Below are 72,089 nucleotides of genomic sequence, written 5' to 3'. Positions count from 1 at the left end.
TCCATTTCAGGAATAACAAGTAGCTCAGTGTGGCTACAGTGTATCGGATTAATAAGGAAGTATGATGGCAGATGATATCCAAAGAACAGGTTGGGGCTCAATTGTGGAATGCATTGACCACCATGCTAAGAAGTTTATGGTCAACCTTGGAGGCAGTTGGGCGCTATTAATGACTTTCAACAGGAAGGGATATTATCAGATGTGCATTTTATAAACGTAAGTTAGTGAATGGAAAACTGGAGGAAAGACTGGAGAAAATACAGATCATAGGCTAGGATGTCAGTTAGGAACCTATTACAGTGGTGTAATCTGAGATACTAAAGTTAATAGAGTAGAAGGGAGGGGATATCTTTGAGAAGCACTTAATGGGCAAGATTTAACCACAAAGTGAAGAAGAGAAACTGAACATGAGGCTGTGTTGTCTAGCTTAGGTACTAGATAGAGTATAATGAGAGTAAAGGTAAAGTTAGTGAAGAATCAGTTTGGAATACAAAACGTAACAGGTATATAGTCTTTTGGGGAAGAGATCACCGTGGGCTGAGCTAGCAATCAGAAGTCACCCAGAATTAGCCTAAATGGCATGACCCCATGAATGAGGGCAAGAAATCAGGGACTTTTTTTCTAGTTCTCCTACAGCTGAACTTGCATTTTATACTAAGTTTGATCAACTCTGGTCAGGTGCTTGCTCCCTATCTGTTACTGAACTCTAACAACAAAAGTAGAATGCTGAGATTTCTTCCCCCCGAAATGCTGAAGAGTGTCAATTGTAATCCTGTAGTAATAGTTATGTCTGTAGCAAAAACAGTACTAATGACTTAAACTTGTAAAGTGCTTTACACATTTAAAATATTCTAACATTCGTCACTCATTCATTCAACAGCCAACCACGGGAAGTGACTGTGAGGATTAAGAGTATGTGCTCTGGAGTTAGGCTGTCTGTGTTAGGCTCTGCCACACACTCACTGTGTGACCCTAGGCAGGTTACTTAACTCCTCTGTGCCATTTTCTCATCTCATCTATAAATGTGTATAATAGTAATGCTGTGATGATGACTGAGTGAGTTAACTCGTGTAAAGCATTTAGAAGAATGCCTGGCACTAGTAAGTGTTCAATATACTGTTATTACTTTCCATAGGGCATGCTGATGAATGCTTTGAACAGTCAAGGAGTTTTTAAAGGCAGAGACTCTATCATGAAGGAGTGTAGAAGTTGTGGGGAGAGAATCAGAATATAGGTAATCTGTATTATTTTTAAAGTAAATCCTCAAGAACTCAGTTATTTATCTTTGTACCTGATTCTACTACACTCTGCACTCATAACCGCTGAAGTACTTAGCGCTTAAGTATTCTAAGTACTTAGAATACTACCTGGAACAAAGTGGACACATCTAATAAATACTTGCTAATGAATTTATTATATGTTCAAAGAGAGATGTTAATAAAATGGCAGTAGAATTCAAAAAGAATGATTACTCTTTTGATGACCACAACGGAAGCAGCTTCGTGCTGTGCTCAGATGAGTGAGACCTGATGTTATGTCATGTGTCCCCAAAATAGTCAGGAGATTAAGATAGAGTACATTCTATAATCTGCAGCTTACTGATGACACTTTGCTATGACAAAGCATGAAGGTGAAGTGATTTGTCCAAGGTCATACAACCACAAAGCAACATCACTGAGTTAGAAACAGAGTGTACCCAGCTTCCTGGCCGGTTCCATCTGTTTGGACCTGCATAGACACCGCAGCTTCAGGGACAAGCTGATTAGCATGTTTTGGCCCTCATTCTACATTATTGGCTATAATCAGACCAACTGAAGTTCCTCTCCCACAGCCTCTGAGTAAATGGCCATTGCGTACCCCTTGTTCAGGCATCCGCTTTGAAGCCACCACTGATGATGAAATTAAAGCCCAGCACAGAGCAGATGGGCCATTTCCCCATTCTGGCTGGCACACATTAGGCTCGCTCTGCATCCCAGAGATGCTAACAACAGCAAGGAAGGGAACCATGACCAACAGCTCAGAGAGCACCACTGCTGCTCACGCAGGCAATGTCAGCAACTCCTTCATCAGGGAGGCAGTGACAGGAGACATGTTTGGGCACAGGCAAAGCAGGGGCACCCAGTAAATGCTCCATGAAAGAACCTGACATTTACAAAAGAAAAAGGATTCAAAACAGTCATTATGATAAATACCATATTGTGAACTTCTTCACATTTATTTTACAGTTTAGCTTTACTTCTTTTCTATTACATATTGGGGCTGGGAAGCACCATCATCTTTTTAGGTTTGGACCCTCTAAAAATTATAAGGTTTGAATTTTTGTTTAAAGCTTAATGTGGAATGGGAAAATGCATATTAGTATCTCAGGAATATTCTGTCTTTTGTTTGAGGTCATTTTAATACCAAAACATCAAAAATCTTTACCTCCAGTTAGATTACGACGACCTTTTTATATCAAGCAAGTAAAACAAAATGTCAATGTTGTTGCTGTGCTATTTTTGGTTTTACCCAAAGTATTTCAAAGATTAATTAATTTACAACTACAACACAATCTTCTTCCAAGTTTCATCCAACACTGTGGTTAAAGCTAGAGGAAGTCCTCAAAATTTGCCTCATACCTAAAGTATCATATTTCAGAACTTTAAGTGCAGTTCATTCTGGGTGGTAATTTGTCTTTATTTCTCTGTTTTTCTCTGCACCTACCAATATTTGCTAAGGTTTCTTCTCTAAGAAGAAAATAAATTTAAGGAAAAGAGGGAAACAAAGACACTGGAAGAAAGAGTACAGAAACTAAGCAAGAATGGTGTAGGAAGATTAGGCTTTGAAACTGGCTATAGTGCTATGCTGCTTTAAATAACAAATATAACATCTAAATAAAAATATTTAAAATCCAAACACTTCCTTAGGGATATGTAACAGGTAGGAAAAATATGCAAATATTGGCCATCAAACAAAAGGATGTTCATAAAAAAGACATTCAGGGATTACTTATTTACTGCTTATACCATTTTCTGATCAAGATATCATCTAATAACTTGACTTACTAATTAGGATGTGTACCAGCTGAAATTCTGGGCTTCAGAGCCTTGGCATTAAGACATTGGGTGACTTCTTTAATCCCTGAAATTCAATGAAAATGGGAAGGTGTGAGACCTTCAAAGTAGTATACCTTTAATTACTCAGATACTTAAGCTGAGACATGGGCAGTTTCTCTGGGTCTGTATTAACTCTTAGTCTGAATGAGCTTTGAATTACTTTTAAAGGAAACCTTCCAGTTTTGACAGAGAAGCTAGAAACAAATCATGGTGAGTAATGCTCTTTGATCCCCATTCCTTGCCTCTATGATATCAGTGTTTTAAGACCATTTCCTATGGTGCTAGAGTGCTATCACGTATTCTGCTCAGGCCATCATCTAGAATATGCAACAGAAGTCCAAATATCACGTATTTAAAAGCACAGAAGAAATAAAATTATATTCACCCTATGCAATGCCATTTCCCCATAAATCTTTCTTAATGGATATTATTTACCTGAGTCAACATTTCATTATAGTCTCTGCACATCCTAATAGTTCTAGTTTTGATTCTGCAAAACAAGATATCTCTTCATGGGGGAAAGAGAGCTGTTTCAGGGCAAATATAGTCAATATGGCTTATCATTTTACCGTTTAGTACCCAATACAGACCACTTGTGTTACTGATCTGCAAAAGTAATCCAGCTCATCTGTGAAGAGTAGGATGTGTTACACCAGCACAACACAATAGACAAACAGTTTCACATCCCTCATGTTTATGCATTCATCCAACAAGTATTCTTACTGAGAGCCTACTAGGTATGGGAAATGAACCAAGCACTGAAGAAAAGCTGTAAAAAATATAAAGAAGATTCATAATGTCATATTTTGACCCTTTGGTTGAGAGAGATGTGAGATGCACAATAAACAAATAAAAAAATCTAAAGTCATTTCTGTTGTGAGAAGGACTATAAAGAAAAAAATTTTAATGGTAGAAAGTAATTGGGGAAAAGAGGAAAAGCAAGTGGGCCTCTTAGAAGGAATGGTGATTCAAAGCCTCCCTGGAGACGTGATATTGATATGAACACAAAAAGATGAGAAGGATCGAACCAAGCCAAGAGCTGGGAATGGACCAATCCAGGAAGAGAGGAAAGTATGTGCAAAGGCCCTGAGGAGACTTGGCATGTCCAGTGGGGCTGGATGGAGAAGAAGTGTCGCACATAATAATGGTAGAGAGACACAGGGCCTATAGAGAGTTCAAATTTCAAGAGGAGTGGAAATCTATTAGCAGATTTAAAGCAAGAATGTCCTAGTCTAATTTCCCCTTTTAAAATTATCTCTCTAACTGCTGTAAGGTGTAGATGGTGAGGGGAAAATCAGGGAAGCACAGACACCAGCAATGAGGTTATTACTGCAGTCCAGATGAGAGAAATGTTGGTAGCTTAAACCAGGGTTGTAGTAGTAGAAACAGAAGAGAACTGTTAGACAGATATACTGAAAATAGAAACAATAGAATGTGGAGATTATCTGGATGTGGGAAACCATGGTGAAGTAGAGAAAGGAATCAAAAGTTATTCTGAAATTTTTGGCTTGAGAAACTGGAGTCTGGAGCTCAGGAGATAAGTCTAGAGATATAGACTGGGAGTCACTTTGCTACAAATGGTATTTAAAGCCATAGAACTGGATAAGGTCATCTAAGAAGCATAGACAAAGAGAAGCCACTTCAACATCTGGAGAACAGGTAGAGGCTGAAGAGGCACCTAAGAAAACTGAGAAGAAACAATTAGATGGAAGGAAAACCAAGAGCATGTGGTGTTACAGAATCCAAAAGAGGAGAGTTGCTCAGGAAATAAGTAGTCAACTACATTGAGTGCTGGTAATAGTTCAGGTGAATTTAGAATAAAGGCCTGTACATTGGATCTGGCACCTTAGAAATTATTATTGACCTTGACAAGAGGTTTCAGTGAGAGATGGGGATTAACATCCAATTGGAGTGCATGAAGACTGAATGGGAAATGAGGAAGAGAAGACCGTAGGTCTACCCAATTCATTTGAGAAGTTTTGCTGTGAAGATGAGCAGAAGAATAAGGAGTTAACTAACAGGAGATGCAGGACCAAGAATTTTTGTTTTGTTTTAATATGGAAGATTCTAGAATCCTGCTAATTGGAGTGATCAAGTAAGAGGAAGGGAGATGAAGGATAACTGAAGGAGAGAAATCTTTTCAAAGGTAGGAGAGAAGAGGCTCTTGAGTGAGAATAAAGGGGCAAATCTTGGATAGGAACAGGGCAAACATTCCATGAGGAGAAACAGAAAAGGTGAGAACAGATGCCAGCAGATGTGTAGCTCTGTGGTGGAAAAGGCAAGGTCATCAGTTAGGGAACTGGAAACTGTAGGAAGTTTGACAAGAGAGGTGAAAATCTGAATTGTTTCTAAGAGAGAGAAACTGAACTCACTAGGGAACTGTAAGTGGTGGCTGAATGCTGTTTGAAATTTAGTCATTAATTAATGTGAAACCAGTACATCGGGTTTTGTGATTTTCTTCAGTAAAGTTTGGTTGTCACTGTACAGGAACCGAAAAAATGGATAGCTGTTTTCACCCAACACTGAGGTTTAGTCTGACAAATAAAATGAAGGGAAAGTGAGGCAAAGGAGTTAAGGGTTTCTACAGTGGGGGATATAGTGAAAGACCATGAAATCAATTGAGGTAACAACAGAGGTAAGGAGAAGAGGTGAGAGGTTGATGGATAATGAAAAAAGGCAGTGTCATTGGGTAGGGGATTCAATAAGATCAAAAATTTGTTGCAAAGAGAACCTTGGAATAAATAAGCTTCAAAACAGCACTTATTGACCAGGGAGTAGGATGCTGAGTATCCAGATTTCCGATACGCAATTACTGGTGGTGATAAAATTAAGGGTGTGACCATGAGAGTCAGTGGCTGAGGTAGAGAGGAAGACTATATCATACGTTTTGATTCTTAGCAATTTCTTGTAAGGAAATCAAGCCAAAAACCCCACTGTGGGGTGGTATTTGGAAGTAGGAAACGTGGGTCATGTTACATTTCTGCCATATTCTAGCAGCATGACTTGGAAATCCCCTTAGCACCTCAGTTTTATCATCTGCAAAATGGAACTAATAGTAACTAAGTCAACACTCACAAGGTTATTGTCACTTTTAAATAGAGTAACATATATCAAATTCATTTTAAACTAGGAGACCACTGTAAAATGCAAGTCATGATTGGGATTATTTTATAGGTAAGGAAACCAAGGTTCAAGAAAACTAAATGGTCAAGGTTTGACAGTAAATGAAGAATTAAATTCCCATTACTTGATTCACAGTCCAGTGCTCTTTCCATCAAACCATTTACCATTTTGCCAATCAAACACAAAATCTAACTCCCATTTGTTAAAAACAAATAATTTTGCATATCTGGATCTTTGTGCAAATAAACCCACTGAATTACAAATTGATTTTTCATGAATTGTCACCCAAAGCACAGACATCCTTAATACCCTACCATTACAACATATTACCTCCCAGGGTCAAGGAATGAGGATCAGAGCAACTATCTATCTTGGGTATTAATGTGCAATGCAGATCCTCATAAGACTGATGTGAATGCAAGAGCAAACTCCCACATTATCAATGCTGGGAGGTTTTCTGGGTTTGCATTATCCAGAATGACATGCATATATTGAAACTAAACTTTAACAAAAAAACAAACAAACTAAGAATAAAATCTCTCTCCTGGCCCAGAGCATTGCATTAGCCACAGGATAAAATGGACATAGCAGTAAAGGGTGTTTAAATAGTTATTTAACTCACTCAGATAACTGAACCACTGTGAGTTAACTGTAATATTTTGTGTGACCCCATGAAAATCAATCAACAAGAACAATAAACTAAATTTAGAACAGCAAGAAAAAGAAATAAGGTATTTATTGCTCTTCTCTCACGTGTGGAATGAATAATGTAGTACGGGAATCCTGACTAAATTACAGTGTGCGTACATCCAACGAAAATTGTACTCTACTGCTTACAAATTACACTTTGCTAATCAGGTAATGGTGGTTGTGTCCTCTTGTAAAGTAGGCACCAAAAAAACATCATCCCAGAGTGTGAGGCTAGGGCTTGACCACTGGAATCCACTCTTTCTTTCCTAAAGGGCACTGTTGTGGCTACTATAGCCCCTCACAAGTGTTATCAACCATACGCTGGAAAGAGATGCCTGCCATCTGCCAATGACTCTAGCCCCCTCCTTAAGAGAGTGGCTAAGAGGAGACTCATCACAGTCTTGCTCATTTTCTGTTTTATAAAATAAAACTGCCTCCCATTTCTTGTTGACTTTTCACATTCTACCTTCTTTCATTTTTCTAAAGGGGAGCATGAGACATGATAAGAAAAGGTCATTTACTTTAGTAAACAGGATTCAGCTTGCCTCCTACACAACTTGTCGCCAGTTCTTCTCCCACAACCCCACCTCCTCCCTCTTCAGCCAATGCTGGTCAGGCTTCTAGAACAGCTCTGCCAGAATCCGTTTGGTTGTGTGTTTGTGTGTGTGTGTGCCTGGGTTTGGAGGCACAAGGCACAAGCTTCCTGTCCTTCACCAACTCCATAGATTGAGATCACCACACACATCACAGACCAGTTTACTTGCCACCATTTTTTCCATCTTGCAAATTTCAGCACCCTTAAGAATTTTAAAGCCGCAAAATCTTGAGAGCAGTTTGAAGACTATACACTGTGCTCTAAACAGTGACCTCAAATTGAAGAAAGAATACATAAATGGTTTGAAAAAATATATATTCGGTATTTGTTTTGTTTTCTGTAATATACATTATCGAAAGTAGAACTTGACAGAATTTTCTTGGCTGTCAAGGTCTCTTGGGTTCCTGGACCCACTTTCCAAATGGGGGTGTGGGGGGGTTCCCACTCAATGCCAAGCAGTTTGGACACCAGCAGGGTGTCCCACAATTTAGCTCAATTCTGACACTATCTATCCGTAGATAGCATCAGATTCCACAGGTTAAGAGTTCAGTCCTACAAGACTGCTCCCCACCTTCAGATGCCACTCACAAACCTCTGCTTCTGACAGACCAGCTACAGAATGGAGGTTCCAACGACCCCCTCCTTGGCAACTCAATACAGACTCCAGTTGCAGACTCAGGTGGTTACCTGTACTTCTGACTGACTGGCTATAAATCAGATGTTCCCAAGACCCCCTCTGTGGGTTCATCAGAGAAACATTTTACTTACTAGATCACTAGCTTATTGCCAAAGGATATAACTCAGGAACAGCCAGATGGAAGAGACACATAGGGCAAGGTATGGGGAAAGGGTGTGGAGCTTCCATACCCTCTCCAGGCTTGCCACTCTCCCCAGTCTCCATGTGTTCACCAATCCAGAATTTCTCCAAAACCTGTTGTTTTGGGGTTTTATGGAGGCTTCATTACATAGGCATGATTGATTAAATCATTGGGCATTGGCAACTGATCCAACCTCTAATCCCCTCTCTTCTCCCTGGAGGTCAGGGGGGTAGGACTGAAATTTCCAACCCTCTAATCACAGAGTTGGCAACCAGTCCCTATCCTTAGGTGCTTTCCAAAAGTCATCTCATTAACATAATGAGAAAACATAACACAACCCTTAGGAAATTCCAAACGTTTTAGGAGCTCTGTGCCAGAACAGGAGGGAGATCAAATATGTGCTTTATATTATAAATCACAATACCACACAAGACTAGTCAGAAACAGAATGAAAAGCACTGCAGGAGGAATGGATTTTAAAAGGGCAAGAAGCATTGCTCTCAGGATACCTGCTTTGTCATTTTACTTCTCTAAAGGAGCTCTGCCTTTACTAAGGAGAAGCAATGAGCACGTACTTCTCAGGCAGCAGTTCTGCGTTTTCTCCTCACTTATCCGACTGACCTGTGTCATAATTTCCCTCACATAAACAAGGAGAATAATAAAAGAGCCCCATCTCTAGCTCACAGAGCAAATAAAAAACTAAGCCAGACTCATCAATTCAGTGTTTCTAATTTTCACCCATGTATTTTCGCACGAGTGAAGCCTGAAAGGGAAGGACGCCCAATGATGTACTAACATTGAACAGTAAAGTGACAACAACATCCAAAATTTCCCAGAGGGACTCGCTAATGTTCAAAGTAAAACAAACCCAACAACACCACCGATCCCTCCCCTTAGGAAGAAACTGTTATATTTACACGATCTGTGAACATTAAACAGACCCGCAGAATAATGCTGAAAGGTAGCATGCCGCTTGCAGTGCAAAGACTCCTTCGGTTTTCCAAATGGGCCTTCCTTAATTGACCTTATCAATTTAGCTTTTCACCCCTGGCATGTATGGTCTCTAATTTACCTTGAATTCATTGGAATCATTTGATTTTTTGACCATTATTTTCCCATTACAGAATGTATCATGTAAATGTATTTTCAGGTTCACTAAGAGTAGAGAAGACTTGCACTGCTTAATGAAAGTACATATTACCATGTCCTGCATTTATCCCTGAATGCCCATTTCTTATATCAGTTCATGGAGAAATGGAGAAGACCAGGGCCTCCCTGCTGGGGTGGGATAGAAACAGGGTCTGACCCAGCTGAAGACCCTGAAAGATGGTGCAGTTTATGCAAGGCATGAGATCCAGTATGTAGTGAAAATAATAACTATGGAGAGAGGCAACAAATACAACCAGTGGGATATCCCAAAATGTGAATAGAGCATGAGAATTACAAATCCATGGTTAGCAATGATACCTAGAAGTCCAGGCAGGAAGGCAGGAAATATAGAAGCATTTGATTTGGTAAAAATGTTGTTTCTCCCCAAATTAATCCAAAAATTCAAAAAAATTCCTATCAAAATCCTAAGATTTTTTTTTAATCCTAAGATTCTTAAAACATAAATTTGGCAAGCTGTTTCTAAAGTTTATCTGGAAAAATAAATACTAAAGAATAGCCAAGAAATTTTTGGTGGGAAAAAAATTGATGTACTAGTTCTTACACATATTAAACTATACTGTAAAGCTAATTATCAAAACTTTATTGATGCCAGAATAAGAAAATTATATAAATGGACCAGACTACAATTCAGAAGCAGATCCATGTATTATATAAAATTTAGTCTCTGATCAATTAGCATTTAACAGAAAAACATCTGTCTCTAACTCAGTCGGTAGGTTATACAATTTATTGTCCAAATCAGGACAGTTTGAGAGTGAAAGGAAGTACCAGTGAGATGCTGGGATGACCACCAAAAATTGGACTGCCCTATGCAAATCCAGACACATGGTTATGGAGTTAAAGACAGCGTTATCCCTGCATAATTATTAATAGCTCCCTATTCATTCTCAAAGGTGTTCCAATTTGGACAGTAAGTAATAAAAAAAAAATTTTTTTAATAAATAAATAAATAATAAATTTTAAAAAGCCCATGGCTGCTCTAGTTCTAGGGTCCTGGTCACCAGGCAGGTATTCAAGAACCAAGCTCCAGGCTCTGAGAGAAGCTGTGACAAGAAGAAGGCAGATCCCCAATTCTCATACAGGAACAAAAGGTAATATTTAGATTACATCTATAAGAATTGGGGGATAGCAATCAAGGCAGAATTCTAGTTTTGATGACTTAGAAATACAGGAGACAGAGCACCAAGGATACTTGATATTGAATGCCAAAGTTCTGATCAGGAGAGGATGCCTCAAGTCAGGAGAGGCCAGAAGGTAAAGACCAAGGTTGGCGTTGTGCAGGGCCTAGCACAGTTTTTACTTAATTACTTTTATTAACTTTATAAATATCACACATTTTTAGTGAAATTTTTGAGACAGATTGGTCATTATTTTTATCAATTAAAAAAAAAATCTCCATAAAATGGTTCTCAGGTAAAAGCTACAGAGGTTAAAATAAGATAAAATATGTGAAGGGGTTGCAGAGGGCTGACAAGCCTTCCAAGAGTGGCCATACATGTGTTATTATCACTGAAATTTAAAGGCAACATTTACTGCTAGACACTTTACATACATTATGTTATTTAGCCATAACCAGCACTCCAAGTTGATTTTGTTAGCTTCGTCTAACAGAGTAAGCTAAGGCTTCCCGAAAAGATACCCACCATTGCTAAGTGGCAGAGTCAGAACCCAGTCTGTTTGGCTTTTATTGGTACCAAGGTTACTCTTTGGGTAGATAAACAGAGATGCCTAAAAACACAGGGTAAGTTCAACTGACACTTACTCTTGGAAAAAACAATTACACAAAATCTAGTCAGAGATTTTAAGAGCATAGATAGTCATTAAATTACAATTATCTGTTTGCTTGATAATTTATGTGTTTACCTGTAAGAGCAAAATTGCATATTAATCTTAGAATCATCCTTGCCTCCTCTAGTTTTACACACTCTACAATCCACTCTCAGCAAATTCTGTCAGCTCTACCTTCAAAACATTTACAGCCCCTCCACTGCTACCATACTGGTCCACGAGTCTATCCTCTCTTGTCTCGACTGTTTCTACAACCTCAAAACAGGACTCCCCGCTTCAGTCCTTGCCTTCTGCAGTCTGTTCTCAACACAGCAGGCAGAGTGGTTCCAGTAAAGTCTACGTTAATCATGTCTCGCCAGTGCTCGAAGTCCTGTAATGACTCCCCATTTCACTCAGAGCAAAACCTAAGTTCTGACCACTGCCTACGAGCCCTGTTGTGATCTGCTGCCTCCTAACTTTCTAACTCACCTCCAACCATATCCCCCTAACTCGCTTTGTCTCCTCCCTGTTCCTCAAAAACAATAGTACACGATCACCTCAGCCTGTTTACACTTGCCATTCTCCTGCCTTGGATGTGAAATCTCTTACCTCTTACCACTGGCTAAATCCTTTACCACCTCAAGTTTTCACCAACATATCAGTTTATCAGTGAGGTCTCCCTGGCTGCTGTAAATAAGTTATCAACCTCCTCATCCCACAGCATCACCCGCCTTACCCTGCAGAACATTCTCCCCTGCTCTTATCACTGACATGATATAGGTACAGTCTTATTTATCTTACCTCTTTATCCCCACTTGAATGTATTAGGTTGTGTAATATGAAATTACCATTTGCATAGGTCAAAAATGATCAACTATCTACAATTTCATCTGGTTTAATTTAGTATCTTTATGAGAATCTGTTTTATCTCTTCTAAATTTCCTTATGCGGATAATAATGCCTTGCATATGAATAACAAGTGTTTTGATTCATTGTTTAAATCAAGTGTTTTGACTTATTGTTTAACAACAATAAATACTTGTCAAAAAATGATTTGAGGCAAAATTTAAAGAACTAGAGCATACAGGAGTACTCAAGTGTCTTATCTAACTGGTAGTAATCACTTTCCATCTCAGCTCAGTTTGGTCCTCGGATACCATCTCATGGGCCCACCCAATCAGGGAGTTGGTCTGCCCTGAACTCTCCTCGTGGTTTCTTTGGAGCTCAAAGCCAGAGGCAGCCATACCACTTGCCTCTGTCACTTCAAAGACTTCAAAGCTCTGAGCTCTGTTGACAGTTTCAGAAAGAGAAGGTATCTATTACTTTTTGCTGCTGATTCCCCTTGGGTATTTTATACTTGCAAAAGGGAAACCTGGCATAGGCAAGGGCATCTTCAGGCTCCAGGCAGGCTTCCAGATCAACCAGTCATGGCTGCTCTTCTGAGTTAGGAATAGGAACAAGATAAAAGGCCTAGAGTCTTCCATTTCTGCTCCCTTTGCTCAAGGCTTACAGATTCCTGATTTCCAGTCTTAATACTTATGAAACACATTTGACTTCCTCTCTTATTTCCTTTTATTTATTCTCAGCAATTTACTCCTCTCTTTGCTTTCCTACTAATCAATATGACCTTTACATATTTGCATAGGTGATTATTTCTTTATAGTAGTAAAAGCTCAATAATCTCAGGCCACTTTTCCCCCTTTTTGAATTTGAGTTCAGAATAATTAAATAGGCTTCACCCCTTTGTTCAGGCAAATGTTTGTTTTTTGTTTTTTGTTTTTTTGCGGAACGCGGGCCTCTCGCTGCCGTGGCCTCTCCCGCTGCGGAGCACAGGCTCCAGACACGCAGGCTCAGCGGCCATGGCTCACGGGCCCAGCCGCTCCGCAGCATGTGGGATCCTCCCGGACCGGGGCACGAACCCGTGTCTCCTGCATCGGCAGGCGGACTCTCAACCACTGCGCCACCAGGGAAGCCCGAGGCAAATGTATTTTTAACAGAACTGAACGCTCCTACATTCAGAACGTGATCATAACTGTATGCAGTGAGGAGAATGTGCATGTCTTGGAAAGGACTACAATGAATGTTCACTGCCTTTTCCTCCTCACTCTTCTCACTAATCCATTCTCCAGACCAATTTCCCCTTTTGGGACTCTAGAAATTCACTGGGCACATTCGTCTGAAAGTTTTTGATACCTCATTTTCTTTTACTGAAATAATTGCTGAGCTGCATGAGGTGAGGAGTTCCTCATTCGCTGGTTCTCGTTTACAGAGAGAAAGCCATGTTCATTTCAGCTACAGAGCAAATGTTCAATGTGCCCCTATTCAAAAATATTAACTCAACTTTTTTAGGATAGGAGTTTCTGCTTCAGTTATAGTCCTAGCCTTCACTGCTACACCTTTCCTTCAGACTGAGCCTTGGGAAGATAGAGTGCAAAAGACGTAAGGATGAACAGGATAAGAAGCAGATCTCCAGAGTACTTACTATGTCTATCTTAGTCCATTCAGGCTGCTATAACAGAATACCACAAATTGAGTGGCTCATAAAGAACAGAAATTTATTTCTTATGTTCTGGAGGCTGGGAAGTCCAAGATCAAGGCGCCACCATATTTGGTGTCTAGTGAGGATCCGCTTCCTGATAAATAGATGGTCCATCTACTCATTGTGTCCCCACATGGCAGAAGAGTTAAGGGCGTTCTCTAAGGTCTCTTTTGCAAGGGCACTAATCCCATTCATGAGGCCTCCACCCTATGACTTAACCACCTCTCAAAGGTCCCATCTCCTAATATCATCACCTTTAGAGTTAGGATTTCAAGTTATGAATGATAGGGGGACACAAACAGTCAAACCACAACAATGTCTCAGGTCCCTGTTCCATAGATCCCCTTGTTTCCATCTCACACTCTTGAGAAATTGGTTATATATGGAGAGTCTGAGGAAGAAAAGACCTGGGGAATAAGATGGTTCAAGACAGTGGCTTTGTGAGAAGCTATACAGAGAGGAACTCTAATCTGTTGTGGAACTGTAAGTCCTCTGCTCTCATTTATATTCCAGGAGTAGTGTGGGCAAGAATTACTTCTAGAAGTGCTAGAGCTTCCTTTTTCTCCACTCAAACTTGGAACAACTTTACCATCCTTCTCTCCCCCATTGTCATTAAGGGCATATCCAAAATCAGCAGACAGTAGGGATAATAGCTCAAAACTATACCAACAGTTTATTCATCATTTTAAAACTTAGGGCAGTTTTAAAGGTCAAATGTGTGTTCTTTCTAACTACCATCTCAGTATTTTCCTTGTCTCTTTGACCTTAATTTTAACTAGAAGCTCTTCACTATGGTAACAAGATCTCAACTTCCAGAGGCTAACAGGTCTTTCAGAACCATCCTCATACAAATGCAGGTAATAGCACTGCTTTCTGAACCAGGCTCACTTTTCTCTCTGCCATGTAATATTTGCAGCCTGATTCCAGAAATGTATCCGAAGTTCAGAGACACATCGTAGCATATTTGACTTTCTGGAGCAAGAGCTAATATGCAATTCACACAAGAACAAGCAGGCTGTTAAAGATGGTCAGAAGTTCACCAATTAATATTTGTTGCCAATCTACCAAGTTCATTGTTATGCTTAAGCACTTGATTTTTTTTAAGACTTCCCATACTCCTATACTGGTCAAAAACAGGGAATTAAGCTCTCACATTTAGTGTGGTATCTGATACCTAGTATATTCCTAACAAATATTTATAAATGAAGGTATCAATAAATGAAAAACTGTTTAAAAGATAAAGAAAAGGAGAATACCTTTTTAGAGAGGATGTTGAGGAGGAATGACCCAAGACTTATATACTAGATAAAATAGAACTTTAACTCCTACTTTACTGAAACCTAAATTTCCTGTATTTTATACTAAAATATTAGATTCTTAAAATAGAAATTCTTTTTCTTGAGAGATAATCACTTACCATCATCAGACATATCATTTACACCAAATAGTCACCCTGCTAGAGTATTTGGGGAACATTTCGAAATGATGAATAAGGCTCTTGTCAAACATGTTATTCCTTAAGTAAATACAAATTCATTTATAACTGACAAGGTGATAAAGAAAATTAGAATGATTTTGCTAGAGTTTTGACACAGGCAGACATCAAGGGCAGCTCAGGGACTTTATCCTCCAGGGCTCCCAAGAACAAAAGCCAAACCTCAGCGTGTTGTCTACACCTGCCCTTCCTTCTGAGTCCTTGCACACATCCACTGCCTGCAGCCCTTTCCCCTGGGTGTTTTGCTTAGAGGTTTCTTTATCCTTCTCAATCCTTCCCTTTCCCCCTAAATCCATTTGCCCCACTCCTGTCCCAGAGCACCACTCCTTTCACTGTATTCCCCACTGCAGTTAATGATGCCACCATCCACACAGTCCCCAGTGAGAAACCTGGACACTGTTTTCAAATCCTCTTACCATCACCTTTTCCCCCTTTAATCCAATCAGTGTCAAATCCTGACCTCACATCTTCCAAATACTGCCTGGATCTCTTAATTCTCTGTTGTCCCCACTTCCTTCAGCTCTGGCTTGGATTATTGCCATCACCATCTAATTTCCTGCTTATTGTTTTGTCCTGCTTAATTTAATCTCAACACTACCTTCAGAATAATATTTCAAATATATAAATATGATCATGTTGCTTGCTCTCTTGCTTAAAAAATGTACAATGAATTACAAAACTAAAAGATTTTTTAAACGCATAATAGGACTCCATCATCTTCAAGATAAAGCCCAGGACCTCTTCACGGCCTTTGCAAAAGCAGGTGTGGAATTCCAGGATCTGACTTGACTTTCAATTTCCTATATGTACCACATTCAACCAAACCAGCCAGGAATGTTAATGTGATCTTGAGATCCATAAATGGAAGGAAGTTATAGTTTTGCCATCCTCAGCACTAATCAGATGACACTAGAAGTACTATATTCAGAAAAACAGAACTTTACATTGTTTAAGAGTGCAGCCTCTGAATGTAGGCTGCCAGAAGTCATATCCTGTCTCCTCTACTTTCCAGCTCTGTGACTTTGGGAAAATTATTTAATGTCCTTATGCTCTAGTTTCCTCATCAGTAAGATAGGAATGATAAGAGTACCTGTCTTATAGAGATTTTGTGGCAACTAAATTAATTAAAACATATAGAGCACTATTAAATAATAAATTTTACTAGTATTATGTCCACGATACTTTAGGAGAGACATTAACCAACGGAGCATGGCCTGAGGAAATGACTAGAATAAGAAAAGAAATTGAGATCATGTTATGTGAAGAACAGTTGGATAACATGTAGTTCATAGTGAAGAAGTGTTGGCAGAATAATACAGCTGTGCTAAAACATCTGGAAAACAATCCAGAATGTAGAATCAGGAGCAATAGTGAAAATCTATGAAGATACATTCCAGTTCAAATTATGGAAACACTTTCCATTAGACAGAAACGTCCAAAAGGAGGAGGAGGGGTGTTATAATTTAATCATTAGTTTTCAGCCAGCGTGACAAGACACACTATGCTGTGATTGATTATGAATGGCACAGTGTTAAAGTTGGTGCATAACTGGGAGTCTATGCTGCAGCCTGACCTTCAGAACTTGGTAATGCCCATGGAGTGGCGTGCAAGAATGTATGTCATGAAGCGGAAAGGACCAAGAATCACTGCTTTGAAAGAGAGGCTCATCTTATGTTGATACTTGAGAAGCAAAAGAAAAGTGCAGTGATGAATCCCACTGCACCAATTATCAACTCCTCCCAGATTTGTTTTTCACAGCTCTTCACACTACAGCTATATAACATGGACCCTCTACTTCAAGAACTTCCAATCTCTCACCCAACCACCACATACTAGGCTCACCTCAGTGAGCCTATTCAATTGCCCTTTTCAGAAAGTCTTCCTAACATTCTTCCTCTTCTTTGGTTGTCAATTTCCCCTCCTCCAATTGTTGGAGGCAGATATTACAACCTTCATTTTTACAGCTAAGGAAGTTGAGATTCAGAAGGGTTAATTAACGCATTCCATGTCACAGAGCAAGGAAGGAATGAAAGTGAGAGGTAAAAGCTATTCTATCTGCTTCCTTGATCCATGCTGCCTCTTTCCAATTTAGGGATAGACAGGAGGGTTGAAGAATAAATAGGATTCCAAATTCTGTCAGTCACTCATCTTCTTAGGTGGTTTATCTTAGTCCCGTGCATTCTTAGTACCTAATGTAGAACCCAAGATCTTATATGCTACAAAACGTAAGAGATGTGAGTTCTTTAATCAAACTCTTCCAAGGTATTTATATATTTATGGGGTTTTCTCAGTAACGAAATCATCATCATATCAGGCATTTTACAGACAATTGTGAAAACTTAGGTTTAAAAGAGGACTAAATATCTAGTTTAATATTTCTAAGAGTCTTTCACCATAGAATCTAAGCAGTTTGAATAGGTTTTTCTTCAACCTGTATCCATCAAAAAAGAATCACTATTCCTATTGCTGAAGTTTTTATTTTTTTCTTTTATCTTTAAGTACAGGCCCTTCCACTAGGCCAAAGCAGGATTTCGAATTTAAAATATCTTTTCCTTTGCTTGCTTTGTGCCTTTTGCATTGTAAAAACTTACTTTTACAATTAGAGCCATTTGCCTTTTACCTGCAAATCAAAACTACAATGAAATATCATCTCACACCAGTCAGAAAGGCCATCATCAAAAAATCTAGAAACAATAAATGCTGGAGAGGGTGTGGAGAAAAGGGAACACTCTTGCCCTGCTGGTGGGAATGTGAATTGGTACAGCCACTATGGAGAACAGTATGGAGGTTCCTTAAAAAACTACAAATAGAACTACCATATGACCCAGCAATCCCACTACTGGGCATATACCCTGAGAAAACTATAATTCAAAAGAGTCATGTACCAAAATGTTCATTGCAGCTCTATTTACAATAGCCCGGAGATGGAAACAACCTAAGTGTCCATCGACAGATGAATGGATAAAGAAGATGTGGCACATATATACAATGGAATATTACTCAGCCATAAAAAGAAACAAAATTGAGCTATTTGTAATGAGGTGGATGGAACTAGAGTCTGTCATACAGAGTGAAGTAAGTCAGAAAGAGAAAGACAAATACCGTATGCTAACACATATATATGGAATTTAAGAAAAAAAAGTGTCATGAAGAACCTAGGGGTAAGACAGGAATAAAGACACAGACCTACTAGAGAATGGACTTGAGGATATGGGGAGGGGGAAGGGTAAGCTGTGACAAAGTGAGAGAGTGGCATGGACATATATACACTACCAAACGTAAAATAGCTAGCTAGTGGGAAGCAGCCGCATAGCACAGGGAGATCAGCTCGGTGCTTTGTGACCACCTAGAGGGGTGGGATAGGGAGGGTGGGAGGGAGGGAGACGCAAGAGGGAAGAGATATGGGAACATATGTATATGTATAACTGATTCACTTTGTTATAAAGCAGAAACTAACACACCATTGTAAAGCAATTATACTCCAATAAAGATGTAAAAAAAAAAAAAAAAACCTACCCAAGAAAACCAAAGTACACAATCTCAATATTGGTGTATGGCCTAGAATATCTCTGATAGCTCTTCCAGCTTTAAAATGCCAGTATTCAATGACTTCTCTGAATTCTGTCTCAAATCCCTTCAGTGAAAATAATGGTCTTAATTTGGCATATTAGATATTTTAGAATACATAGGTAAATAAATATTTCTTTATAAACGTATAAATAAATAGCTTCCAATAACATCAAATTCATTATTTTAGTTAACCCTCACAAAAAATTTTGAAGGTTGTGTTAATATTCCCACTTTATAGATAAGGAGATTGAGACTCAGAGAAGTTAATTAGCTTGTGTCCAATGTAATACTGATAGAAAAATAGCAGAAATGGAGCTTGAACTCAGTTTCTTCTGCTTCCAGAGTTCATGATTTCTTTTCTTTTTAAAGTTTGCTTTATATTCTTTTATTTTTTTAATATTTACTGGAGTATAATTGATTTACAATCTTGTGTTTCGTTTTGGGCATACAGCAAAGTGAATCAGTTATACATATACATATATCCACTCTTTTTTTTCTTCTGAATTTTTAATTTATTTTTAATGGATAAAACAGTTATGATCCAGGACTTCCCTGGCGGTCCAGTAGTTAAGACTTTGCCTTCCAATGCAGGGGGTGCAGGTTCGATCCCTGGTTGGGGAGCTAGGATCCCACATGCCTCGTGACCAAAAAATCAAAACATAAAACAGAAGCAATATTGTAACAGTTCAATAAAGACTTTAAAAATGGTCCACATCAAAAAAAAAACTTCAAAAATAAAAGAAAAATTTTAAAACAGTTATGATCCAAAATTTTTTTAAGTACAAAGCAGTACGCAGTGAAAAGTCCCCCACCGCAACACCCATCTCAGCCGCTCAATTCTCCTCAGAATCAATGATCAATTCCTAGTATATTCTTCCACACATATTTTTATGCAACTACAAACAAATGTTTTACATTTTCCTTCTTTTAATTCAAATACTATCGTATTGTTCAAACTCTTATGCACCTAAAATAGAGCTTGGAAGCAAATCTTAAAATTAAGTGCACATAAAAAAACAATAAAATAACTCTATCTCAGATTGCTATCATATCAGTACAGAGAAAGAAGGAATTTCACTAACTTATGAACCCAGTATATTCTGACCCTATACCCTTAGGGAGATATGTTTTAAGGATAAAAAGAACTGTAAAGAAATCTGAATTTTACTTATTTACTTGTTGTTTGATAGTGGTACAGTGTAGTTATTCAGAAACTATTTTGAGTATATTGTGGAATAGAGAAAAACAGACAAATTGATGTAATTGGGAATCATGGGTTCTCATGTGAGGGAGGGAGATACAGATATGAGAAAAGTGAGAAATAAAACACTGTGCTGCCGGATTAAAATGATATTATGGACTGAACGCTTGTGTCTCACCCCCATTTATATGTTAAACCTCTAACATTCAATGTGATGGTATTTGGAGGTATCCACTCTTTTTTTTTAGATTCTTTTCCCATATAGGCCATTCTAGAGGATTGAGTCGAGTTCCCTGTGCTATACAGTAGGTCCTTATTAATTATCTGTTTTACATATGTGTAATGTTTTACATATGTGTACATGTCAATCCCAGTATCCCAGTTTATCCCTCCCCCCTTACCCCCTGGTAACCATAAGTTTGTTTTCTACATCTGTGACTCTACTTCTGTTTTGTAAATAAGTTCATCTGTACCCTTTGTTTAGATTCCACATATAAGCGATATCATATGATATTTGTCTTTCAGAGTTCATGACTTCTTACCACTATTCCACTTGGCAATAAAAGATATAAATATATCAAAGGAATCGTTGTCCCCCTGGCAAAAACAAAGGGCTGGGCTACTCAATTTGAGGCTGAGAACACTGAGTTCAGGATGCTGGTTTCCTCCAGGAGTAGAATCTTACACATGTCATCAGTAGCCAGTTCAGAGCACCTACTGGGAAAGACAGTGGACAAATTTGATTATAGTTCACCCAATGACCTTCACAGACGGAGGAGGACCTATGAACCATATTTTCTTGCCCCTCAAATATCTCCCTCACCAATCTGCCATAGCACCTAAAATTTCCACTATCACAGCTCCCCTCTGAGATAGAGTGGTGGATTTAACAACCAGGTTAGAGAAGGAAGGGGTTGGGGGAGGGGGGCAAGCGCAGCACAGAGAGTGGGAGAAATCATGTAGAAAAGCCTGTTGGAATCCTGACACCAAAACAAGCTTTCTGCCCAAGACATCTGGCTCTATAGTGGTGCCTAGATCTACAGAAATCCTTTTCAAGGATCGTTAGGAGGCTCTCATTTTGCCTTTCCACTGGGTGCTTACTGTCTCTCTACTTTACTAGATTTGCCATGAGCGTTACGGAATACTGCATTTAAGAAATGAGCAGAGGGCTTCCCTGGTGGCGCAGTGGTTGGGAGTCCACCTGCCGATACAGGGGACACCGGTTTGTGCCCCGGTCCAGGAAGATCCCACATGCTGCGGAGCGGCTGGGCCCGTGAGCCATGGCCGCGGAGCCTGTGTGTCCGGAGCCTGTGCTCCGCAGCAGGAGAGGCCGCAACAGTGAGAGGCCCGCGTTACCGCAAAAAAAAAGAAAAAAAGAAATGAGCAGAATGTAAAATAGAAAAAAATTACATCTAATCAGATACAAATTATAAGTCAAGTAAGTCATGGGAACAGACCTTGATTACAATTTTCCAAAGCAGAAATAAAATTTTTCAGATGAAGAGAATCTGAGAGCCATCTCTGTCAATTTCCTCATGTTACATATGAGGAACTGGAGGCCAGGAGGCAAAGGGCCCCAGTTACAGATGAGTCAGTGATTCCATGGCTTACTCTTTTCTCCACTCTTCTCGCCACAGAAAATTAAAGATCACATTTATGAGTGTCTATCGAATATATTTAACTGTGTGGACTTTTATACAGATTCTATTATTTTCTATATTTAATATATATTTAACTTATTCCCAAGAGGTAATAATAATAGCATATGCTTAATTCCTCCCATATTGTACTTTTCATATATTAACTCACACATATTAATGTCATATATATTCATATACTAACAGATACATATATTAACTTGCATATGTTCATATTATATATACAGTGTACTGATATAATATATATGACATTATTACATTATAGTATCACAAAGCATATATCACTGCATATATTAACTCAATCTTCACAAAAACTCTATGAAAAATATACTATAATTACAATTCTCACTTTACAGAATAGAAAACAGAGGTGAAACAGTATTAGAAATTTGCCCAAGGCCACATAAATAATAAGGAGCAAAACCTGATTTGGGGTCCACCTGTCCATGTTCTTACTATTATGTTTTGCTTTCTTGCCCTTTTCTCACACCTGACATATTTTTCTACAAACTCTCATTTTCCCTCGCTAACTTTGATGTGGGGAAGAATGTGGCACTCAAAGAAGAAATAAGTGAATGTTGCCACCATCATTTAGCACTCATTATGTATTTGATATGGATTTTTGCACTTGGTTTGCCTAGCAAAAAATATACAGGTTGAGACAGCATGGGAGGCTTTTTCTTTGTGTTTTTTAAATTTTTTTATTTTTTAAATTAATTTTTATTGGAGTATAGTTGATTTACAGTGTTGTGTTAGTTTCTGCTGTACAGCAAAGTGAATCAATTATACATATACCTATATCCACTCTTTTTTAGATTCTATTCCTATATAGGCCATTACAGAGTATTGAGTAGAGTTACCTGTGCTATACAGTAGGTTCCTATTAGTTATCTATTTTATATATAGGAGTGTGTATATGTCAATCCCACTCTTCCAATTTATCCCTCTCCCCCACTTTCCCCTTTGGTAACCATAAGTTTGCTTTCTACTTCTGTGACTCTATTTCTGTTTTGTAAATAGGTTCATTTGTACAATTTTTTTTTTTAGATGAGAGCATGGGTTTTAGAGTTGCACAGGCTTGGGTTGAAATTCTGACTTCACCATTTAAGAGCTATGTGACCTCAGACAATTTACTTCCTTTTCTGAATATCAGTTTCCTCTCCTGGTAAATAGAGCTCTCATAAGGGTTACTGTCAAAATTAAATAAAGCAATGCATATAAATGCATTATTTATCTAGGTCTAAAGAAATACTTCATACCTTTATGTTTATTATTAGCATTTCTAGTTCTTCTCTAGTAAAAGCTCTTATTATAGTTTATCTCCCTTGATTTTCGACTGAAATGGAAGCAAGAATTGAACCACATTCACCAAGAAGAGATAGATGGTTTCATCATAAATCTGTCATTTGTGCCAATCTAGAAGGCACATGTGAGTTATGAGGTTTTCTCACACCAGCTGCATATGTGTGATGCCCAATAGAGTGAATGTTTAACAATTAAACTGGTTTTAAATATGTAGCATGAAGGGAATCAAACTGAACACCAGATGTGATTATCCACTTGAAAAGCTCATTAAGAAGCGAATTATGGAATAGTGGACTAATTAAGACCACGTAGAAATGTGTTTTCCATTTCTGCATAGAACTTTTAAAACAATGAATCAAACAGAAGGGCCATTGGTATGGCCAATTTGGAAAAAAAAAATTTTTTTCTCCTACTTCCTCCAAATGGAAAACACTAACATTTGCTGAGTGTCTACTCAACGTCATACATTATTTTAAATCATCAGTATAGCAGTTCTTTATGATATCTGTTACAACTTCGATTTTCTTTTTTTTTAAAAATAAATTTAATTATTTATTTTTGGCTGCATTGGGTCTTCGTTGCTGCGCGCAGGCTTTCTCTAGTTGCTGCGAGTGGGGGCTCCTCTTCGTTGCGGTGCACGGACTTCTCATGGCAGTGGCTTCTCTTGTTGCAGAGCACGGGCTCTAGATGCATGGCCTTCAGTAGTTGTGGCATACGGGCTCAGTAGTTGTGGCTCACGGGCTCTAGAGCGCAGGCTCAGTAGTTGTGGCACATGGGCTTAGTTGCTCCGCGGCATGCGGGATCTTCCTGGACCAGAGCTCGAGCCCATGTCCCCTACATTGGCAGGTGGATTCTCAACCACTGCGCCACCAGGGAAATCCCACTACTTAGATTTTCTTGATGAGAAACATGAGGCTGAGGGAAGTTTAACAGTGTATTTTGGTTATGTAATTAGTATATTGTGGAGCTGGAGTAATTATGAAGGGATTTCAACCTCAAACTAATTTGAATTTCTTTCAGTTAAGCCCTGAGATCATCATTTCTGATAGCTGTTATGACTGTAGCTGTGATGCAAAACTTACTTCATCTCATTCACATGCATAACAACCTTATATTAAAGCCCCCCATCCACACTTGTCTGACCAGTCTGTCTCCTGGTCCAGATAGATCATAAGCTCCGTAAGAGAAGAGTCATGCGGTTGTCTTCATCAATATATCCCCAACACCCAGGCTCAGTGCCTGCCACATAGTTACATCTTCAATAAGTACTTGTTGAATGAAGAAATGAATGCTGTGCTAATTTAACTAAAAGAATAGAGTTCAGCTCCACAGTCATCCTTTCACAGGTGGCAACACTGCAGGAGGTGGGTGTGTGTGTGGGGAAGGAGTGTTTTGTCTGCAGTTATGCAATTACTCAATGACAGAATGGAATATTAGAAGCCCAGAGCCTCCAAACAGCTGAGTTCAATGAGCCAAGTTACTAGCAGGCTAAAGGACAGGTACATTACTTAACTTGAGTTGTGTCCTCCTGAAGCAGAAATCAAGCACATAACAATTACATGAAGAACAGTTGGCCCACACGTGTCACAGAAGTCATAAGTGCCTCCCACACCCGTCACCAGCCACAGGAGTCCATACGTGGTCAACCCAGCTATTAAAAAGCAGTCTGAGGACAGGAATAAAGACACAGACATAGAGAATGGACTTGAGGACACAGGGAGGGGGAAGGGTAAGCTGGGACGAAGTGAGAGAGTGGCATGGACATATATACACTACCAAATGTAAAATAGCTAGTGGGAAGCAGCTGCATAGCATAGCACAGGGAGATCAGTTCGGTGCTTTGTGACCACCTAGAGGGGTGGGATAGGGAGGATGGGAGGGAGACACAAGAGGGAGGGGATATGGGGATATATGTATACATATAGCTGATTCACTTTGTTATACAGCAGAAACTAACACACCATTGTAAAGCAATTATACTCCAATAATGATGTAAAAAAAAAAGTAAAATTAAAAAAAATAGAAAGCATCCTGCACTAAAAATTCAGAGAATCGTTCTTATTTGATTCTTCTCAAAGAGGCTATAGTGCTCAGGGATACACTTCTTTACCTCTAAATGTGAAAAGCAAAGAGAACTATTCATTCTGTCTTCCAGGCATCAAATGGGGGAGAAAGGTATTATATTCCTGTTACAGCATTGTCAAGAGACTATTCAGTAGCACGTGCTATTCCTCCAAACGATATCATTTAAGCGGTGGACAGAGAAACAGGAACCCAGCAAAGAAATGGAATGAACAGCTCAGGAGTGAGAAAGAGAACCAAGAGAGCATTGTTCTGTAAGTCAAGGTGGTAAAGCATTTTTAGAAGAAGGAAACAACCAAAAATATCAAATTCTGCAAGCTGAGAGGCTAAAAAAGGTGTGGAAAGACAAGAAGCTATTGGACATACCCACTGGGAAGTTGTAGCACCCTGAGAAAGAGCAGTTCTGGTATAGTGCAAATGTCGTTCGTTATTCTGACTCATCCATGAACTATCTTAGAAGCAGAAATGGGTGGCTTGGTGCCTACACATAGAACACACTTATAAATGCTGTCAAACGGACACCCGAATGACTTAATTAAAACAAAGTATAGTGGTTCATTGAGGAAGAAAACATCCCAAAGATATTTACAACTGCTCTTAAGAAGTACCAATGTTTTCTAAATTAAATCCCTAGGTCTAAAATTATCACCTTACATTTGGCTTCTCCCTCCAAAGGCCCTGGAGCCGAAACAACTCAATTCCTAGGGAGAACATATAATTTGCCGTCTGCAAATGATAAAGTCTCACACATTAGAAGCATTCCTAAATTTCTGTGCTTTGAGTGGTCTTTTAAGTTGCTGCTGTGATGTCATTAGTGTTACAATTTTACACAAGATTAGACATGTAATTAGGTGTTAAATAGTTCCACCAGCTCCTGCTTGCTGTTTAATAAAGCAGAGTGCATTAAGAGTATCCCATATGCGCAGCTCAAGGCCACTGACACTAGAAAACCGCGTCTACTTTGCTCTTTCCCTGCCTCGTATGCCACTTGTCCTTGCAGCTGTCACCTCGAGGCCTCAGCAGTGATAGGAAATGAGAAGCCACTGCACAGAGTAGCACTCATAGACCTGTTACTCTCCAGCTGAAGCTTCTGGAAGCAGGGGGAGTCTCCATAAAGAACTCAAATGAAACCAGAGCCTGATAGTTTGTAGCAGTGTTTCCCACTTTGGCTGCATATCAGAGTCACCTGGGAAGCTTTTTTTTTAATTCCAATGCCAGGGACCCACCCCCAGAGATTCTCATGGGTCTGGCTTGAGATCTAGGCCCCAGGATTTTTTTTAATTCCGCCTGATGATTATACTGTTCAGCCAATGTTCAGAGCCACCATGTTTATGGTCCTCTTGCTGGGATGGGTATCAAGGTAAATGAGGAAGTATTTCAGATGTCATTATCTCAATATCTCAGAAAACTGTTTTCCCTCTGCCACTGACCCATAAGCAAAAAAATCAATAGTCTCAATGTACAAGTACAAAGCACCTTAGCTGGATTTTTTTTTTTTTACAAAAATATAAAATCCAATTCATTTGCTCTTAAAATTATTAACAAGGGGAAAAGAAGTAAACTAATGTTTAGCATGTGCCTTGATTTACCTTAGGTACTTTTACAACTATTAACCCATTAATCTTCCAAGCAACCCAGAAAGGCAAGTATTATTATTCCCATTTTCACAGCTGAGGAAACTAAGACACAAAGATGTTAAACTGACTTGTCCAAAGTCACACAGTTGGTAGGTGGTGATGCCAGGAGGCAAACAAAGAGTCCCTGTCTGACTCTCCTGCTCATATTCTCATTAGATCATGCTGCCCTTTCTAAAGAAAACCTTACTGAGTGATAATTCAGCAAGCAACAGAAACTTTCTGTCCAAGTCAATAAAAGAGACAGAGGGAGCAGGACAATCAGGAGAAGGAAAGAGAAGAGGTGGGGAGTGGGAAGAAGGAACGGCATCCCGAACTAAGGAAAGGATCTGGAAGGAGAGGGTGGCTGCAGCCAGCAGTAGTGAGCCACAACACAGGAGGCCGACGTCAGTACCCATGGTCTTGTTACCAAGCAAGGGCTTGCTGCCCAAAGCCCATAAAAGCCAATACAATGGCAGCAGATTTGAGAAAAGAAAGAGCTTCACTGTGAGGTTGACCAGCAAGAAGACAGGAAGCAAGGCTCTCAAATCTGTCTCCCAGATCCAGGGATCAAGGTGAAATTTAAAGGGTTAGAGGAATTTCAAACTTGGAAACTGACTGACAAGTCTCGAATCAGTCCATATAAACTACTGGTGCTGCTGGAAGATGGATTTTTCTTATTGAAGGACTTCTCGCTTCATAAAGGTCTCTGGTGGCAAATGTCTATTCTTTGAGTTCCACAGACTGAAGATTCTTGGTCCAGGGTCATCCTGGAGACATGAGTTCCTGTCTTGCACACGCAGTGCTGTCTCTGTAAAATAACTCCAGGTCTGATTAATCAACAACATGTTTTAGGGAAACAAAACCAGTTTAAGCTGGTCAATGTTTTATGTATGCACTGTTTAAGTCATGCTTTCCAATAATAGACACTTATATGGTCAAGGCAGGCAGCAAACACAACCAGTGTGTCACTGTGTATCCTGCATTGCGCTAAAAGATGCATAAGACACAGCCCTGCCCTGGAATGCATTGCTCTAACAGAGGTAAGAACCAAGAATTGGAAGCAGAGCTGAGGAAGCTGTTTGTGCGGGTCAGAAAAGACTTCACAGAAGAGATGACATCTGAGATGGCCTTGGAAACAGAGGTACGCACTCACCTGGCAGGAAAGGCAGGCAGAGAGAAAGTGTGAACTGAGTCAGGGAGGTAGAAGCCCACCGAGGTGTGTGCCTGAGAAATGGAAAGGGGCCCTTTATAAACTCCTGAGGCAAAGAAATTGTTACATTCTCCCTGACTCCTGCTTTCACTCAAGGCCAAGATTATGTCTTCTAGGACATCTAGTTTTCAAACTATACTCATCTGCAATCATACAGTCATGGCTCAGCCAGGTTCACCCCAGTTCCTAGGCCATTTAATGATGGAATTAGGTCCAGGTCTCCTCCCCTTGCCCTCAGGCCTGTGCATCCACTAACACGGATCTCCTTTTCATGCTAAGATTCCAAATTACAAAATTTTATAAAGTGCTTTCTTTGTCTCTATATCACTTATCTAACCACAATTCAAATGAGATGCTCCTTGTCTTATACAGTGAGCAGAGTTGAGGTGATTACTTGAGGAGCTCAGGAGGGCTGCATTTGAGCTGAGGGAACCACCAAACCAGCTCCCGTTAACATATTCTCGGTGTTTCTCTGAAGCCTGGAACTTTTTTCAACCTCTACAGAACCTTTATTGTGTTATCCTTAAAGCAGCTACTCCCTTCAATTTTAATTAACAACAGGCTTAGCAGGTTTTAAATAACGGTTTGTCTTTGTGAAAGAAAACTGGGGTGGAAAAACGCCAAATCCACTTCTTAGGATAAGCTGAGGAGTCATTAAGTCCTTTCCAACAAATTTTAGACAGTTAATTAGAATAAGTATACCCTTCATATCTTCCTTTCTGTATCATCTTCAAACAACAGAGCAAGGGTGCAATGCTGAAATAATGACACACAGTCTGAAGAGTATCCTAAGTATATTACAATCACTGCAACCCCTTTCACTTTGAATGATTTCAAAGCATTTATAATATGGACTGTGTGTCTATTAAATTCTGGCTAATAACCAGTAACAGGATGGGAGCTCAGTAATTTATTGCTTTCCCTGAACTGAACGTGTGACACTTTTCTTTGTCTGCTCCAACCCAATCCTTGAGGAGTGACTAAAGTGATCAGAAGATGCCACCAGAGTCAATGTTGAAATAGCTTCCTGAAAGTTTAAGCCAATCCTCATCCTTATGAAGTAGTTCGTTCAGCTTACATTAAAATCATTCTTATTTCCTGAAAACTGACTAGTTTTAGTAACAAATTTAATTCCTATTCTATGTGTTTTAAAGATATTCAAAAGGAAACCTAAATAATTTTAAATATCCCACATCCAAGTCATTTAAAGAGCTAGCAGATTCAACTTCTAAATCTTTCTGAAAATGTCTAGGGCATCCATTCAGGTATATCTTTTCATTCTGGTCATTCATCCTGGGAGACCAAGGTGGAAATATAACTTCTTACACCTACACTGGTTGTCAAACCCCAGCCATCTCCCATGGTCTCTGTTCCTTCTATCTCTGATGCTGACCCAAGGGTTACAGAAGGAGATCTATTTCCAGAAAGTCAGTAGACAATGATTTAAAATACACTTCCATTGATTTTTCAATTTACTGAGTCACAAAATTTTGGAGCTGAGAGGGATTTCAGATGTTATCAATTTCAAACTTTCCATGTTACAGATTAAAAACAACTAAGTCCTAGAAAAGATAAGTGACTTTCTCAAGGCCACACAGCTAGTTAGTTTAAAAAACAAAAAATGGGGCCAATAACCAATTACTGACTCTGAGTACATGCTCTGAGCCTTAGCTGCTTAGTGTTTCCTGCAGACCAGCAACATCAGCATCACTGAGAGCTTGTTAGAAATAAAGAATCTTGGGTCCCCTTCCCGGACTCACTGAATCAGAATCTGCATGATCACAAGATCCCCAGGTAATTTGTATGCACATTGAGAATCACTGGGCTAGACAGTAACGTGTCTTTCCCCAGAAAGCATGAGTATTGGAGACAAGTAGACATGGGTCCACCTTTTCTAAATCTCCTAGAAGCCTCATTTTTAATCTAAAAATAATAGCATTATCTACCTTGCAGGGTTTTCATGATATGAGCATAACATAGATATAGGCATATACATTTCATGATATATACATAGACAATATATGCAAACTGTCTGGCATGTAGTATCTAATACAGTATATAGTAGTTAATATTATTTCCAATCTCATGCTTACCATTAATACTGTGCTCAACCAAAAGGAAAGCCACGAGTGACTATGCATCCATGAAGGAATCACCTTTCTTTCTTCCTTTGTTCTATTTGTTAAATATCATTTTAACTTTTATATGTGATTAAGATTTCTATGATATTTCATATTTATAGCTTCAAGATGACAGAACTAATCCCCAAGCCAAGTCATGACCGAAAGAATACAACGGTCCTCTAGTATCTTGACTCTGGATCCTATAAACCTGGCTGTTAGGAGCCAGAGAATATCTGCTGCCTCTGCTGTCATGATTTTCTCCGAGACTCAACTGCCAAGGGATGAACCCACAGATTTGGCAACAGTTGAACACATTTAAAAGATGATCTCTCGTCAGTAAGATGTCACATCTGTCAGCATCAGGGAAAACAGTTTGAAGAGAAACAGAGAAATAGAAAAAAAATAGAACCAAACCTGAACCAAAATTTTGGAAAAATATAGAATAATAAACTGTACCAAATTATATTTTTGGAGGAGACATCTTAGAGGGAATATGGTAATAACATCAATTAGAAAACTGTGTTTCCCTAACGCAGTGGCTCTTAATCCTAGCAGTGCATTAGAAACAACTAGGAGGCTTTAAAAAAAATTGAATGCACATTTCTGAGGGAGGCACCCAGGCTTCAGTGCTTTTTAAAAGATTCCCAGTTGATTTTAATGTGCAGCCAGGGTTGAGAACAACTGCCCTACAGCAACAGAAACCTGGTCTTATTTAACATGGTCAATCCACTGAGAGTTACCGGTTGCTATTTGATACACAGTTCCCAAACTTTAAGTACTGGATTTAACTTCAGTGTGTACCTCTTCTAGGTCTTTTCACCATTCTTCCAGGACTTACACCATAAGGAAAGGAGCCCCTGGACCAACATCCTCTAAGATGTTTATATGGACCAGTGGCCGGACCTCTTCATCTTACAGACACGATGAGAAAAGGTAAATCACTGGGACTCTGGAGGCTTTTCAGAATCATTTAACCTGAATACCCAGAGAGTATGCCAAAGAGAAAGCATTAGGCAACTGAGCTTTATATTTTGAAAGTGTTAATGTGGGATGGGCTCTACATTGAGGGAATGGGGTTTTAGACACTTTGGCCGTCCTCCTCCTTGCATTCTCCATGCTCACTCCTACCACGTAGCTTTACAAAGGCTGTTCCCTGTCAGAAATGCCCTTTACACATGCACATATACACACACTGGTCACTTAGCTAACTCTACCTCTGACTTCAGATATCCATCCAATCAGAACCTCCCACTATCCTCTTGATCAGCACAGAATTTGTGTTTTACTCTCCCCTGAATTTTCACCTCCTGGCACATAGTAAGTGCTCAATAAATACTGAACTGAAATAATGAAAATTGCATTTCAAGGCAGTGGACATATGGCAGGGAAGGAAAGCAAAAACTAAGAGAGAATGAAAAAAGGATAGACAAGTCCATGGAGCTCTCAAACTCCTTGGAAGAATAGCCTGGGGTCGGGGAGGAATGGGGGAATAAGAAAAAAAATTAAAGGGCAAAAGCAGTGATAATGAAAGACAAAATGACAATTATGCAGCTCAACCCAGCCCTCCAACTTGGGAGTAAATACATTCATAAAATTTTCTGGCCATTTTTAATATTTGGTTTCTCTTTCTTTTTTTCTTCTGCATCTCTCTCTTTCTTATTGACCTGGTACTATTATTTGGTTTTGATGAAGCTAAATTTTAAACACAACTGCCTATACCAACATATTGCAGCTTAGGCAAGGCTCACCTGCCTGCAGAATCTGACAGAAATCAGGATTGATAAATGCGGGCACAAGAAGAAGGATCTGAGGGAGGTTTACCTGAGTGTAAATTTTATAGCTGGTACTTCTATTTTTCCTTTTAAAAATCTGTATTTCCCTACAGATAAAATCCTTTAAAAATTCTGAAGGCAAAATTGTTCTTCACAATAATTACATGTTACAGCAAAAATCTGGAAGCAACTTATTCACAATAGAAAATCTGTTAAATCATGGAATGTAATGTATCACCTAGCAGTTAAAAATGTTTTGGCATAATATTAACTGACAAATCAAGTTGGAAAAGTGCATACATACTATAATTGCAGCCACAAAAAAATATATACATAGGAAAAGGAGTGGAAGGAAAAGTATGCATTTTCCAAATGCTTTGTAATATATTATCTTAACTATGGAAAAAATAATGATATGATGTTTAAGTAAAATAGGTTTTCACATGCTTTTTCTCAATGCTTAATCAAGTTATTTTTCATTTGCTTTCAAGCAACTAAGTTGAATCATCTTTCAGCAAGAGCTTTACTATAAGACTGAAATTTTGTGTCATTTTTAAATTCCATATTTTGTATGAAATTTCCTCATTTCTTTAAAAAAAAAAAAAAAAGGTCACTACCATTGATGGTGCAGAAAGGCAGAGATTTTGTTGCCCTACAGGAATAGTGTGACTATCAATGGCCAGTCCTCCTTAGATTTTGAAGGTTTCATCAGAGCAGGTGAAGCATGATGTATTTGTTTCAACTTCTATTTATTCTCAATGAGTAATTTAATTAAATACATTTTTCTATATATATAAATTTTTTACAAACAAAAGGATTAACATTTAAGAAGCAGTTACTCTGCACTGCATGTTTTCATAAACCGTTCTCTTCTAACTTGTAAGATAAGGATTATCATGCCCATTTTACAGTTGGGAAAGCTGAAGCTTAGAGAGTTTAAGTAACTTCCAAGCGTGCAACAACTAGCCAGTGATTGAATCAAGATTTAAACCCAAGGTTGTACTCTCTCCCCCACACCCCATGGCTTACATAGGCTCTTGTCAAACATGAGATATTCGGAGGAGCAGTGAACAACCAAGCCCACAGGGGGAAACTATGATAAAACAGAGTTGAAAATTGTATATCACAGGAGATAATAAATATGTGAATATGATATATTGGCAATATTTGTGGCATTAAAAGGAGCAAATAATTAGCTTCATATCCTATACCGGTAAGATTCTATAAAACTCTTAATTACTACTTTCATGTTTTCAGTAACTATGATTTCAGTAACTATGGGGTTTAAAATAATTAAAATATTGACTCTAAGTAAATCATTTTCAGCAAGTTTTATTTATGGGATGGGGATGCCAAGGCTTATGAAATCAATCTGCATGACTTTGGCCTACAAAGTCAAAGACAAATGGAAAAACAGGCAAAGAATACAGCAATAGAATCTGACACTAAGCCAGTATCCTTAGTTTGATGTTGGTTCATTTGCCTGTACCTCTTTCTTAACCACATCTCTGTCTTCACCGCCTAATTCACAGACTCTTGTGGAACAAGACTCAGATTTTAAAACTGACTTTAAACAGCAGCTATTGCTCTGCTTAATACTCTTGGTGGCAGTAATCATGGTGATAAGGAAAGTAATGACGGTTGATAATAAATCTAGATAATTAAGGTCCTCAAGTTAATTATTTGCAAATAAATTAACTAGGTTGTCTGGAAGCACTGCCCAGAACTGCTGGTAACTGTTCCACCCTCAGTTTCTTATTCTGCAAACCTGGCCTCTGTGTGTTCAGCTTCTCCAACTGTGTTTCCCCGGCAATCCCAGAGGCCAGGCAGCCAAAAACCCTTGGCTCCACTCCACACTGCCTTATTCTGAGACCAGAGACAAACTTGTCAGGATATCGGCTTCCCTAGGATTCCTCAAGAGATGCAACATCAAGAAATAAGCTTACAGACAGGCAGAGCGACCAAGTGGAAGTAAAAGTCCACTGAAAATTCTGAAACCTAATTTTTATGGTTCAAGGGAAGTTGAAGCCAACTTTACATTTTTTTCATTATTTTAATTCAAAGCCAGTCCTTTTTCTGATCATCTGCTATATGCAAAACACTGGTTTCTATCCTTATCCTCCATTCCACATGCCCAGCAATGTGAAGGAATATTTTTTCTTCCCTGAACAAATTTCTTTGTTAGGTGAGCCGACGTTAATCTCTAAATCGCAGGAGGCAAAATAAAACAAGAGCAGCAATAACTAATTTAAAAATTAAAGAAGAGAGAGGTTATTAGCCAAGGACATTACCACTGACTGTTTATCAAATATTCTTTGGATTGTTTATATTAAATATTGAATTGGTATAAAGGAACATTTATCACATGTTACCATACAGAGAATGATGATATAATAAACATCTGAGTACCCTTCATTAAGCTTAAAAACTAACACAATCAGAATTTTTGAAGCCCTTGAGGGTGCTTCCCTAAGAGCGTCCCCCTCCTTATCCCTGCCCCCACCCAGAGATAACCACCCTCCTGTTTATCACTCCCTTGCTTTTCTTCATGAGTTTGTCACATCTGAATGCTTAAACAATACATTGTTTACTTCTAAATGTTTGGAGACTTTAAATAAATGGAATCATACCATATGAATTGTTCTGCAACTTGCTGTTTTCACCAAACATGGTCCCATGATTTATCAGTGCTGATGTGACTAGCTGTAGCTTATTTCGTCTGCTGTGTAGTATGCCATTATATGAATATACCACCATTTATTCATCCAGTCTACTTCTCATAGAGATTGGCATTATTTCCAGTTCTTTTTGTACTGACAATGCTGCTATAAAACTTTTTGTTCATGTCTCCTGTACATATGTACAAACATTTCTTAGGTTTTACACCTAACTTGGGAATTGTTGATTCAAAACTATGCACAGCTCCCACTTCACCAGGCAATGCCATTGCTTTCCAAAGCAGCTATAGATATGATTCCATTGCCCTAGAGTTTTAGGGGTTTTAATTTTCATCAATCCAGAGGGTATTGTGCTTTCAATTCCCATTTTTCAGATTAGTAATAAGATTGAGTCTACATCCCTAGTCCTTTTCTGTAAAGTGCCTGTTCTAACATGTGGCCCATTTTTAATTGGATTTTTGTCTTTTTCTTATTGACTTGTAGGAATTCTTTATAAAAGTCTGTTTTCTTTCATTTAAAAAATTTAATAGAATATAGAAAAGGTAACCATTGAGAATGGTTGAAAACAAAATGAGAGAACTGGAAGATAAAGTGAAAGAAATATCTCAAAATCCAGAGGAAAATTTCAAAGAGATGGAAATCTTAAGAGGAAGGATCAGAAAGTTACATGTGAATGATAAGAGTTCCAGGAGCGGGGAAAGAGATGGAGGAGAGAAATAACAATGAGACTTCCTTTTCTGACAGTATAGTAGACCAAATACACCAACCCTCCTGCAGCAACAATTTAAAATGCTACATAAACTATTAAAAACTTTTATAAAAGTCTCTATTAACCCTTTGTCTATTGTGTGCAAACAGCTTCTCCCAGTTTACTTGTATTTTCACTTTCTTTATGATGTCTTTTCATAAACGTGGTCTTAATTTTAATGTGTTCTCAGCAATTTTTCAACATTTTGAAATCCTTTCCTATCCCAAGTTCAAAAGGGTATGCTCTGATACAGTTAATATTTTGTAGGTTTGCCTTTCACAATTAAGTCATTAAGTCATAATCATCTGAAGTTTACTTTTGTGTGTGGTGTGAACTAGGCATCTATTTTTTTCTGTACAGATAACCAATTGTCCAGCACCTTTTGTTGGAGAGTTTGTCCTTTCCTCAATGATCTAAAAGTACACATGTATCATATATTAGGTTTCCACATACGCATGGATATGTTTCTGGATCTCTACTCTGTCCCACTGGTGAATTTTGTCTACCTCAGACAAACACCACCCCTGAGCTTACAAACATTAGCATTATAACGCATCGTGATATCTGGTATAAAAGTTGCCCACCTTGTTCTTTTGTAATCAGGATTGTATTTGCTATCCTTAGATGTTCGCACTCCCATACCTATTTTAGAATCAGCTTGTCCAGTCATGCCTACCCCACTTCCCAAAAAAGCTCTTGTGATTTTTATTGGAATTTTATGAAAGCTATTAATTTGTGGTAAATTTGCATCTTTATGTCACCGAGTCTTTTTCTGAATATGATCCTCCGAATGATTTGTATAATCTAGGTAGAACTTACCTATAAATAATCAGAGCCTGGTATTTCCATTATGAGGATATTTTAAATTGATGATTCAATTTTTAATGATTTAGAACTATTTAGATTTTCTAGCTATTTCAAAGCAGTTTCAATAAGCCATACATTTGTAAGAATTTGCTATATATTTAAGTAAATCATATATCAAAGTTTTTAAATGTCTTGCTATAAAGTTGTTTCTAATATCCTCTATTATCTTTCTAATCTAACTGTATCTGTACTTACAGTTTTTAAATTCCTGATATTTATTTGAGTCTTCTCTAGTTTTTCTTATCAGTCTCATCAGAGGTTTGTCTATTTCATTAGTCTTTTCAAAAAACTAATCTTTGATTTCATTGATTCTTTAATACAGTGCATCTTTTATTCCATTTATTTCTACTCATGGATATTATTTCCTTCCTTACACTTTCTTTTAATATATTCTATTAATCTTTTCATAACTCCTTACGCTGGATGCCTAGCACATTAATTTTCAGGCTTTCTTCTTAACTAATATAAACATTTAAGATTATTTAGTTCTATCTAATAGAACTAATAGAAGGTGAGGATGTACATACATCTCAAAAACATAGAAGACTTTGGTGGGTGGAAGGCAGAACAGTGGCTGTTTTAATCCATGCCACTCTCAGCTCTGCCATATGAGATAATGAGTTGAATGCTCCTGGGGCAAAGATACATAGCAACTCTGCCTGTTTCAACTCAGCTGGCATTCAGCAATCCATTGCCCCACAGATTCACTTTGTAGGATCTAAGAGAAGGCACTTTTCCTTGAAGTCTGGAAACTAGAGCTCTCAGTGCCAGAAAAGCTTGAAATTTTCCTAGAAGGAATACTAAATGTATTAGTGGTAGAGTACAATGGGCGCTGATAGGAAGAGAGAAGCCAGGAGTCTGTTCTAGCCATGGTTCTCTAATTTACTTGGTTTCACTTGGCCATTGAGCCTCCCTACACTGGCGGCCTCGGTGTAGGGAGGCTCAATATTGAAGGCTTTTCTAGCCCACATAAAGGAACATACTTTGTGAGCCTAATAAATGCAAGAGACTGAACATACAAAGATGAATGCGGTCTGGCTCTAACTCTTGAGCCACTCAATATTCACTGGGCCAGAGAGGCATAAATATATTTAGTATGTTAAGTATTACGGTTACTATGGTTAGGTTTCTGAAGGGCCTCCCCAAGTTATGACAGATATACATAATTCTTTATTCACACCTTCCCTCCTCTTTCCTGCACCTGTCAGTGCCCCTCACCTCTCTGAATGCTTTGGGACCCTTTGTAGATCTGTCTTCTTGCCCTTTCCAAGTTCTAGTACCCTCGCTGAGTTTTGTTTCTCTGACTACCTAGGGAGTCTCATTAAAACCCACAGTGTTCATAGTTACTTCTGGACGCAAATGATGCCCATATCTAAATTTTCATCTCCTCTACCACTGCTTTTTTTTCAACCCCTATTTAACACCTGAAATGCTGAGAGAGTTTCAGAATCAGTTTCTTAGCCTCCAGGAATAAACCATTCCAAACAGCCAACCACACTAACGTGAGTGATCTTTCTAAAGTACAAAGCTAATTATATCACTTTCTTGCTTAAATTCTTTTAGTGGCTCCTCTAACTTCAGAAGACCTACAACACCCTTTATCTCTGACCCCTGCCTATCTAACCAGCTCATTACCTGCCATCCCCCACTCACTGCATCCTGGAATCCAACCACTCTCAGCTACCCTATTCCCCTTATCAATTGTTTGCTCATTGGAGATTTAATTCAGTCTATTACTGAATCCTTCAACCATCACCACTTAAACTGTTATGGCCACCTTGGTTTAATTAAACATGAATTAAAACATTCATGTTCGGCTTCCCTGGTGGCGCAGTGGTTGAGAGTCCGCCTGCTGATGCAGGGGACACGGGTGCGTGCCCCAGTCTGGGAAGATCCCACATGCCGCGGAGCGGCTGGGCCCGTGAGCCATGGCCGCTGAGCCTGTGCGTCGGAGCCTGTGCTCTGCAACGGGAGAGGCCACAGCAGTGAGAGGCCCGCGTACCGCAAAAAAAACAAAACAAAACAAAACAAAAAATTCATGTTCATAAATCAAGTCCTAAGCCAAGTTATCCATCACCAATCTACTGAATGCCCAGTTCAAGGAATGTCCAATACAGTGATAGCCAATTTGCCTGAAGCCAAATTGCCAAATACTAATCCATTTGCCAGTTGATCTTTTTGGTGAATTTATCAAATTTAGTTACTTACCAAAAACTTTGTATAATCATTGTAACCCTCATAGTTCTGTGGGTTAGTAGGAACCAAAAAGACTGCAGGGGACCCAGATTTGGGGCCTTGAGACTCTCCTCCTCTGTCTCTCAGTCTCTGCAGCCATTGTCCCTCTATCTCTCTGCCCCTCTGTCTTTTCCTCCCTGTGCTCCAGACACCCTCTCTCTTCAGGGTCCCCTGTTCTCAGGTCTTCCTCCCCTTCCCCCAACCCAGCCATGCCCTACTGCTCTCTCTATTCTTTGTTTCCTCTCCTCTCTGCCCTTGGGTTTCCCCCGCTCTAGGATCAGCAGGCCAGGCTGCATTATACTGATTCTGCTCTTCAACTTTCCCCCAGCAGAAGGTCCCACCAATCTTGTCCAGATCCCTCCTGTTCCAATAACAGGACAAGAGCAAAGACAAACTGAACATTTTGTTATAAGGACAAAATAAAACTGTTCAAATAAAACTTAGAAGAAACTTCAAAAAGCTGTTAAAAATTCCCACCCAAAATCAATTACCGTAATCTTATGAATAGTTAAAAGAAACAAATTTTGGTTAATTGATAAAGTTGCCAAAACTATCAAAGTCATGAAATTTGCACAAGAATCTCAGTGATGCTCAAATGTTAGCAAAACAGCAAATAACTCTAAAAAGGACTTGAATAAAATCATTATAAATGAAAGCCTCCCATATGAAATGCTAAATTTTTGCTATATCTATTAGAAGAATATATTCATACACATATTCAAAAAATATATATCTATGAATATAAGAATTATTTATAAAGAGACTAAACCTCCCTCAGAAACTTACTTAGCTTTAAAAATATATATATCTTAAAATACTGCTAAAAAGAACATATTCATAAGAAGAATATAATTCAATGTATTTTTAAAATATCATCTTAAAATATTCTTAAGAAAATACATTCATATTAATATACTATACTTAAAACAATGCTCCTTAAAATAAGTCTTTGTTAAATCTGTGATTAAGTGGGCAAATTATTCATCTGGCAAAGTGATCCTTCAATAAATTGGCAAATTGGCTAATCATGGTGCATTAGCCATTCAGTAACTGAACCATATTGACTTGCTTCCTTTCTGTACTCATTACAATAAGTCTCCTTACAATGCACTGTAATGATTGGTATCTCACCCAGCTCCCTCAGGACATGTCTTATTCACTTTGTATTCCCCAGAACTTGGCATAGTATGTTTCATCTTATGAAGACTTTAAAATGTTAATAAATGAATAAGCAAATGAATTAATAAATGACATTTACCCTGCCTTAACATGAATAGTTTTCTTCCTGCAGGCTAAATACAAAGGGAATCTGAATTTAAATGAGTGAAGCCCAAGGAAAAATTTTTTTCTTGCACATTTTACTCTTTATATCCATGTTTGTATATGTACAGCCTCATAAATAATTTGCTTATGAACCATAGGACTACTCTCAAACTTTAAGAAACTATCCAAATATGGAGTTTGAAATAAAATTGTATTGTGTTGACTATGGCTTGAGGTAAATATATAGCTTTATTGGACAATTAAAATTTTTTATACAAAATATTTTGTTATACTTGAATTTGCCTTGTAGGTTTATTAATAACTCACATTCTCCAAAAGGATTTGGGCACAATGCTCCCAGTCTTTATATGTAGAAAAGACTGCACATATGTACTATTTGTTATTGCCAACATGTATAAATGCTGATTTGTATCCACCATACTGATTCATGGTTCACCATGAACCATGAAGCCACAGCTGCTCCAACAGAGCTTAAACATACTGCCTCGCCAGTATACACCAAGGCTAGATCTGCTTCAGACTTATAAATCCAAATTCCTGCTCTATACCTACAGTTGAATATCCCCCATATTTGAAACTTATTTTGTAGTCATGCCCGAGTCATTATTCCTCCTGAGAGCTCTACTTCAAAGAACTATTCTAGCCTTCATTCCCTTATTTCTCCCCCTACCCCTTTTAAGAAGATTCCACAGAGAATAGACACAAAGAGCCAAAGAGAGATAAACTGTCCATTCTGTTAGTAGTGGCAGAGTAACCCCCAAAGTACAAGGCTTCCTAGTATGAAGGATGATGTTTAGGCCTGAGGCCCAAAATATAGTATCGTGCTTATTCCCACCCCACGCCCCCACCCCCCACCAACCCCCCACCCACCCCCCTCCCCTGCCGGCTTTGAAGACAACTTGACATAGGAGGGGCACCTCACTAATCCACTTAGTCTCAGGCTATGGACACTCCCTTCCCCACCTGGGGCTTACTACCTAGAGATAGCAAGGCCAAGGCACACCATGCCTGAGCAAAGGCAAGTCCAAAAGGATGAGAAAAAAATTGTGCCACTCATAAACAGTGATCTTCAGTCTCACCCAAAATGTAGACAGTGTCTCTGACTGTCAGGCTCTGGCCTATCTCACCAATCAGATTAGTCAATCCTCACCTGAGCTCAGGACACTATGTTTGTGGGGGAGAGAATCTATAAATGAACAATCAGCCTCTCCCTTCTTAGCCAGGGCAGCAAAAACACCCCCTTTGGAACCAGGAAGAATAGCAAAATAAGGACCCCTGCTTTAGCACCCTTTACTATTTCCCCAGTCGTCCAAGTTAAGTTCTTGGGCATAAATCTAAACTATATCCTTTTTCTCACTTCCTCATCATCCCCTATATTCTATGAGTCACCAAATCCTGAAGTTTTATCTCCTAGATATTTCTCCATACATCCTTTTCTCTCCATCTATCCTACCTCGATCCTAGATCCAGCCCTCATCATCCTTTGCCAACACTATAGTAACTATCCCCTAATTCTTCTTTCTGATTTAAGTCTGCCTCCATCGTTAATCTAATCTCCACCCTGAAGCCAGAGTGATCATTCTGAAACTCAGTTCTGATCATGTCACCCTCTGCCATCTTCCCATTAACTACAGGATAAAGGCCAAGTTCCTTAAATGACTTACAAAAACTCTTCATAACCTACTACCTCTCCAAACTCATCTGCCCCATTTCCCCTGTCCCACACTCATCCGAGTAATAATAAAATTTGTGTAGTTTCTGAAAGTCAGCATGTAGTTGCAAATCTCCATCCTTTGTTCATGTGATTCCTTCTGTCTGAAATGCCCTTGATTCCCTGTGTCATGTGGTTAACTTGGATTCAATCTTGAAGATTCTGTTTAAGGCATTTCTCCTCCAGGATGCCTTCCCTAACCTTAATCCTTGCTCCCTGCCCTGCTCCCTCAGGCTGGGAAAATTACTCCTCTTCTATACTCATGCTGTGAATGGCTCCCATCATTGAATTTACTACCCTACGTTGATATATTTTTTTCATGTTGGTCTTCCTGTTGGGTAGGGGCCACATACAATAACTAGAGGTTACCAGCATTCAAAATAGGTTCGTAGACTTTAACTGAATCTTTAGTCCTCCAAATTATTCATTCATTCCTTAACTTATCCATTAATTCAATTAGCAATAAATTCATTATTGATGAATTTCATGAGTATGTCCCACCTCACTCATCCACTTTCATTTTGCTGAGTAATATCCTGATTTCCCAGATGTGTTTAGCCTGCGTGGAAACCAATCATTTTCCCTCTTCTCTACACATCCCAGAGCACGTGAAGAACATTTGTTAACCATTTCCAAGTCGTGATTTGTTTCTAAATTACCCACTTGAATCATTTTTGTATTCTTCTTGTTCTAGTAACATAACTGACTGATTACGCTGCATCTCTTTTATGGGTATAGACTGATGTAAGTGATGCAGTGTGACAGCCTACTACTCTGGAGCTGAGACTATTGCTCCCTCCTTGCTGGCCTCTACCTGCAGGAAATCCAAATCTCAATGCAGCCATTAGAATTAAATACATTTTGATAAATAACAACAGGAAAGTAACAAAAGATTATTATTTTACAGCAGGCCTTTGAAGCCACTCAGACTCAGCCTGTCTCTTCTTGCTTCCGAAGTCTGGCTTTAACTGAATGGGCATTGATTTTTTTTTTTTTTCATTCAGGTTCATAGAGAATCAAGTTTAAGAGCTTTGATATAAATCCTACATTTTCCAAAGAAAATCTCACAAAAGAATGGGGAAACTTAGAGGATGGGTGGTGGCTAGCCTGAGGAAGTCAAAAGCCTGCAAGCTGGCCAGCCAGCTAGCTAGTCCAGAGGCACTGGGCCTGGGAGCTGGAGAGTAATAAAAAAGATGGGCTCTCAGAGCTTCTGGCCATGAGGAGAATGAGTGGCCATGAGTGAGTGCTGGTGGGAAAGAGGCAGGAAGGACACGGTCATGAAAAGATGAGGAACAAAGTCCTCTATTTAGCTATGATTCTCCTACTATAAAGGGCCCACTCCTCAAGGAAAGAGTAAGATTTATATAAACTACCTCATGAAGATAACTTTTAAATAATAGTAATAATGATAATAAACTAATCCATTAATTTTATACTCTAATAACCAGATTAACATATAGTCTTCCTTAAAACCTTTTGGAAATATACTAAGTACATACATGTTCTCACACTTCTATAGGGAATCAAAATATCTAACAACCAGTCCAGAATGAACCAGTGCCCCAGAATGTATGCCAGCCATAAACACCAGTAAGGCCATCCTGGAGCATGAAGCTGAATAGAATCCCTGAATATACACACAATTATACAAATAACAGGCATCTCTTTCCTCCTCTGCAAAGTTCCACACTGGATTCTAGTACTTTTTCAAGCAATGAGAGTGACTAGTGATGAAAATTTAAAAGGAAAATCTGAGGTCTGTCTCATGTATGTTGGCTTTTTGTCTGAAGCTTAAAATAAAAATGGCGTAAGAGCTTCTTTCTCCATTTTCAACACTCTATGTGTCCTCCTCTCTGTCCCCAAGTCCTAAAAGCCAGCAACTCCCCCACTCCCATACCCATGCAATCCAAAGCTCCCTTCTCCGTGGCTACTTGGTTGTCTGTGTTTCCAGAATCCTTGAGCATTGCCTCCTTCCCATATTTCTCACATATCTCTCCAACCAGGCAGCACCCCTAGCAATTTCTCACTTCTTTTCTGCCTTCTCTGCCAGACATTATTTCAAATCCAACCCTCCACTCATAAGCTTTCTACACTATTCACTGCCTTGACATTCTGTCCTTTAGAAATTCTTTGGAGAAGAACAGCAATTTTGGGATGTTCTGATGTCCATGTCATAAAGGTGTAGCTCCCCACACCATTTCTTTTTTTATTTTTTTGAATTTTATTTTATTTTCTTTTTTATACAACAGGTTCTTATTAGCCATCAGTTTTATACACATCATTGTGTACATGTCAATCCCAATCGCCCAATTCATCCCACCACCACCCCCACCCCGCCGCTTTCCCCGCTTGGTGTCCATACGTTTGTTCTCTACAGCTGTGTCTCTATTTCTGCCCTGCAAACCAGTTCATCTGTACCATTTTTCTAGGTTCCACATACATGCGTTAATACACGATATTTGTTTTTCTCTTTCTGACTTACTTCACTCTGTATGACAAACTCTAGATCCATCCACGTCTCAACAAATGACCCAATTTTGTTCCTTTTTACGACTCGGTAGTATTCCATTGTATATATGCACCACATCTTCTTTATCCATTCATCTGTCGATGGGCATTTAGGTTGCTTCCATGACCTGGCTATTGTAAACAGTGCTGCAATGAACATTGGGGTGCATGTGTCTTTTTGAATTATGGTTTTCTCTGGGTATATGCCCAGTACTGGGATTGCTGGATCATATGGTAATTCTATTTTTAGTTTTTTAAGGAACCTCCATACTGTTCTCCATAGTGGCTGTATCAATTTACATTCCCACCAACAGTGCAAGAGGGTTCCCTTTCCTCCACACCCTCTCCAGCATTTGTTGTTTGTAGATTTTCTGATGATGCCCATTCTAACTGGTGTGAGGTGATACCTCATGGTAGTTTTTTGTTTTTTTTTTTGCGGTACGCGGGCCTCTCACTGTTGTGGCCTCTCCCGCTGCGGAGCACAGTCTCCGGACGCGCAGGCTCAGCGACCATGGCTCACAGGCCCAGCCACTCTACGGCATGTGGGATCCTCCCGGACCAGGGCACGAACCCGTGTCCCCTGCATCGGCAGGCGGACTCTCAACCACTGCGCCACCAGGGAAGCCCCTCATTGTAGTTTTGATTTGCATTTCTCTAATAATTAGTGATGTTGAGCAGCTTTTCATGTGCTTCTTGGCCATCTGTGGGTCTTTGGAGAAATGTCTATTTAGGTCTTCTGCCCATTTTTGGATTGGGCTGTTTTTTTTTTTTAATATTGAGCTGCATGAGCTGCTTATATATTTTGGAGATTAATCCTTTGTCCATTGATTCATTTGCAAATATTTTCTCTCATTCTGAGGGTTGTCTTTTCATCTTGTTTATGGTTTCCTTTGCTGTGCCAAAGCTTTGAGGTTTCACTAGGTCCCATTTGTTTATTTTTGTTTTTATTTCCATTACTCTAGGAGATGGATCAAAAAATATCTTGCTGTGATTTATGTCAAAGAGTATTCTTCCTATGTTTTCCTCTAAGAGTTTTATAGTGTCCGGTCTTACATTTAGGTCTCTAATCCATTTTGAGTTTATTTTTGTGTATGGTGTTAGGGAGTGATCTAATTTCACTCTTTTACATGTAGCTGTCCAGTTTTCCCAGCACCACTTATTGAAGAGACTGTCTTTTCTCCATTGTATATCATTGCTTCCTTTGTCATAGATTAGCTGACCATAGGTGCATTCCCCACACCATTTTTAAATGGGAACATTTATTAAATACTTCATGTCAGTCATTCTCCTGGATAATCTACTTGTGTCATCTCATTTAACCGTAACAATGTAGTTACACATTATTTCCACTTTGCAAGGAACTGAGAATTAGAAAGGCTGAGGAAGTTGTAGAGATCACACAGCTAGTAAGCCATGAAATCAGGTTTTGAACTAGGAGACAGTTTGACTCCAATCTGTTTTTTTCTTTCCATAGGTTACTGCTCGAAAATTTTAAAAAATACTAATAAAACTATCCAAACTTATGGAGTCTGGCCTTGATTTGACTGACATTTTTGTAAACTCACTCGAATGTTTACAGTACAGGAAAAGAAGTCTGGGTCACCACTGGACATCTCCACATTTCTTATAAATCTCAAGTCAACAGAGCCCTAAGCAACGCTAAGCCTGAGAAAAATGTTAACCAGGATAAACTCTGTCTATTATTACCGAGGGGAAATAAGATATCAAGTTGATAGATTCCTCATATATGTTGCCATTTATTCGAATTAATGCTCCATTAGGTATTCAGAGAGTACAGAAAGATCAATGATGATCAGCTGGGGGTTGGCAAAGGAAACAAACCCAAAGCATTATTTTAAGGGCTGAAGGGATTGCTTTCTTTCTTCAGACTTAGAGAAAAGGCAAAAGTATTGACAGCTAGATATGGGTCCCAAGGAAAGAAGGGAGACTTGTTTCTGCTCAGGGTTGGGGTGTGTGTGTGTGTGTGCACGTGTGTGTTGGAAGGCAATAGTCACATGCTGGGATCCAACTGCACTCAGGCGGGTTTGGAGGACCCCTCTCGGCCTCTCTGCCTTAGGAAGGCCTGAGCAGCGACTTACTCTTTAGGGGTGTGTTGATTAACGGTGGACTTCAAGTAAAACTGTATTATGTTCAACCTCAGAAACATTTACCAAAAAATCAGGGACCATGACCTCCTGGACAAAAGGAAAACTGTCACAGCACTGAAAGCAGGAGAGGACCGGGCCATTCTCCTGGGACTGGCCATGATGGTGTGCTCCATCATGATGTACTTTCTGCTGGGAATCACACTCCTGCGCTCATACATGCAGAGGTAAAGCCATTGGGTGCTTGGGACTGTCTTTTGTCTCCCTTCTCCCTCCTCCCACACAGCTTATCAATCTTGAGGTCCTCTTCCTTACCTTCTTTCCTAAAAAGAACTTTGAGCAGTGCCTGGCACATACTATTTGTCAATAATGTTATCTAACAATGATAAAAATAGTTATATGTATAAACTGCTTACTATGTGCCAGGGACTTGCCATACATTACTTTTTTAATTCCCATAACTATTCTACAAGTATGAATATACTCATAAAAATGGCAAAACTGAGGCTCAAGATAGATATAATTTGCCAATGTCATACAGCTTTAGTGTTCGGCAGAGAAAAGATTCAAAACCACATCCTGTTAATTCCAGAATCCCTATCCTTGCCTCTTCACACCTCTGTCCATTCTCCACCTGCATTCCTTTCCACCACACCCCACTCTTCCATCACCCCAAATATTAGTGGTTCTCAACTGCACGTTTCAACTTCCTAAGAAACTTTTAAGAATACTGACATCCAGGCCCCACCACAATCACTCCACAGGGTCAGATTTAGTAGGTCTGGAGTGGGACCCATTCACTAGTATCTTTTAAATTTCCCCAGGTGATTCTAATAGGTTGAAAAACACTACTATGCACTAACTTTTTAAATTAAAGATTTTGAACCCTTCTTATTTAAATATTTGCCCTAGGTTTACTGAATAGATAGAGAGGCAATTGAATACTGAGTTGTCAAGTGTTCCTCCTGAGTAAGCCACATGATAAATCTCCACAGCATCTCTAGCTAACTGTTGTCCATAAATTGGACACTTTGAGCACAGGAAAGCCCAGCATTGCTATAACTAATGGGGAGGGTCTCAGAGTGCTTCAGCTTAAAGAAACAAGGCCCTTTCAAATGAAAACTTGAGGTTTCAATCCAAAAGAGAATCAAACCATTTTGTGGCATTCATTTCCCCACCTAAATTAATACTTTCATTTTAGAAGGAAAATCTAGTTGAAACACAGTAATCTGCTAAAATTAAGGCATCATCTTTCCCATTTGTGGCTGCTCTGCTTTGTTTCTCTGATGCCTTCAGCTGTGCAGCTTCACAGTGAAAGCTCTGATGCCTCAGGCCCCAAGAGTTCACTGACTCCAAAACCGCTTTCAGATCCTCACATCTGCTTAGAACCATCTAAGACTTTTTTCCTCCTTGTATAAGCAAAATCTGACCACCCATGTCCCAGGAAAATACAAATTGCCACACCAGAGGGGGTCAGTGCTAGTATCCTGGCTCTGGTATGAAACTGGACATGGAAAGGGTGCCCTGTCAACACATGTCCAGCAAAAAGAAGGGCTATTAATCTGCAAAGAATGTTTTCTGATCACTCTGGTAATCAGCTTATATCCAGAAGCAAAACATTGATTCTGGGTGTGTTACTTCCTAATTACAAATATTACCTTGATCATAAAATTATAAATGTTTTAGAATGAAAAGCTGACCAATGGGCAGCTGGAGGGTTTGTTTGTTTGTTTAATCTTTCTAATTGAGAGGTTCCAGGGCACTGATAAGAACCCATTAATCTGCATATAACAAGAGCCTCTTTTCCACTGTTTGTGGGGAAGAAGGGCAGCACCATGGAACGAGCCCGGGCAGTAGAGAAATAAAGGATTGGATGGAATCACAATTTCCATCACTTATTAGCTGTGTGTCCTTGCATGTATTTGATTTCTCTGACTGTCAATTCACTCAGCTTTAAAAGGAATTAATACCTAACCTATAGGGTTATTGGGAGAACAAAGAAGACAATGTATGTAAAGCACCAGTTAGGGTGAAGGGGGATGCAATAAGTGATTGCTCTTGGTATAATCAAAAGGTGGAGTTATCTTTTCTCCCTTATTAGAAAGACCTTAAAGAAATATATCACTGTCCTTTCATCTGTCACATTGGACCTCAAGCCCCTCCACCCTTTCACCATCTCTCCTCCCCTTCTCCCTTACCCCTTCACTGCCTACAAACTGGGCAGACATTGCGAGGTGAGGACCAAGGCATGGCAGGAAGCAGCTTAAAATGCAGAAATGCAGGGTGAGTACAGGTTGTGATGTAAAAAGATGCTGCCTTATGCTTACCAGTGAATTTGATAAGGAAAAATATCTAACTTAAATCAAGCACTGGAGAAGATGATACTATATCTGATGGAAATCATTGGCAAAGTTCTCAGATGCCAGGGAAAGTTTGTCTGTGTTTATATTATAGTTAGCCTAAAGCTGCTCTATTTAAAAACATACACATTAACAAATAGGTTGTATTATAGATCTTGAAGATTCTTCAGGTCAAGGAGCTGACAAATGTTCCCCTCTGATTACACCTTCTTTGCCCTTGGCATTTGGGCCTGTGCTTATTCTCCTCCTCTCTGTGTAGTGTGTGGACCGAGGAGGCTCAGTGCACCTTGCTGAATGCATCCATCACGGAAACATTTAACTGCTCCTTCAGCTGTGGTCCGGACTGCTGGAAACTCTCTCAGTACCCCTGTCTCCAGGTGTACGTTAACCTGACTTCTTCTGGAGAGAAGCTCCTTCTCTACCACACGGAAGAGACAATGAAAATCAATCATGAGGTAGGAGCTGGGCGCACACTGCATCTCGTTCACCCCCACACAGCTCCGCACCGTTCCATCTCTCTATCAAGTTCCCCTGTGCCAGCACTTCAAAGGAAAATGCCACTAGGAAGCAGGCCCTTCCTCATCCAGTCACAGAACTCACTACACTACTTGACTCTCTTACTTGGGAAACATTTATTTTCTGTGCAAGTGGTGGTCAAATCACTCCCCATTTTGGAACAGTGAAGATTTAGCCTTTATTTTCGTTCAGAAGGGTAAACATTATATCCTTATTGATACACAAATAGACTTAGTCTTTCAAAGCAAATGTGCAGTTTAGTCACAGTTGTACAAGCCAAAAAGCAAAATATTTGTCATATACCTGGGAACCACGGGGTAAAACTATATTTTGCTTTTCCACGGCCATTGTCACTTCATTCTGTGGTCTTGGAGATGTAACTTAAGCTCTCTGAGCCTCAGTATTCTTTTCTCTAAAAATGTAATAGCAATGACCATCTTGCAAGGTCATTCACTGTGAGGATTAGAACAGAGTATGGAGAGTGCTGAGCAGAGCACAGGTGAGACCTTCAACCCATGGTCACAGTATGTGGGCCTGTGCATATTTCTTCACATGTGTTATGTTCATAGAGGCTGAATTTTCCAGCACGAACACATTCAAGTCCACATGCTGGATGCTCAATATGTATTGTATTAAAGCTGCACATAAAATTTGCATTTAAAAGGTCTGGGATGACTAGTAATGTGTCAGCAGAACCAACCTGCCATTATCAGTTTTAAGTTAAATACATTGTGTTTTGGATTTATGGTAGCAATTTAGATGGCCAGAGTACTTTCATATGCCAAGACAACCTGATACCATTCTCCAACAGGACAATTGGCTCTTGTCACCAGGATACAATTCTCACAACTCTAGCCTTTCTTGTAAAAACTTTTCATTACAATTATCAGCACTTAAATGATACAGATTATATGTATTGAAAAATATTCAGTAGCTGCAAAGCTTGATACTAGAACATAGGATTCGTTTTGTGATATATTAACAAAAAGTAAGTAAACCCACCTTGCATTTTGGTTACAGTAACTTAAAAGAATTCTTGCAAATATCTCTGAGGACACAATGTCTGCTCTGATTTCCTTTTGTTTGTGGTACCCACAAACAATACCAGTCCTAATCCTATTCTACAAATATACATAGCTTAGTTCTCCCACAAAGTATACATTTTTCAAGATCCCTCAAGTCAAGTTTTTAAATCAAAACTGACCTGTAATGATGAATGTCTGTAAAACTCTCAAATCTCCAAGGAATTGGAAATTGGCCAAAATTGAATAGGCATCAAAAAGTGGGACATATTTTCTCATTTTGACACTTTATCACTACAGTATGAATGCAGTATGAATGAATGCAGTATGTAAGCTATAAACCCTATGAATGCAGTATGTAAGCTATAAATCGGGAGTGAACCTACCATGGAAAATCTCAGTTAAAATTTTAGGACCAGTATTCTGTCTGCTGTCAGTATGATACTAGGTCATTGTTTGGTTTAATTACCTTGCTTTTAACTGTAAAACATGCAAGAAATGAAAAAGTACAGCTCAAGCACTTGTTATAGAGATTCCCCCACATAACCACCATGAAAGCAAAGAAATAAAACATATCCTGCACTTGCAGGAAATCAGAACCTTGCAGTTCTGGTGACTAATGTTATTAAGTACATTTTCATTTATTTATTGGCATTTTGAATATCCTTTTTTTTAATAATGTCTGTTCAAGTCCCTTGTTTTCTATTGAATTGATTCTATTGGATGGTTTCTTCTTAGTATTCATTGTAGGAATTCTTTAAATCTAGATATGAACCTTCCTTGATTGTTGAGTTGCAAATACCTTCTGAAATGAAAGGTGGCCTTTCACTCTCTTAACGATGTATTTGAATGAAAGAAGTCTCTAATTCCAGTGCAACCAAACCTTGTCAATATTTTTCTCTTTTCTCTTTTTTCTTTTTCCTTTCTTCCTCTTCTTCTTCCTTTCTGTTTTCTTTTTTTCAAATGTTTGGTTGTCCTGCTGTCTGTTTAAAAAGTCTTCACCTACCCTGAGATCATGAAGTCATTCTCCCAAACTATCTTCTAGAAATGTTATTGTTTCTCCTTTCACATTTAGAGTACAATCTGCCTGGAATTGATTTTTATGCAAGAGTCAAGTTTCTAGGTTTCTTTTTTATTCATATGGACAATCATTTGTCCAAGTCCATTTATGAAAAGACCACCCTTTCTTCACTGGATTATTTTTATGATCCCATTTTCCCCTCTATTTTCTTGGAAGTTATGTGTTCTGTCACTATTCTTTTAGTGTTTAACTAGTGATTACAACTTGCAATCTTGACTAATCAAGGATATTAAAACATTTTAACTCCATTTATTCTCTTCTCAAGTTATATATTATCATCATTTTTATTCGATATATACTTTAAGCCCATGAAGATATTATTATTGTTTTTGTATATAGTAGCTGTCTATTTAGATGTGTCCACATCATTTTCCATTTTCTTATTCTTCATTCCTTCCTTTATCCTTGGTCTGGGATCATTTTTTCCTATTTCCTGAAGAACACTCTTTAATTATTTAGTGCAATATCTGATCTAAAGAAATCTCTAAGCATTCATTTATCTGAAACTATTTTCTTTTCATTTTCATTCTCAAAGTATATATTCACTGAGTATATAATTCTAAGTTGGCTGTTATTTTATTTCTGTACATTGAAAGCATTCCATTGTCTTCTGGTGAGCATTACTACTATTTGGAAATCAGCTCTCAGTCTAATTGCTACTTCTTTGAAGGTAATTTTGGTCTACTTTAAAGATTATTTTCTTTGGTTTTCTACAGTTGAACTACTATGTGCCAAAGTAAACATTTATTTCTATTTAGCCTGCTTAGTGTTCCCAGGGCCTCTCTCCCTCTTCCTTGATGTTCTTTGTCAATTTTAGAAGGTTCTCAGTCATTATCTCATCAAATATTATCTCTGCTCTCATTCTTTCCCTCTTCTCCTTTTTGAATTCCTACGGACTGTATGTTAGGTATTCTCATTGTATCCCCTGTGTGTCTTCCTGTCTCTTTTGTATTTAATATTTTCCCTCCTTTTGTCTCTCTGTGCTTCATTATAGATATTGACCTACCTTCTGATTCACAGTTCTTTCCTCAGCTCTGACTAATCTCTTAAACCCATCCATTGAGCTCTTAATTTCTCTTATTGTATTTTTCATTTCTAGAATATCCATTTGGATCTTATTTATAATTTCTAGTTTTCTGCAGTATTCTAATTATTCTCTTTTAAATTCTTCAACATAAAAGTAAAATTGTAGTTATTTTAAAGTTTATTTTGATGACTACAATATCTGAAGCCCCTATGTGCCTGTTCTATTTTTTTTTAATTGTTTTCATGTTGCATTGTAATATCTGGTTATTTTTTATTAGTTGTCAAACACCATATCTGCAAAATTATTTATAAAAACAATTTTAAGCCTAGGTTGATATCATGATGTCATCTTTTCCAAAAATTATTTCCATTTGCTTCTGCAAGGCCCCTAGGTGCCATTCATGATCACCTTATTCTGACTACATAAATTGAGATATTCAAGTTTGAACTTAAGTCCCTTTGAGGATCTATCTTCTTCAGGTTGACCATTACTCCTAGGATGCAGCCCTTAACAGTTCCAGCCCAAAGTGAATAGGGTGTCATCAGAGCACCCACTTGATAGGTTGTTAATGATAATTCCTGCCCTTAGCTCTTCAAGGCTGTCAAAAATTCCATCCAACCTTCTAGGATCTCAGCCCCCTTCTAGAATCAACAGACACTTCCAGGGGAAAGAAAACACCAAACAGCTGGATCACCTTCCTGGCCCAGTAGTTCTTCACTCGCTGGTTAGCTGTCCTCTGCCTTTAATCAGAAGTAAATACGTGGAAAATACAGTTATCGCCATGTCAAAAGGTCACTAAACCATGATCTTAATGTAGCATGAGAAATATACAGGATATTCCTGGGGAGAAAAATTAAAATATTCTCTATCTTGACCTCTCCTTCTTATTACTATTCCCCAAGCTCACCAAAAATAGTAGTCTTTCCCATAGTTACCAACGAATGGGCATGGTTTTACTGAGATACATAAGGCACTACTGACAATGTTTGATTTGGGACAACAGGAGGCAAAGGTATATCAGTCAAGCTGTCTGCTTCTTTGTAGAAAGATATCCAAAAGGATTTTATTTTTAAATGTTCACACTCTCTCATATAGTCTTTTTCTTTGGCTTTTAAACTCAGTGACCAACCTCTTGTCCATATTACAACTGAAGCTGCTTAAGCTGATAAGCTGGCATGCTCTTGTGGAGCAACTGGCTGACTAACGGTCTCTAGGAGCTGCAAGCAGGCTCAAGAGCCCCTGCCTCTTCTGGCTACAAGGCTGTCACAGGAATCATAAACTGTGGCTGCGTATTAATTCACTATGGTTGTTAAATTTCTCAATGCTGATCTCCTTTGAGAGTTTAAAACCTTGTTTACCCACCAGGGATCCCCAAAACATGCCCATCTGATTTAAAAGAGTATTAAAAATGAATCTTTGTGCAAAACCAGAAAGTATATCCATTTTTGGTATGTAGTGTACTACCACATATGTGGTATTTTATATATCGCTGTCATGAGGAAGACAGCTATTTTGGATGGAGAGTAAATTATATAAATTAACCAATTATTTATAACTCCAGACTCAGCATCACCCCTCATTTTGTCACCTTTCTGAAGCCTTCTGAGTTCTGCACATCCAGAGAATATACATATCTGGACTAGAATTTCTCAGCCTCAAGGCTCTTAACATTTGGGGTGGAATATTCCTTTGTCGTCTGTGAGGGTACGGTGGAGACTTGTTCTGTACATTGTAGGATCTTTAGCAGCATCCCTGGCCTTTACCCACTAGATGACTAGCATCATCCTCCCTCCAAGTGTGACAACTAAAAATGTCTCCAGGGCTTCCCCGGTGGCGCGGTGGCTGGGAGTCCGCCTGCCGATGCAGGGGACGCGGGTTCGTGCCCCGGTCCGGGAGGATCCAGCATGCCGCGGAGTGGCTGGGCCCGTGAGCCGTGGCCGCTGAGCCTGCGCGTCCGGAGCCTGTGCTCTGCAGCGGGAGGGGCCGCAGCGGTGAGAGGCCCGCGTACCGCAAAATAAAAAAGTCTTCAGACAGTGGCAAAACCACTGCTCCAGATTTTATTTAGCTTTTAGCTTGAATGCTGGGAGATTCTACAATTTTAATCAAAGCTTGTAAACACTGAGTTCCTCTGCACAGCATTTGGTAGGGTAAGGATAAAAGGGAAGAAAATAAAGTGAAGTTGAGAATCTAAATGGGAAAAAAAGAGGGGCCCACATTTATTAAGTATCTACTATATACTATGTGCCCAGCACTATGCCAAGAACTTTATAAAAATCATCTCATTTAATCCTGACTAAAACCCTACTCCTAAAGTAGTAATAGCCAAATTTTATCAAGAGCTTAAAATGTGCCAGGCACTGTATAATACTAAATATTTTACATGAACTCATTTGTTTAATTACAGCATCAATCTCACATATTAGGTACCACTGTTATCTCCACTTCACAATAATGAAGCTGAGCTCAGAAAATGAAATAATTTTCCCAAAGTCACACATTCACTAATTAGGTCTGAATTAAAATCTAAGTCTCTTTACCTAAACATGCTCTCTCTTAAAAAGCAAAACATTAGCTCATCCTCTTGAGAGGGTAAAGATAAGAGCTTTAAAAAACTCTAAATTCTAAGAAATATTTATCCTTCTGATGGTATATTTTAGTGAATAGGTGAGAATCCATGCCATTTCATCATACTCCAAGAGGTGATTAGGATCAAGTAAAAGGCCATGAACAAGGACTAGAACTATCCGGGATCCACAGGAACAGTCAAGGTTGTATATTCAACACCAGTTTACACAGAATGCGTATTAGATAGAAGTGCACCCTGAAAAGATGGGAAAAAACATGCCCAGAAATTTGACATATGACATCCCCATAATCAGCACCTTAAATTTAGGGATATTTAAATTAGAAATTTCCTGAAACTGCCTATGGACCATAGATTCAGAAATGCTTCTGTGATTGACAAAGTTTAGTCACTGCTCACCAAAACTGAATTATGGCACAGTTAAGGGCATCTTTGTGCAGAAATGAAGGGAAGAATGTGTCCCAAAACAGCTTGCACTGAGCATCAAGAAGAAAAGCATGGAAAATGAACCTACTCCTTTCCATTGCTGAGAAAGAGGATCATGGTGAAGGGCAAGGTCAAATTAGATATCTGACTTACTCAAGGGCTAACTGGATACATCATGGACCTGAGGGCTCCATGGCTTAAGCTATTGTGGATATTAACTAATCCTGCAGCTCCACATGGCTTCTATTTCATTAGTGGATTTCCTAGGTCTTTTAAGCTTCTCCTCTACTCCACATCAAGCAGTAATGCCACAACAAATGTGAAAGCTCTGGAAAACACAGAAAAGGAAAACCTCTCTGGAGGAATCTGTGTCTCGATACTGCAGGAAACTATGGTACATAGCAGAGTGTGAATACTGTTTTCCTCTCCTCTACCAAACATTTCAAACAGTCCCACTTGCCAAAATCAAGCAGATACTAGGAGTGCAAACTAAAATTGTCTAAATGTTGTGGGATTCGCCTTTTTAAAAGTGATGGTAAGAAGCAGGAAGTCTCAAACAAGAATGAAAATAACATCCCAGTTTACTCTCTCACCTCCTCTGTCCATCACTAATGTTCAAAGAACTCAAAAGTTTAGAGTACTCCGAGACTGCCAGCTGGGGATCTCTACATCCTTTGAATGTAGGGATCATGTCTCCTTCTCCAGCACAGAGCACAAAGCCTGGCATGTCATACATGCTTAATAAACATGTACACAACACTGTTTGTGGACACTGAAGGAGTCCCATCTGACTTTAGAACCAAGATATTTATGCTTCAATGAGCAGTGTTTTTGTTTTTATCTTGTAGGCATTGTGGACTAGGATGCCCTGGATACCACAGAGTTCTCACAAATTTGTGGCCCACCTCTGTGAAGTGTAGAGCCTTTACTAAGAGCCTTTTTGGCCTCATTGCTGGTCCCACTTCATCATTCCCACCACCCTTGTCCTGTTTCTCTCTAATGATCTGTTTTAAATTGTTTATGTTTTTCATGCCTATACCCAGCATGCAACTTGGTACTTTAGAGACACTCAAAACATATTGATTAGATTTCATCAAACTTAACCCCTCTCTGAAATAAGACACTACCCTTTTAATAAAAGAACAAATGAAGAACAAACCCTTCCCCTGAGGTGATCCTGGGAATTAATAGTTCCCTTCCTACCATCATAAAGAAAAGGAGGCTGACCAGTGAGGTTATCCAGCCAAATATACCCTTCCTACTGCCCCCACTCCTTCCCACAGCTTTTATTTTTAGGGTGCAGGCCTGTCACTTTTTGCTTCACACATGCCTAGTGAAGCATGGCTGAGCAAAAGCCCGACAGGTACTTTCTCAAAACTTCTGTCCATCACGAGAATAAAAATGACTCTATTGATGTGAAAGATTCTGGAAGGGAGGCTAAGAAAACTTTCAGTTGCTTTCCAAAGAACTGGAGAGAAGATGCAATTGCTAAATCTTTGTGGTAAGGGAAAGGACAGTCAGGAGAAGGTGACAGGATCCAGGTTTCCTCAGCTGGGGAGACGAAGGGTCACGTTGTGGGGCCATCTCTGTATTTTCGATACTAAAGAGAATTTAAGGGAGTTGGGAAAGCACAAAGGTTTATTAACAAAATTCAGGATTAAGAAGAGAGATGTGAGGGCTTCCCTGGTGGCGCAGTGGTTGGGAGTCCGCCTGCCAATGCAGGGGACACGGGTTTGAGCCCTGGTCTGGGAAGATCCCACATGCCGCGGAACAACTAAGCCCACGCGCCACAACTGCTGAGCCTGCGTTCTGGAGCCCACGAGCCACAGCCCCTGAAGCGCATGCCTGGAGCCTGTGCTCTGCAGCAAGAGAAGCCACCGCAGTGAGAGGCCTGCACACCACAATGAAGAGTAGCCCCCTCTCTTTGCAACTAGAGAAAGCCCACTTGCAGCAACGAAGACCCAGCACAGCCAAAAATTAATTAATTAAAAATAAAAAATTAAAATTAAAAAAAAGAGAGAAGAGAGATGAGGGTCTAAATCTTCCCCTGAATGGCTGCCTCAGAGTTTTGCTAGGTTTCTATATCCATATGTTAGGCACAAAAGAAAGAAGGACCTATAGCCATGGTAATATAAATATATATAAACAAATTTTGAGTGGCATTTAAGTGTCTTGTGTATATAAAATTATTATTCATATGTTCCTTTGTGTTATATATCATGCAGTCTAAAAGTTAAATCTTTCCTAGCCCATACCTCCCACCAAGAAAAGAATGATCTAAAAACACAAGGATTTTTACCTTTTCAATCTACATTACATTTTTCCAGCTAAGTGTTGATCACTTACTAAAGTTTTCATTTGTTGAAATGCACTCTCCAAACATGTGATAAAATCATAAGATCACTAAATCTTTACCCCAAATTCATACCAGTCTCAGAAACATACACATGGCTATAGTTTGAAACAAAAACTTAGAATCCTAATGTGGGATTCAGCATAATGTCAAATCTCTTTGGACACAAAAACAAGGAACGCGTGACAAGAGCCATCAAACAGGACTGTTCCTGTGAAAACCACATAACTAGTAATTTTACCCTCCTTAAAGTTTTCTTACTTTAGTATGTGGCACTTGTTTAAAGACTTTAGATCGTATGGACAAATGTGATATTCCAATAAAAAATATGTTAAAGAAAATTTATTGATGCTTTATGCATATTCATAATTTAATCCTCACACACCCTGCCGGGAAGGCTCTATTAACCCTACTGTATACAAAAGTTGATTCTGAGGAGCCAAGTAACTTGCTTATAGAAACACAGTAACGCAGTAACCAGACCTCTTGAAGACACGTCAGGAGCTTGTGATACTATCTTATATATTCATTAGCACAAAAGAAGGACCCATCAATAATAGAAGTAAATGAATGATTGACATATTATGATAGAATTTTCAAGGATAATAATAGTCTAGTGGGAGCCAGTTTATGTGTGTTGAAAGGTGGTGGGTGGCAAGGTTAGAAAAAGCTAAAAACACAAGGGCAGAGAAATCTTTTCTCTACCAGTAACATGGAGTTGCATTTCTAAGTGCCTGGCCCTGAGGACCCACACCCGATCATGTACGGGACACACCTCATCTGGCCAGTCCAAACGTGTGCATTTGAGACCCTGATGACTAGAAGCTTTAATAAAGCAGCTCCTGTATTACAACCTTGCTAGATGGTCTCAAAAGTAATGTATATCGCATTGTATTTGGAAGAATCTTATATAGTGACAAACTTATTGTCACTGGCTGATAAGTGTTTCTCCAAAAAAAATTTAAAAGCCAAATCAATTCACAACAGCATAAGAAAAGGAAAAACTCCATTTTTAATGGAATTCCATTTTTATTGAGACCATTTCAATAACTTAGTACTGTTAGCCACTAAAACTACTACTATAAACTCTCTTGGCACCAAAATATAAAGAACCCTGATGCATGCATACGCTAAATTGGCTCTTTTTTAATTCAACCACAAATGACTTGTCTTTAAATTTTTTTACTGTTTTTTGAATCAAAGCATTAAAAAAAATTGTAGACATGATCTAACAGTGCTGAAGAAGGAAAAATATAAAGGTAACCCCTTACTGCTTTAAACTCTTTCAATCCAGCATCCAGCCAGTAGAAAATGTATCATGGCAGTCATAGACCAATTTTCATACTAAGTTATAACTCACTGAGAAATTCTGCTTTCTTGGAGATACTTTCAGACCCTTAATGTCGTGCTAGTACCAGCTGTCTGCACTAACCACATTTATGAGTGTTCTCACATTTATTCTTAGCTGATTAAATATGAGGTTGTCAACCAGCCCTTGTATGAGAATATTAAGCCTTGTTTATGATAAATATCAGCATGCTCATCCTCCATTCTTAACTAATTGAAGAATCTTCCTGCTGTTTATAAACAAATAATCCAGTGATTACAGCACAGTGAAAAAAAGCAAGTGCCAGTATACCCACTAATAAAGTCAGGGGAAAGAGTCATTCAAACATACTCCATTAGCAAAACTCATTCCATTTCTTTTATATTTTCTTCCTGTGAAATATACAAATCTAAATTGGTTCTGGAATCCAAGGTCTTACCCCTAAGCTCCCATCAGTATAGCTCAAAGTTCACCAACAGCCCACCTCATCTGTATCTCTACATACAGTTGTGTGAGTTGTGTACTGTACAATTCTAGGGGTACCAGTGACATTGTAAAACTCATAGATGTCAATATTTAAATCACAACTTATAAACTGGTAGTAGCAGTAAAATATGTGGGGTTTTTTTTCATAAAATCAGTGTATTATCACAATTTTTCAACAGAGAATAACAGTGTTTTGATGAGGGGGCATAGTTTTCTAATTCACATTAAAACACGAGATTAGCAGTGATCTTGTCACAAACCATTTTAATTCAGGTAAATCAATTAATCATTTGATAATGTATATAACAAAGGATAGGAATTTTTTTCCTATTGGGAGGCACCTTACCATAAAGAGGGCAAAGACTTAACCAAGGGCCCACACATCTCCCAAAGAAGTTACTTAAATCACTTTTTTCCTCACTTTTTAAAAAGTTAAATGCATTGTTATATCAGTTTTGTCACTGTTCACATACAGACCAAGGAAGAGGTTCACAGAGATTTCATCTCCTCAAAGACTGATCTATAAATTAGGAAAATATATGCGAAAACATATCCAATAAGTAATAAAAAGAAAAACTACAAAGTTCTTTAATTCCATCTGTATCCAGAGAAGAGGGAGGGAGAAGAGAAGGAGAAAGGAGAACAGGAAGAGAGAATAGAGGGGAAAGTATCACAAAGAGGTGAGGGCTGGCAGGCAGGGCAGGGCAGGGAAGGAAAAGAGAGATACAAAGAAAGAAATCAGAGGATGTAAATGTGTAGAAAAAAAAAAGGAGAGGCATATAGAAGAGATACAGCAAGAAAGATAGCAGGTGAAAAAATCAAAGAAAAGTTATCGTAAATTCTCAGATGAGTGCTGGTTTAAGAGTAAACTGAATTGATTCTGCTTTATGTTTCCTTGCTTTATGGAAAAAGTTACCTTGTCAACATTAACTGGGCATGAACCATTTATCACAGCTCTTTATTCAATATCTCTACACTTTCTGAGATTCTTTTTCAGCAGCTCACCAGGGGTACAGCTGTCTTCTTGACTAGTAGCAAGGTGACCAAGGTGATTTGGCTGAAAAAAATGAAGCCAAGCTGAAAAGATAAGAGTAAGAGTTCCCTGAGATAACTGACAGCTGTGGACAGATACAAGACAGAAAGGTCGACACTCTGGTTCCATGGAAAAGTATGTACAGCGGAGAATAATGAACACTCACCATGCTTAGCTGTGGCAAAAGGAATCCACTGGAGTTATCCAATTGTTTTTTGGAGTCACCCAATTTTAATCAATATTTAAGCTATATGAGTGAGCTATCAAAGTACATCTTGGCCAGATACCTAAAAACATTGTTTTAATCAGTGTGTGAGTTCTTAGGGTTTCTAGAGGCACTAGTTTGAATATGAAAATAAAAACCATCATGGTTATTTCACAGATCATTAAGGTGGCCTCAGTACTCCTCCTAGTACCACACACGCACACATACACACACACACAGAGTATCTTCTGGTGACAGTTTATCTCATTTTCCACAGTGCTCCTATATACCTAAGTGTGGAAAAAATTTTGAAGAATCCATGTCCCTGGTGAATGTTGTCATGGAAAACTTCAGGAAGTACCAACACTTCTCCTGCTATTCTGACCCGGAAGGAAACCAGAAGAGTGTCATCCTAACCAAACTCTACAGTTCCAACGTGCTGTTCCATTCACTCTTTTGGCCAACGTGTATGATGGCTGGGGGCGTGGCTATCGTTGCCATGGTGAAACTCACACAGTACCTCTCCCTGCTCTGTGAGAGGATTCAACAGATCAATAGATAAAAGCAAAGTGGATGAGATCATTTTCTTTAAAGCTCAAATACTGTTTTCTTTCATTCTTCACCAAAGAACCTTAAGTTTGTAACGTGCAGTCTGTTATGAGTTCCTTAATATATTCTTATACGTAGAGCAATAATGCAAAAGCTGTTCTATATGCAAACATGATGTCTTTATTATTCAGGAGAAGAAATAACTGTTTTTTGTTGGTTGGGTTTTTTTCATAATCTTGGTTCAAAGCTGGAACTAGTATTTCCTTCTCTCCTTCCACCAAAATCAGGCTCAGTTATTCATTTACCAAGCTTCATGGAGGTATACAGACAATATCAGTGTGATAAGGTCTGTGCTCAGAGTGGTCAGATTTCTTGAAGATATTTCTGCAATATTTTTCATCATTCATTGTTTACTAAAGCTGCAGCCAAAAATATTTTTTTTCCTTACTCTATACTGAGCCCTGTAGCAAGTGAAGGTACCAGATTTCCTTTAGGACTTTAGGCATTTTCCTTGTATTTCTACCATATCACTGTAAAGAAGGGGGGAAACCCAGCCAGCTATTTTTCTTTTATTACTTTATACTCATAACTTTAGATTTTTTAACTGATTTCCAAAAAATAAGCTGTTTTCCTTAACCAATTCTATAATCTCTTCCTGTGTTTTAAATAGAAAGTGAACAGAGCCCTTTTCCATGTAAGACCCTGCTACTGTGTGAGGAAATAACACTTACAAGGAGTTTCATTACCTGTGAACTGACAATGTTGAATAGATGCTCCATTACAATCTGGGAAAGTCTATGTTACTAAGATATTTGTGTTAAGATCTTTATTCCATTTCAATTGAACTGTTAGATGGTAAAATTAAGATCCTACTTGCTGGTCAAGACTGGTGGACTGATTTCAATGGGTAAATCTATCGTGGCAAATTAACATATTGGAATATTGCTTTTGGGAATTTATGTTTAAATTAATGAGTATGTAGTCTCTCTTTCTGACACGTATTCCCTGATGGGATTTTAAAGCTATATGCACAGAATATTTGTCTCTACATGTTTTACTTTTCTATTTACAGTTCCCTTTTTTGTTGTTAGATTTTATACACACTTTTTTTTCCTGACACACACTTGAACTGAATAACAGATTTAAAGGAAGCCTTTGTTCACATTGACATTCACTTCTTGTGTTTGGAGGTGGGGGTGGGGGTGGGGGAATGAGGAATTGGTTTTAAACAAAAACATTCCGTCTCTTATTTAACATCAATATCAGAAGAAGAAGACAAACATCTATCTTTCTCATCTATTTAAGTACGTTTTTCTAATGTAGTATCAAGGTATTGCAGAATTTTACAAATCATATTTGTGGAACGAATGGTGAAATTAATCTGATGAAGTAGAAAGTATTCTGCAATATTGTAATACATAGTTTGACTTCTCATAAACAAATAAATCCATAGGGTATAATCAGGACTTCAAATGTGTAATTAAAACTTTAAAAAAAATCCATTATATCAGCAAGATTTGAATACCTCTTGCACTCTAAGCTAGCAAGCCCATGGCAGGCCAAAAACCTATGATTCACTATTTTTAAGCTTATTTAAAGAGATTATAAAGAAAGTTCCCTTTTTAACACCCAAACACATACACACAATATTATGAATACTTGGAAAATATGATGGAAAGCTCAATTCTTACTCCACCTTAAAAACATAATTCTGAAGATGATAGAGAAATCTTTGTGACTACAGAGCTAAAAATTTACAACCTTTAATGTTCCTTGGGCTTCCTTCAAGTGATCCAAGGGTGAAACATATGCAAGTATTATTATATGAGTTACTTTTTATTTTTCTCTGGATTTTTAATTAAAGATTTCCAACTGATGTATCAGATAAGATTGTAGAAATCTCAAAATAATGACACCAAAAAGAAGTTAACTAGTGCCTTCTTGAATTCCAATAAAGCAACAGCCCCTTAAAGTAATTTAAATGTATATGCAATTAAATACTCATCATTAAAGGAGAAAGAACTGGGGCTAGTAATAATGTTTTAAATGCTTTGCATGTGTTAACTAACTTAATGTTTATAACAACCCTATTAGAGGGAGCACTATTATTATCCTATCCTACAGATGAGAATGTTGAAGCTCAGAGATGTTAAGTAGCTTCCCCAAGGTTACGCAAACACTAAGATGACACAGAGCTGAGAAAGTACCCAGCTTGCAGCTTTCCCATTGTGGTAACCATTTACACGGCTTTGGGGTCTTTCAGATAACACTAATGAGGTCTGGAAGGGAAGCAGGACTGAGCAGACAATTTTTAAGCTGAATCTGTTCCACCCTTTCACATTTGCAGGAACTATAAGGAATAATACAAAGTATACCACTGACTTCTCTCTTAAGAATGAATTTGTAATCTACTGGAAGGGTTGAGATAATACATACGAAAAAATAGAGAACAGCTAGGTCTTTAATCCACATCAATGCGGATAATATCTAAAGAGGGTTGGTATGAGGCTTAACTGGGAGGTATTAAGTAAAATGCCTAGCACTGTATATAGCATATAATAGATGCCTACCAAGTGGTAATTATTACTATTAATAGCAAAATGTATAAGTCATATTAATAGTATTAGTATAACCACTAGTAGTATATGGTCTCTTGGAGCTAGAATAGCTTAAAACATCGTTTTGCCCAAAACTCACACCAATGCATAAATCCCTTCTAATCCTTAGCAGGGATCATCTAGCCATAGGGACAGTTACTACTTGAATCCTACCAGAAGTGAGACAGGTTACCAGTTAATAAAACAATGCTAAAAATTTTCCTGATAACAATTTGAAATCTGCCTCCCTATATCTACTCACTAAATCCACACAAAACCAGATCAATACTCTTGTCACTAACTTATTCTATTAGTGTTATTTTATTTAAAAATGGAGGGAGGGTAGGGAAAGAGCAACTTCCATTTGTTTAGAGTATAAGACCATAGAAAATAACTCATTCATCCAGAATTATGACATAAATGAAAATTTATAAAGGTAGCATAAATGACATCAACTTTAAAAGGTAGCATAAATGACATCCAACAGTGGAAAACTTATAAAGGTAGCATAAATGACATCAACTTTAAAAAGCATAAATGACATCAACATTAATAATATAATCGTTAGAACCTAAACATTCATGAATTAATTAAATTGATAAGTTAGCTAAACCCTTTAATGCCCATGTGAATTTTATACCTCTCAAGTATGATTTGGCCTTCTGGAAAGTAACACTATCTGAAATTTTACATTATGTCCTTATTCAACTTTATGACAACAAACTAAGTTGTCTAAGTAACCAGATTACTTAGGAGCATAGATGTTTTCCTAACAAAATGTTGCTACAATTGTGCCATGGGTTCATCTTGGCTAAGGTACCATTCTCCAGTGCAATGCCAAGGAACTGGAAGGAAATGTCATTCTGTGCATTCTTGTAGTGACTTTATGAGCAAATGTTTCATTTAGGTAGGAAGAGAAGTTGTTCTCTCAAACAATATAATCACTTAATTAGGGCTTCCAGACCTGTTCTTCAGCCAAGTTCCTCTAAAACAAATTTAATCCCCAAGCCCTTGCAAACTGTAATATGACTTGTTACCAACATAGTATGAGATCAGGCTATGGAGAAAGCTTCAAGGTTCTCTCCCCAATCCCACTACCTATTAGCACAATTAGCAGTACCATAAGTTTTCGTAGGTAGAAGTCACAATATCTCTTCATAAAAATCTCTCCTCCTCCTCCTTGGTGTCTCTCTCTCTCTCTCTCCACCCCCCTTTCTCTTAGCTCTATTTCTTCTCCTGTTTAAACTCCATACACCAGCAAAGATGATCCCCAGCCATTACATGTTCACGAAATCCCTTGTGTCTATAATCAAAACAGGAGAAAAACCCAGCATTCATGTCAGTCCTCAAAAATGTCAGTTCTCTTTGTATCACTTGCACACTACTGGGCCCATCCCCGTAATGACTGACAGCAGGGCACATTATCTGCAGGCCCACCAGGTGGGGGTCAAATAATTCCCCAGATGTAAACACATGTGTGTGAAATAAGAGAGGAAGGGGTGCTTGGCAAGCAAAAACAACAGATGCCCACTACAGGCAACTTGGACAAACTCATACCAGATTCTTCTGCCAACACAGCTTTTGGTTGGAGAAAAAGTGCCACACATATAGGAAGGAAAAACTAGTGTTACTGAGAGAGTAAAGGAGTAAAAAGAGCTGGCGCTCAAATTTTACCTTGCAATTTTTCTATGAATCCTCTAATCATCTCATAAAATTTTTTTAATTCTGGTTTTCACTCAATGAGAGATGCAGGAATATTTTGATTTCAGTCAGAGAGGTTCCCTTAGGGTCAACTGACACCATGCTAAGAGGAAAGAATTGACAGGAAACAGAAACAAGTTTAAAAGAAGGGAGGGTAGTGATAATATATGGGGAAAGGAGATTTGGAATTAGAAAATCTAATTTAAGCAACTATTGCTATTCATCAGTTACTAGAGAATTTCTCTGTGTTTTTCTTAAGGGCCTTCTCCTTCGAGGTTAATAAATACCTATTTAGACTAGCACAGATTCTGTTGTCCCATTTATTGCTTGTTTTGGAGTAAATTCATTTAAGGAGCATGTGAAGAGATGAATGGGTAGGTTCTCCCTACCCTTTAGGTTTTTCACACATCATAACATTTAAGAAAACGGTTCCTTCTTAGACCATGCAGTGAGAGAGCTGGTCACAGAGACAGCAACAGGAAGCATCACTCACCATCTGAAATACTATGGTGACTTCAACATCTAGACATCCATATAATACCCTCAACTTAGGTCTGTCCAAACTCATCAGCCTTCTCCAGTTAGAGAATCATCAAAGCTCTGCTCTTTTATTTGCTGCACTAAAATCCAACAGCAGTTTGTAAGGCAGCTGCAAAGCCTGACACTTAGCTCCTTCCCATGGTGAGCAAACAGACTGTCCTGGTGCCATCCTTGAGCATGAAAGAAGTATCATTTCAGAAAAATTAACAGTATCCGACTCTAACCAAAAGCATTCAGCTGCTGTAGCTGACATCTAGCAATGCTGAGAAGAAAGCAGTGATTGGGGACTCATACTACATGTAAAATATATTCCTTCCTTTCCAACAGTTCTGACACATACAGAATTTGGTGCAAATACTACACTTAGGTCCATCTCTAGAAAGTCATAATCAGCTGGGAAATTTCAGCTTTTCTTGAAACAGAGAGTGCCCTAAATACAGCTTGGGCGACTGTTAATGGAAATCCCAGGAGCCAGGTCCAGCTCAGCCAGTCGAGGCCATGCAAAACAAACTGGTTTGTTGCTAACACCAACAAAGAGGCCTTCCAACTCTCAATTTCTTTGAAAATGTCACACTATCTGGCTGAATAAATAACCCTTGAATACTAACAACACTCAAGTTATCCTGGCAAACATCCAAGACTATTTAGAAGATTCTACTTGGTGTCTGTGAGAAGTCACATGTCCAAATCATCCAACAGTGGAAATCAGCAACTGTCTCCACTTTTAAGAATGAAGTCTTTTAATAGCTGAGTAGCCTCAGAAACTCCCAGCATTTACCACTAAATTCAAAAAACCCACTGAGACTGGAACAAAGGGGCCCTTTGGAAGACCAGGTAAAGCCAGCAGTTTACTTTACCTCTGATATCAGTGTAGTTTGTGGCCCCTGAACAGCAGCCACTGGGCAAACTACAAGCTACCTTCACATGGTCATTCCCCCCATTTCCACTTCTATTTTGTGTAAAGTAGGAAGTCAAACCCAACGCAACCCTGACATTGGTAGGCATCAAGGCCTGCTAAAAGGAAGAGGCTTTCATTCAGCAATAGACGTAGACCAGCCTGATGTTCTGCCTTTATTTAGGAAAATTTACATCCCAAGACCTAGTAACAGTTTGCTGCTGCAAATGACTTGGATCATGGAGTGAAATGGCCCTTCAAGTCTCTTTCCCACTGTCATCCCCACACCTCTTATGCTTCAGCCATCTAATTAATCAGTGGTCATCCCTAATGTTCTAAATTATTTCACACTTCTGGGCTTTTGCATTTACTGTCTCCTCTGCCTGAGACTCCTTTCTCTGATCTCTCTTCTATTCATCCAGCTAACTAATACCCATTCTTCAAGATTAGCTCAAACTTTGTCTGCACCAGATGATTCAGGTCCAGAGTAGATGCCTATCTTCTGTGCTTCAATAACATCCCATTGCACCCTTCTATAAAAACACTTATCACACCACATGATAGTCGTGCTTTATTTCTCTAGTAGTCCTACAAGTTTCTTGAAGACATGGATTTATTTTATTCATCTTCATTTTATTATGTGTGTATATTCTCAGCCCCTAGTACAATTCCTGGCATATAGGAGGGCTCAATAAATGATACTTAAATGAATAAACAAATAATTGAATTACTAATAAAAAGTAGGCAAATTAAGCAGATTTCTCTGTATTGTGACTTGAATATCTTCCCAAAGAACAAAAATACTTGAAAAGCCACCAGGAGAGAGCCGTACCTTTTAGTGTAGATTCTTGTGACCTGACAGTAAAAGTGCAGATGGCCCTGAGCAATGCTGGCTTTCTCAGCCAATAATTCCTCATCACACTAAAGTGCCCTATAACCATCTATCACCCCAGAAACGTAAGAGCGGAGGTATAGAAGAACATAAAAGGTAAATTCTGATAAGAGACAATTGGAGTCTTAAATTTACAGAATGGAATAATGCCCAAGAGGGGGAAGGTCTAAATAAATGATTAGCACACAGGCTTTGGGAACATTCAGACCTGAGTTTGAATCCTGATTCCACTACTCACTAGCTGTGAGATTCGGGAAAATGTATTTAACTTACCGTGCATCAGTTTTTTCATCTGGAACACAGGAACAGTAACACCCAAATCATAAGATTAAATGAGATAATATATAAAATGCTTATCAAAATGTCTAGCACATAATAAACACTCATGAAATGACAGCAATTGTTTTATGATGATTAATAATAAAAGGCAGGGGACTTCCCTGGTGGCGCAGTGGTTAAGAATCCGCCTGCCAATTCAGGAGACACAGGTTCAAGCCCTGGTTCTGGGAAGAGCCCACATGCCACGGAGCAACTAAGCGTGTGCACCACAACTACTGAGCCTGCGCTCTAGAGCCCGCGAGCCACTACTGAAGCCCACGCGCCTAGAACCCGTACTCCGCAACAAGAGAAGTCACTGCAATGAGAAGCCCATGTACCACAATGAAGAGTAGCCCCCGCTCTCTCCAACTTAGAGAAGGCCCGCGCACAGCAAGGAAGACCCAACGCAGCCAAAACTAAATACATAAATAAATAAACTTTTTTTAAAATAATAATAATAGTAAAAGGCAGAGACTATTATCATTTTTACGACCGCGAACTGGAAGTTTTGAGGCAAAGAATCAAAAAATGAATGCAAGTTGTGTAATAAAGATTAAGACAAGCTTCATCCCTCCTACAATTTTTCTGAGGACTGGCCCCAGCCTCAGCACTTCCAAATGAAACCTCATAACTAAGGTCAGTTCCTGGGACATTTGAAAGAATTCCTGTCAACAGAGGAATGTAGATGGGGAGTCAAGAGATTGATTTGAGATATTATATCACATGCTCCCTAGTTTCTTTGGAGGAGAAACCTGTGAAGAAGATTCTGTTCACTCCCCCCAAGTGGTAAGAAAAGGGATTCAGTCCTCATATAGAACCTCATCTAGGCAGTGTGTGAAATTCCAGAAAACTTCTTTAAAATGGAGGCGTAAGAGGCTGAGTGAGCAAGCATCTGAGTTTAAGGGCTCCAGAGAGCCACCCATAAAGGAAACAAGGGGTGCAGGGAGAGACTCAGAGGAGGAGGAAAAAGTGAATGTCTACACTTAAACCAGAGGCACTAAGACCAAGGCTACGTTCAAGGAGTGCTAGACACTCAATCCAATTCCTGTTTCTTGCTAGAAAAGAATGGAGGAACTGACTCTGATTAACCACACACCTTATCCAAATATATTTACATTTTTACACAAAGGATTACCAGGCACTTACTTTAACTTGAGACTAAGGACATAAACATGAACTATCAACTCAGAAAACGAAAATGTTTATCCCTTACTTTCTATCTCCAATTTCCAGCAAACTGGAAAGAGTAAGAAGAAAATGACCTAATATGTGGCTAAATAGCATCACACTGGAAACATTTTTATTCTCCACCCCACCCCCAAAAACAGGATGGCTATAAGTGGAACACTTCCGACCCTCAAAAAAAATAATGTGTATACTCTGGAGATCTGGTATGTCAGGAAAGGACCACAGTGCTTAAGATGTCTACACACAAACATACACACTTGCCCTTCTGGAAGAAATAGCTTATTCAAGTTTTTTATCAGGCAGGGCTCATCTGCTTCCTAACTGAGTCATTATCATGTAGTGGCTCTGTTCTAGAAATTTTAAGGGGAAGAAAGTGGGGAGAAGGTAGACGACAGAAGCTCCAGAAACTGTTTCTTCTCACAAATAAGTTATAACCTGATTTCTATTGCAATTAAGCCAGAATAGCAAACTGGTGTTCAGAGAAAAGGTGATGTTTTTCTGCCTAACATAAAACCACTAATATACCCAGATATCAGCATAATTGACCGGAAATTAGTTAAAACAGCAGAGAGCTGAAAAAAACACAACACAGAGGGTGTCCTGCCATCATCTGGGATCATTTTTCCCCCATCACTTACCACATGCTTAAAGAGGTGGGAAAGCAAATTGCCAACCAGAGCAGAACATGACAAGCCCCCTGCTGCTCTCTGTGTCCACGAGCTGCTCCTTCAGTCTGTTCAACCAAGTTCTGGCTGCGGCTGCCCCAGGGATATTACAAGGGCTTGACTCATTTATACGTATGTCACGTTGTCAGGGTTTTCTCCTAAACAGGTAAAATATGCCACAAATCGTGTAATAAAATATGGCACAATTTGTCACATTTGCAACATTTCCAAATGTCAGTGTCATCTCCCTGGCAAACAAGAGAGGCAAGTGGGTTTTAAAAAATCTGGCCAAAAATGGTTCTGCTCTCTGTATTAAGAGGTTGTTCTGTGGCGGGGTCCTTTCCTGGCATGACTTACAGTACTGTTTTGGGAGCGCTCTCACCAGAGCATAAAAAGAGGAAGAGAAAAACCTCAGGAAGATTCGCTGTAGGCACTGAAGATGTCCAGTGAATAAATGTGAATTATTACTGCCTAAAACTTAATTTTACAGAGTTAGGTTAGATGCATAGCACATGGTCAAAAATAATGAAAAGGGAGATGACCATAGTGACAGGTGATGCAAAAATGAAAGGATTGAGAAAAACGACCAGGCGGTAGCAGAGCCTCTGAGAATTCACCTGCAAAGCAAGCACTGCCTTGACAAATGGGATTTGGTGTCATCTATGTCTGTGTCCCATTGCTATGTTAAACATCTGTCCAAGTATCAGTAAACCAGTAAAAAATACAGAAAAGAACATTATACATCATGATTTGACATATGTCAGATTTCTATAATATAACAGAGACATATAACATGAAGAAGATATTATACCTTCTTTTAAAAAGAACATTTGTGGAGAGGCCCTATATCACTTGGTATAGCCATTCAAATGTATTTTGGGGGGGACAGTGTGGTGTGATGAGAGAAGCACTGGACATGGAGCCAGTGGACCTAGTCCTTGCCTCAGCTCTTCCTCTTTCCAGCTAAAAGACAAGCCCCCTAACCTCTCTCCATGTCTTGATTTTCTCCCTTACAAGGTGATGGTGAAAATAATACCTTTCCTCCTCACCTCAGATGGTTATTATGAAGATCAAATGAGATTATGTGCTTGAAAACATTTCATATACTTTGCACAGCTTTTTTTCCCTTTTCCCAAGGAATTCCATCCATGCCAATGGCTTTAAGACCTTCAAATATCAACTGATATTCCAAAATTTGCATATTTATCTGTGGGCTCTTTCCTAGGTCTCAAAGCTCTATCTTTATTTGCCTCTGGATATCTCCACCTGGGGAGTCTTCAGGCATTTACAACTCAATATGTCCAGTGGAAATGGCCCTCTTTCTAAACCCACACAAACACTTTTGCTCACACGTACCTCCACCCTCCCTGCCATTCACGCTGAACCTCTTGCTTTCCTTGGTACATGATCCAAGCACACTGTCACCATGTTGCACTGATCCTATGCCCTAAGCATCTGTGAGGTCAGCCCCTTCTTTTCTATCCACACTGTCACTCTCCTAGTAGCTATAGCCTCAGAATCAGTCTTCCTACCACCAATCTCTCCACTGCCCCCACCCCACCTTCTCTACACCAGAAGGAACTTTTACAAATAGATATCTGATCATATCCCACCCTGAGTAGAACTGTGAAATGACTTCCCGTTGCCTTTGTGATGAAGCTCAAATACCGTGACTTGACCTTCAAGTGCTTCATGAATTCATCCCACGTTCCATTTCCAGCCTCATCTTCTCCTACCCACATCCCACTCCCCAAGCCGTCCTGTTCTAGCCATATTGAGCTATTTCTTCAAACACACCAAACTTTCTCAAGCCTCTGTGCCTTTGCCCCTGCTCTCTGCCTAGCCTTCCTCCTAGTGTCAGCAGAGGGACTGGTAAAAGCATGGACTCTGGAAACCAAATGCCTAGGTTCATATCCTGTCTCTGCCCTGGGCATGATACTTGTCTCATTTGGGGTTCACCCAAAAGCAGACTCTGAGACAAAGAGCCAGCAGTTTATTTGGAGGTTCAGAAAATACCAGTAGGGGAGTGGGGAAGTATACAACATGATGATTTGATGCATATATATACTGCAAAATCATTACCAACAATAGGGTTAGTTAACACCTTCGTCACCTCACATAATTACCATTTTGTGTCTGTGTATGGTGAGAATATCTACAGTCTACTTTATTAGCAACTGTCAAGTATATAATACAGTATTGTTAACTATAGTCAACATGTTGGACATTAGATTCCCAGAACTTATTCATCTTATAACTGGAAGTCTGTACCCTTTGACCAACATTTCCCCATTTCCCCCACATCCCAGTCCCTGGAAATTACCATTCTACTCTCTGTTTCTGTGAGTTCAGATATTCT

General features: G+C 38.9%; 1 protein-coding gene across 1 annotated transcript; it reads left to right on the top strand.

Annotated features, from left to right (window-relative positions):
- Positions 1–30,871: 30,871 nt before the first annotated feature.
- KCNMB2 (potassium calcium-activated channel subfamily M regulatory beta subunit 2) lies at positions 30,872–61,653 on the top strand. The gene is made up of 4 exons (XM_022571853.3): positions 30,872–30,990; positions 46,022–46,192; positions 48,585–48,780; positions 60,663–61,653. The coding sequence occupies exons 1-4, from the start codon at positions 30,935–30,937 to the stop codon at positions 60,945–60,947; spliced, it is 708 nt and encodes a 235-aa protein (XP_022427561.1). The 5' UTR covers positions 30,872–30,934; the 3' UTR covers positions 60,948–61,653.
- The last annotated feature ends 10,436 nt before the right edge of the window (positions 61,654–72,089 follow it).

This window comes from Delphinapterus leucas, chromosome 4 (assembly GCF_059928025.1).
Source record: "Delphinapterus leucas isolate spDelLeu-1000000601 "Yukka" chromosome 4, BTC_Dleu_Yukka2, whole genome shotgun sequence".
NCBI lineage: Eukaryota > Metazoa > Chordata > Mammalia > Artiodactyla > Monodontidae > Delphinapterus > Delphinapterus leucas.
This window is presented reverse-complemented; position numbering and strand designations above follow the sequence as displayed.

Coding starts and splice junctions, on each gene's coding strand:
- KCNMB2 (XM_022571853.3), top strand. CDS start 30,935: ATGTTTATATGGACCAGTGGCCGGACCTCTTCATCTTACAGACACGAT. Junction 46,193..48,584: donor CTGCGCTCATACATGCAGAG/GTAAAGCCATTG, acceptor CTCTCTGTGTAG/TGTGTGGACCGAGGAGGCTC. Junction 48,781..60,662: donor CAATGAAAATCAATCATGAG/GTAGGAGCTGGG, acceptor CATTTTCCACAG/TGCTCCTATATACCTAAGTG.